We start from the raw sequence: 60,948 nt of genomic DNA on the forward strand, positions 1-60,948 counted from the left end.
TTTATAACATATCAAAATAACTGAAAAGAACAAAACTATAACAACTTAAACACACACAAAAATCGAAGATAGCGTAAAAAGATAATTGTATTAAAAGATGGAAAGTTTGTGTAAAGGTAAAAAGACAAAAAAAATTAGAAAAGGATGTCATATAACAAGTCTATGAAAAAGTAAATTAAACTCTCAAAGTCAAAGAACAAAAAAAAAGGATAATACAAATAGAAGAAAGGAAATAAAATGTAAAAAGGAAACATTATACAACCGACTTCAACTAATCCAATCCAGTGTTTTTAAAACCGGACCGGCTAGCAAACCAAAATTTTTTTTGGTCATGAGTCTTTGTGGTTCGACCGGGTCTGAACCGGGTTCGATCGGGTCTGAACCAGGTTCGATCGAGTTTACTTAGATTAAACTAAATTTAATTATATTTTATAAATAATATGCATATTCTTAAAAAAAAAGGTCATATCAAATAAAATGTTTAAATAGCCATAATGTGTAGAAAACTTAAAAATAGCAACTAAATTCTAAAATCAATATGAAAAGCGTATTTGAACTTTATTCGCAGATCTTATCACTCTAAATCTTCATTACCTTTAAAAAAAATTATATACACATTTGGTAAAAGTTAGATTTTGAAATACAAATTTCACAAACGTAAATGTTTCAATTATTTAAATTCTTCAAAACAAGTGATCATGAAATAAAATTTAAACAAAGTGAAAAGTAAACAAAAACAATATTTTGATGTGAATATTAAACTTTTTGAATCTTGTAATTTATGAATTGTAAAGACAGACAAAAAAAAGACGAGAGAAAATACTTTATTAATCTTTAATAAATCTTATTTTTATTTAAAAAGAAGAAAAAATAATTATTTCATTAACAAAATTTTGGCTTATATATGAACCGGGGTTTGTCCGGTTCATTGGGTCAGCCGGTTCCCGGGTTTTTTAACCTATAAATATTGTTTAACCCCACGAAGTTTTCTTAATCATAGAATTGTAGCTAAGATCACAATGAATCCTTCTAGCTTACCGTCCAAGTCAACCATTGGTGTAGAAAAAGCCATTAAGAACCAAAAGGACATAGCGCTGATCGTTTCGAAGCATCTCTTCTCTACCAAAGCCAAACACTCTAACTCCGTTTTCTCACCAGCGTTGATAAACTCCGCGCTCACTTTGGCGGCTTCTGGCCCCGACGGTTCTTCAGTCTCCAACGAGATCTTCTCCTTCCTGAGGTCTTCTTCAACCGACGAACTCAACGCCGTCTTCAGCAAGCTCGTTTCCGTTGTCTTCGCTGACCATAGCTCCCACGGTGGACCAAAGATCACGTCCGTCAACGGTGTCTGGATCGAGCAAACGCTGCCCATTGATTCATCGTTCAAGGATCTCTTTGAGAATGTCTTCAAAGCTGCTTTCGATCGCGTAGACTTCCTAACAAACGTAAGCTTTTTAATCCTAAGTTCTCTTTCTTGATTTAACTCTGTTTCTTGATTTAACTCTGTTTCTATGTTCTGTCTGACATAAAAATTTGATACAACAGGCCGAACAAGTTCGTATAGAGCTGATTAAATGGGCTGAAGATCATACCAATGGTCTCATCAAAGATCTTCTTCCTCCTGGATCCGTCTCGCGTCAAACCGGCTGCGTTTTTGGAAACGCACTGTTCTTCAAAGGAGCATGGGAAGTTCCATTCGACAAGTCTTACACAAAAGACACAGAGTTCCAACTTCTCAGTGGAACCTCAGTGTCCATGCCATTCAATGGCGTTGTATCATAAAGCATGTGTGGAGATTGATGAAGAAGGCGCCGAAGCTGCTGCTGCCACTTTTGTAGCCAGTTGTGGATGTGCGAGATATATGGAGCCTCCTAAGAGGATATATTTTGTGGCAGATCATCCATTTTTGTTCTTAATTAGGGAAGACAAAACTGGAACTGTTTTGTTTGTTGGTCAGATCTTTGATCCTTCCAAGAAATCTGCTTAGGCTTTCGCTTTAGTCAAGTTATGACCGGATAAGTTGAATTAGGTTTGAGCTTTATATTCAATCTTGATTTTATGAATCAATTGATTCATATTTATGTATTTGGTTATTCATAAAATTTTCATTAATCGCATGGTTTTATTTGGTTTTTATAAATTTTCATTTCTTTTGCTTTTTCTAAATTTTGATTAATCAATTGATTCATATTTATATATTTACTAGATGGCCGGCCCGCACCCTGTACGGGCATAAGAAAATTTAAAATATGGAATAAATATTATATAGTTTTTAAAAGTAACAGATTTTACAACATAGTACCACCGTCTTTGGGAGAATTCATCAGTCATGGAAAAAAGCTGGTAGTCAATATTTGAGATGGACGAGAGAGAACACAATAACGTCAGTATGAAGAGGCAGATATTGTGTGTATATATAATTGCAACGTCACAAAATATTTTGTGTGTTTAAGAAGATACTTTCATTAAAAAAAATGGAATAAATAGTGTATAGTTTTAGAAGTAACAGATTTTATATTATCATTAATTAGAATTGTATTGTATATGTGTCGTAATTCTGTATTTAGGTGAATAATATTATTTTTCCATAAATAATAAACAAACATTTATGTAGACATATTAAAAGAAAATATAAAAAAATCAAAATATTATCCATAAATAATATAAATTATGAAGTACATTTCTCGATAAAGAAAGCAAATTCAATTAGAAACGTGCAAAAAATTAAATAATTTTTGTAAGCAATTTGACGGGTTAACATTATTTGATAGATTTATAAATTTCTAAATTTTATTAAACATGAAATAATATTAAATTGACATACCGTCATCGGTCTCCTAACTCATCACAACCCATCTGGCAAATACAAAAAAATAAATAATTGTAACAGTTTATATATTTTAAAATTTGTATTTGAAAAAAAGTAGATTAAAATTACGTACCGTGACTACGGAATATTCTGAAAAATTTGTTTGTAGACAACATTCAATATTTTTGTCTTCGGCTTCCCTTCTTTACCAGTTATTAGGATTTTTAATCCAGATCTCAACTTAACTCTTGAAAGTGCAACTTTGTCTTGCATTTTGTAAGTATTTTATAAATTATTTTAAAATTATGATAAATTTATTCTTTAAACAACGATAAATAATTTAAAAATAATATTAAAACTTTTTTTTGGATTTTGTAATATTTAAAATAGTTATTATATAATTATATTCGAACACAATTCATCAAGTAGAAGATAAAACTATTATAATTATCTTATATAAAATTCCGTTCATTTTATTTTATAGGTTATAAATATTAAAAGTAATAAATAAAACATTATTAGTCTTTCAATAATTTCGAGAATAGTTTCCATAAATTGTTATTTGTAATATTCGTTAGATTATATGGCAAGTGATGTCAAACGTCAATAAGTTAAACAATTCTTCCATATTTGGAAAACATATATATATATATATATATATATATAGATATAGATATATATCTACTAATAATAACAATCACAATTAATTCCAAAGGTTGTGAATTGATAGGTTGTGTTTTAAAACATGTGACTCTAAAAAATATTAGATTTAAGGGTTGTGTCTTTTCATCATAAATTTATAAGTTATGTTTGTTCATTAAGATGTCTTTTGGTTAAAGGTTATGTTTGTTCATCAAGGTGTCTCTTTGTTAAAGGTTGTATCTTTTCATCATAAAAATGTATATTAATTGATTTTTTGTTAAAAAAATTATTTATTATCATTATAAAGGTGTTATTTTAAATAACTAATTAAAATATGAAAGTTATGATTATTCATATGAATTTTTATAAAAAGACATATTGTTATGAAAAGACATATTTTTTATATTATTTCCACAATCTATAAGAACTAATGCAATGTTTAAGATGAAAAGTTATATCCTTTCATATTTATTGGAATGTTTTCATTCTTTTTATTTAAATGTATTAGTTTTGAAAGTTGTATCTTTTCATAAGCGATAGATACAACTTATCATATTAAAAACTAAGAAACACAACTTTTCATATAAATTTTTAAGAGATTCTATTTTTATATAAATATTGTCACTATTTATATATATTTAAACGTTACAATCAGACGGTCATCATTGTCTGTTTTATAATCTAATGGCCCTAATTTTTTGCTTTAAATAACTTATTTCTTGTCGCAACTCTTCTATGTGAAGAGTTACCTTTTTAAAAACACATATCTTCTAACGTACCTTTTCACTATCTATATATTGAATTTTTTGCGCGCGGAATGTTTTTACAAAATCGTTTCATAAATTGAATAAAAAACAATTGATAAGATAAAACCCTAAACACACGAGAAATAAAAAGGGAGAATATTATACATGTTTTAATCTCTCCCTACCTCTATCTATTGTTTTTGCACTTTCTCTCTCTATGGCTTCTTTGTTCTATCACGTTTGCTCTTAAAGCGCCCATCTCTGTCCTACACAAACGCAAGTCAACCTCAAGGTTCGTAAATGTCTGTTTTTCTCATTCTACTTTCTCTGTCTTTGGTTTGGATCTTATTTGATTTAATGTCTTTGAAATTGATTGGGGACGAACTCTTTCTGTATCGAATTAGAACTTTTTCAATTTGATCTGTAAAACTCTGTGATTATGAGAACGAGCACGTCAATTAGAACTTTTTCAATTTGTCTGTAAAACATCAATAGTTTTTACTTTTCTTCCATCGAAGTCACATGTTTTAGAAGTTTATTTTGCTATAGAAGTTTTATATGTTTAGCTGTAAGTTTTTCCAACCATCGTTAACGTTTCATAATTTTTATACATGTCGAAGTTTGTATATATTAGCATTAAACTATCCGAACATTTTTAGGTTTACATGAAAGCGTTCAAAATAGGATAATAACTATAGCTATTGATGCCGCTAGAACATAAGAACAAATAAAATAAGATTGCAAGTCTCATTTAAAGTAGTAGAGTAACGCCAATCTGAGATTTGTCTCTTTTAATATGCAAGTCTCATTGTAAAAGAATTTGATCTTTGTCTTCTCTCATCCACGTCTCCATCGGATCCATTACGATTACGATGGTTTTTGATGGCACGGCTGTTTTCTCCTGTAGTGGTGTTTGGTGACGACAATGGTGGCTCCTCCTTAAATCGCATCCAAGCCGAGAGGCGATTAGAGGGAAGGAGAGAATGATGATGACAAGAGGATAACAATGGCAACTTGCGATCGATCATCATCGCAAAATATAAAAAAGACTTTGGAAGATAAGAGATTTCACAAATGAAAGGATTCATAAAACTTCCATAAAGTGAGATATATGAGATCTTTTACAAATGGAAAAACAAGAAAATACTTTAGAAGTAACGGATATATGAGATCTCTTACAAATGAAAATACAAAGAAAAACTTTAGAAGTAAAGAATTATTATTATAGACACGACTGGTTTCAAAGAAGTTCGTGGATTTGTTCTTGTTATAGGATCTCAAGTGTGAGATACAATATTAATCTATTGGTTCAGAGATCTACAATCGTTAATTTGAAATCTTTTGACTCTCAAATTACCTCGGGCCATGGGGTAACTCTGTGTTTGTGCCAATACATTATTTCATAGTGATTGCAGTGATGCATCAATCACTCTTATGATTCGGTCATTTTGTTAAGAATATATTAAAATATATCCAAAAATATATAATTAACATATCTTAAATTTGATGTATAATATAAAGATAAAGGTCACACGTTTGGTTAGGGGAAATAGGTGTTTCTAGATCGATAGAAAAAAAATTAATTGAAGCGATCACGTGGGACAATGAGTTTTTGTTTGACGGGAGGATAAGAGAAAGTAAGAAAGAAGACAACTTTATATTCGTATAAAACTATATGTTTTCAATAATATATCAAAATAACAACAAACAAAAAGAGTTTGAAAGTTTTACTCTGAAGAGAGATTTGATTGAAGTTTGAAGTATAATGAGTTTTTGTTTAATATACTAATTATTAAATATAAAACAATTGTAAATATTTATGTAAAAAAATAATAAGTAGACATGAGAAAAAAAAATGAAAAACACAATTTTTCATCTCAAAAACTTGGCAACCTAATTAATATTAAAAGTTGTGCCTTTTCATACAAAAAAAAAAACTGAAATAGTTTTTGTAAAGTTGTCAAATTATAAATTGATGTATTCATCTATAATTTATGTCTTTTCATTATAATGTAAAAAGTTACATGTTTTTATTCTTTTTATTTTTTAAAATGTATTATTTTTAAATGTTCTGTCTTTTCATAAAGCAATACATGCAATCTTTCATCTTAAAAATTAACAAATTCAACTTTTCATATAAAAAACTTAAGAGATTCAATTTTTATATTAATACACTCTTTTTAGATATAAAATAATTGTAAATATTTATGTAAATTAATAATAAATAGATATGAGAAAATAAAGGGGAAAATACAACTTTTAATATGAAAACTAATAAAGAAAATTTTCATGGACTTTTTTTAAAAGATTCTACTTTCATATATAAATTAAAAGATTCAAATTTTCATATTAATACACTGATTTTTAAATATAAAAATTGCAAATATTTATGACATAATAATGAACATATATGAGCAAAGTAAAAACAAAAAGACAGAAGTTTTCATCTCAATGCTAATAAATATAACTTTTCATATTAAAAACTTAAGAGATGAAAAATTTTCATATTAACACTGTTTACACAATTATAAATATTAATATGGTGTCATCAACAAAGATATATAAATTTGTTTTGATCTAAGAGGTATGAATGTGTAATAATCTAAAAGGTATAAACATGATGTGTTCTAAGAGGTAAGAGCATGTTATGATCGAAAGGGCGAATGTGTCATGACCGAAAATGTGCAATGGGTCCTGACCGAAAGGTTACGAACGGGTTGTGACCAAAAAGATACGAATGGATCATGACTAAAAAAGTATGAAAGTGTCATGAACGTAACCAAAATGGTGCAATAGGTTTGACCAAAAAGATGTAAATGGTCATAATGAATAGATATGAACAAAGTAAAAATGAATAATGGTACCATAAAAGTGGTAAACAAAAAATTCACCCAAGAAAAATGTGTGATTTACCAATAAAAATATGTAATATACAAGATCTGTTAAAGTTGTCATATAATCAATCATGTTTTGACTATTACATATTTTTACAAAGCTTCAAAAATCATGAATATAATATTTGTCACTATAAATTACCTTACTAAATTATTAAATGATTAAATTTAAATGTATTTCTTATTTTAATTAATTCAAAAATATTAAATATCATTTAAATTTTCATAAAACTTACCTAAATTAATAGAAGATTTATATTTTTGGTATTGACATATTTGTATTTTAGTTGTAATCTAAAACTATAAAATATAAGTTTTTTATATTATCTATAAATGAATATAAATACATATATTCTAAGCTTTGACATGATAAAAATAAAATCTTTGTATATAAAAATTAAAATTATAAAGTGATATGTATTCTTTTTTTAAATGAGCTCCCACGCGATATCGCGTGGGTTTCGTACCTAGTATATATATAACAATGACAAATTAAATAGTAGAGTATGTAAACACCTGTTTTCTACCAGCGTGAGTTAGAATACCGCCGTATTTAAGAATCATAAGGGCCTCTACAGGTCTTTATTCTTCGCCTTCACCATCCCACTTCAGCGGCTTCAGTTGAACCTTCATGTATATCCCTGAGAAATTTCCTCTATGTGTCATTCCAAAAGGTTCTCTGCTGTGAGAAAATGACCTCATGAATTAATAAAAAATGCATAACGGTAGCTTACTTATAAGATAGTATATTCAACAAAAAAAATGATATAAGATAGTATTACTAAATGATACTATGTAATACTTTCCCGGACAATATTCAACAAAGAGAGAGAAAGTACTAAAGAACCTCTTCAAGAACTGCTTTAACTTGGCGAAGCTTCTCAGCATGTTCAATCAATGTTTTCTGGATCACTATCACTCTCACGACCTGGTCTACATATAAAAAAAGGAAGACCATATTGTCGTTACCAGTATTCAACACATGGAAAAGATAGACCAGACATGCTTTTTGGAGACAAGACACAAAGAGTTGAGTTCAGGGTTCTAAAGATGAGGAGCTTTTGCCTCTAAACACATTTTTCTTAGAACACAAGCAGCATTGTCGTAGTACCTTAATAGTATGAGAGGAGAGATTTGTGAATAATACTTTAAAGAATAAAAAGAGAATGTTTGTATTTTAAGACCTTGGGTGTCTCCTATATATATACAGTCGATTTATTCTCATATTAATGATTTTAATATTTTGCACAATAAATAAAAAAATCGTTTAAAAAAAGATATTAAATGTGTATTGTCAAAAAATGATTTGCATATGATATGATTTTAACTTGCGCAAGTAATCCATATTAGAAAGGTAAGTTATTAAAAACAAACAACCTAATTAGAAACATTAAAATATTTTGTAAGGAATATAATAAATATGATATCAACATGCGCAAGTTTACCGTTTGAATAATAAGGAAAGTTTTTAATATTTGTCTTAATTCTAAATCATGCCCAAGGGTAAACTAAATCGATAAAATTTAATGATTTCAACTTGCGCAAGTAATTCATATTGTGAATAAGTGATTTGCATATTTAATGATTTCAACTTGCGCAAGTAATCTATATTAGAAAGGTAAGTTATTAAAAACAAATTTTGTCAATAAGTTATTTGCATATTTAATGATTTCAACTTGCGCAAGTAATCCATATTAGAAAGGTAAGTTATTAAAAACAAACAACCTAATTAGTAGGGGTGGACACTTTACCCGATATCCAAAGTGGCACCCGAACCCGATCCGAAAAACCCGAACTGAAATCCGAACCGAATTAGAAAAATACCCGAACGGGTATTGAATAAGGAGAGATTGGATACCCGAACCCGAACGGATAATACCCGAACCCGAATGGATATCCGAAGATAACCGAACATATGTATAATTAACCTTATATTTCTAGTTTACATCTCTCATTTTATATAAAATATTTATATTGATACTACACATACTTTAAGTTCATATGATATACATACAATTACGAAAAAAATGATTTGCTACTCACTTAAAATGCATGTCAAGTTTTTTATTTAAAAAATTAACAAAAAGTTACATCCAAAATTTAAAAAAAAATAACTAAATTAATGCCTTTTTAGTTTTAAAATGTTATATCCAAATCTATTAACTATTCAATCTATTAAAAATAAAAAATTAGTTAACTGAAAGTTATATTTTTAAATATAAGAAACTTGAGAAATGAAATTTTTTTTTTTTTTCAAAATCTAAATATCCGAACCAGATCCGAAATAACCGAATCCGAACTAAAAATACCCGAATCCGACCCGAAGTACAGAAATACCCGAACGGGTTCTACACTTCTATACCGAAATATCCGAAAATCCGAAATACCTGACCCGAACCCGAACGGGTACCCAAGGCTAAACTAAATCGATAATTATTATCCCCTAGCTATATATGGGCTTTAACAAAATCGACAATAGTTTTGGGCTTGTCTACATAAGCGATTGATTAAAATAAATGAAAAAGAAAAAGTAAAAAAAAACCAGCCAATAGAATTATAACGTTTTTCCTGAGAAGTTCCATATAAGTGCTACTTCAGCAGAAATCACTAAAGTGACTTCTCTTTTAATGTATAGGGGGATATTAAATATTGAATCAACCACCTAGTATCATTTACGGCAGCAGTGCTCTGTGTTCACCTCTGTTCTTGTCTTTAACACAGTGCAACATATTAGCCTTTCCGTAGAGAGTATCTTCCATTTAAATATTACACATTTGTTAAATTCGGTGTATTAATTAATACATGCCAGGAACAAAAATATGTCGCTGATACTTTTCAGCTTACTCCCATGAGTTAGCCGGTGGATAGTACTATCATCTTTATCTTTTTAGGTGCTCCCATTAAAAAATTCAATTGTGTGAATCTTTCTCGTGTCTGCGATCATAAGTTTCACTTACCAGTTACAATAAAAAAAGTTCTTTATTGCTTCTGTTTTTATAAAGAGTCGATTAAACGGTGGCTCTTAAGCTATATTATGTTAAGAGAATATAATACGAAAAACGTGGTTAAACGACAAAGTGGCTAATCACGTATGATTCTCATGCTGTTAAGAAGAATAGGCCAATTTTGTTTCTGACAGCGTCAATAGAAGTTCAAGCAAGCAATAAAATATTTCTACTTTTTATTGTAGACTTGTAGTTTGTTTATAACAAATTAACAAATAGACATATGAATGTGTTTGCTTTAGACTCAAGTCACTCGATAATCACCATGAATAAACAATACGCATGCAAGAAGGCAGGAACAATACACATATCAAAACCTGTTTGGATGTAATGTCCTATATATCGCAAAAAAAAAAGTGTATGCCTTTTGTTTTTTCAGCTTAGTAAATAACTTTTCACATATACTATGATTTCAATCGTAAAAAACGATCATTATAAATCGAGAACTGTATGTGTTTCTAAGTGAGTATGTGCCTATAACCCACATGAACATTGTGGGAACGTATCATTCAGTGTACAAAACTATAGTGTGTATAATGATATTCTGTTTATTTTCAAATATTACAAAAAAAATAGCACTATGTTCTTCTGCCATTATATATAGGGCGTATATGGAGATAAATAGTAAGTAGAATAGCGTTCATTATTATTTGTACAATTTTAAACATCAACATAAATAGTAAATAGAATAGCATTATATCTGAATGTGTTTTAAATCTCGGTGTACCAGTAAAATGAAAAGAAAATCATGTTTTAAGCCTGTTATAAATATGAGTCTAAATCATTGTAAAATTATTCATTTACATAATAATATATAAATCCTAAACAGATATTTGCCTCAATATGTTTTGCTTGCTTGGCTTTCTTCTAATTTGATTGGCGATTGTTAACAACAAGCTTCATATTTCATGTCAACAATCTTCCTTGCGTCTGCAATTACGGTCACAGCAAACAGATTACTTGAAACTTTGCAGTTCAAGGTATATATATATATATAGAACTCCTGTCTGGAATAAGTAGTGTAAAAGGTGACCCCTACCTAAGTGACATGCTAATTGAATATTTCCAAAATTAATCATATAGTTTGCCTACAAAATAATTGGTTATTAACGTATTAATCTAATAGTCCTGATGTTATAAAGAACTTTATCCTTCATGAAAATGACAGGAACCAGTACACATGGCTCATAAATATTTGCCATTTTCTGCGTCACGAGAAGCTTATGAAAGCAACAAAGATTTTACATTTTTACGGTCGAAGTTCCTTATAACATTAATTTTGCTGCTATAAATACCCATTTCAATGTGTTTGCTTTGGACTCAAGTCACACCAGAAATACCATGGGTAACAATAAGCCATTGTCATTCATCACTTTGTTCCTTCTCGTGTCAGCTGTTGCAGTATCGGCTGGAGATGAAGTGGAACCCGTCAAGGACACAAATGGAAACCCACTCAAGAGTCAAACCCAGTACTTCATCCAACCAGGTTCAGACAAGAAAGGAGGCGGTCTTGTCCCAGCAAGCACTGACTTAACTCACTTGTGTCCATTAGGTATTGTCCAAACACTCCTTCCATTTCAGCCAGGCCTTCCTGTAAATTTCTCCAATCCATCTTCCCAAAATGATGATGTATTGACAACAAATACCGATCTAATTATCGAATTCCAGTCTCCGATATGGCTCTGCCCTTCTTCAAAGATATGGAAAGTCGATACCTCCTCAAGTTCTGACAAGAACTATGTAACCACTGGTGGTAGCTCCAGCACGAGAGAGAGCTTTTTCAGGATTAAGAAATATGGAAACGACGAAAGCACTTACAAGCTAGTTCACTACGAGAGTGACTCGGTTATAAAAGGTATTGGTGCAACCACCGGTTTTTTCGGAGCACCCATTCTTGTTCTTAACGATGATAATGATGATAAGAATGTTTTTCCAGTTAAGTTCCGTGAGGTTGACACATCCACAGAGAATGTGTTTTCGAAGGGTCTTAGGATGTTCCCTACTTTCTAAGTTACCGAGATTTCAACGAGTGGTGTTTAATAAGTTGTATTATGAAAAATAATGGGTTGAAACAATACCTCTACACCATCTTTCGTTTGATTTAATAAGAAGTTAAATGTGTCTTTGCTTTTTGGTTCCAAAGGGTCTTTGTTCTTTATGAAACCAAACTCTTGTCAAATTTAAGCAAACCAGTACAACCAAAACTGCTCAGAACCTCTTCACAATTCACATTGTGGCTGAATTGGGCCCTTGCTTGCTCGATCATAAGCATTCTCTATGTGTCAATTTACTATTCGGCTTTAACAATGATAAACTTTTGGTTAGAACCTCTGAAAAATGAAGCAGTCTATGAAATCGCGTCTTCCTCTCCTTTCAGGTGCAGGAAGAATGCTTCCATCTCAAGCATGTTTTGAATATCATTGCACATTCACATTACTTGTTACACAATTCTAAAAGAATGATGATATTCGGTGTTAATAGCATTATTTATTTTTGAATACAATGAAGTTGGGGCCGAAACTCATATTCTCTCTATGCCCGAAACCTCAAAATTTATTATTAGTTTCGTCCCAGCGATCATTCGAATCAAAAACCTCTGGTGCAATAGTTAATGTCCTTTCTAGTTGAGATAACGACTCGCGGTGTTTTAGCATTACTTTTTACATTTAACTATGTTACTGCTTACTTTTTACATTTAACTATGTTACTGCTTACTGTGTGTTTGATGTGGGAGTTGTGTATTAATGGAATTAATGCCCTTATAACTCTTTTAACTTGGTTATCATTCAAATTTCAAAGCCTTTGTATATAATTATAGTATATCTTTTTCATATTTTTTAGTGAGATATGTATAATGCCCTTATGACTGTTTGCATAATCTATTTCAACAAAAAGAGCATACCAAACAGTCTAATCTTTGTATGTTATTACATCAAGTACTTTATGTAAGCTCAAGAATTATGAGCTTGTTTGGTTTGTGCCTAGACTGTGTTACACTTGGTGATGAGTGTGTAACATAGTGCGGTATGTTTGTTACGACGTGATGACGTGTCACAAACTGATGGAAGTAGAAGATATTGCTTTGGCGCGAAGCAAGGAAGATCTTCTGTTGGCGATATTTTAGGAAGTAGAATATTGCCTTTTCACGTGTATTTAACAAGTAAACCTAGAAGTGTTTTAGGTTACGCGTTAAGATAGAAAAAAGCTAGAACAAGAGGTGTGTTCTTGTCAGCTTCGGAAATCGAGTGAAGGGTATTCAGCTCGAGTTTCTGTGATTTAGAGATTAGAAATTGGTCCGTCGCTAGTCGTGTGTGACTGAGCATAAACCGGATTAAACAGATCTAGGAGGATTGTTTAAAAGATTTCTAATATACAAGAAAGTGTTCTTGAGAGATTTGTGTACGGTTCTAATTGTAGTGTCTCTGAACTTTCATTTGGTATCAGAGCGGGAAACCTCTGTGGTATCAAGTACTACTTACAGGTTGAGATCCTGCGGATTTCATGGACACCATGAAGGAACTCTTACACATTCATAAGCCTATCATGCTGGACAGTACCAACTTTGGTCACTGGAAAGTAAGGATGCAACACATCATCAGAGGGGTTGATGAAGATGCCTGGACATCTGTAGAAGATGGTTGGAGTGCTCCTACCGTTGTCCTGGAAGATAAGTCTGAAGGTCCAAAGCCTAAAGACCAGTGGACTGATGGTGAGAAGAAGGCGTCTAAATTCAACTCCAAAGCTCTAACTGTCATATTCTCATCAGTAGATGTTGAGCAGTTCAAGATCATACAAGGATGTGAATCTGCCAAGCAAGCGTGGGATACGCTCATAAATCACTTTGAAGGGAATACCAGTGTGAGAAGGACACGTCTTGATCATCTAGCCTCTAAGTTTGAAAACCTGAGAATGAGTGACGATGAGCCGATTGATGGATTCATATGCAAGATCAGTGAACTGGCAAGTGAAGCATCTGTCCTTGGGAAGAAGTATGAAGAAAAGGATCTGGTGAAGAAACTGCTAAGGTGCTTACCACCCCGGTTTGAAGCTTATAAAGCTGTACTTACACTGGCTGTAGACACAGATGAGATGAAGTTTGATCAACTCTCAGGCATCTTGAAAGTGCATGATCTTGAGAAAACCGACCGACAATCTACTAATCAGAAAAGCATTGCTTTCACAGCTGAGTCTAAGGATGATGGTCGAGTCACTAAGATTGAAGAAAACCTGAGTTTAATGGCATGAAACTTCAACAAGTTTGTCAAGCGTATGGAGAAAGGTGGTGGTAGATTCAATGGACGCTACCAAAAGGATGATCATGAAAGGAGTAGCTCTCAGCACTCCAAGCATGATTCTAGCAAGAACACAAAGAAGTGTCATGAGTGTGAAGGTTACGGGCACTTCAGGAGCGAGTGTCCCCTTGCTAAGAGAAAAGAGCAAAAATGTATTGAGTGTAAAGGAATTGGGCATACACGCAGTGAGTGTCCTAGCATCCTCAAGAAAGAGAAGTCGCTTGTGTGTTTCAGTGACACTGAATCTGAAAACGGGAGTGAAGAAGGTGAGCTGCACCTAAACTTCATGGCTCTAGTTGGTCGAGAAAGTGGAGAGGAAATTGATGCTGGCAGTGATGGGGATGATGATCTTGAACAAGATCTTGAAACTGAGTACAAGACTCTGTTTGACAAATTCTCTGATCTCAGTCATGAGAATCTCGAGCTTCTGAAGGAGAAAGCAATGACGAAAGCTCAGATCAACATACTGGAACTTGACCAGCCTACCACTAAGACAAAAACTTACTCGATGGACCAAGAGTCAGATCAAGAAGTTCTTGCACTAAGGAGAGCTATGACAGAACAGGAACGAGTTCGTAAGGAAGCTGAAACACACATACAAAGATTGAATAAACTCTTAGCCGCAGAGACTGACCGAAGCAGGCAACTTGAAAGTCAACTAACTGAAAATCACAAGAAGGTTCGCATGCTCTCATCTGGTACTGCAACTCTTGATCACATACTCACATTGGGACAGTGTCCAAGTCTCAACACCGGTTTGGGATATAAAGGTTCTACCTCAAAGGATACTGAAACGAAGTTTGTGAAGGAATCTCTTAATGAAGAAAAGAAACCTCAAGAGAAAGGAGTCCCTGTTGAAAGAAACAAGAATGTCCTTTCAAAACCAAGAAGACTCGGAAACGGATGTCATTTCTGTGGGAAACAAGGACACAACGCCAGATTCTGTTACTTTCGAAGGCATCAGTATGAGAGAGCATGGAGGCTAAATCTGTGCTTCACCGAACCAACTGCTTACGGTTGTGTATGGATAGCCAAACGTGATCTGTATCCAAACTTTAAAGAGAACAATCACTCCAAGATAAACACCAGTTCTGATAAGTCACACACTGAAGCAGAACATGATCTAGTTTGCAACCTGGTGCGAGTGCAAGTAGACACAGAGATCGTGAGTAATGTTGCTTATACCTCTGCTGAAGAAGTATCACAAACACAACTTCCATGGTATTTTGACAGTGGTTGCTCAAAGCATATGACTGGAAATGAAGACTACCTTGAGAAACTCGAACTCATCAGAGGTGGAAAAGTCACTTTTGGAGATGGTGGACAAGGTAAAATCCGTGCAATTGGAATAACCTCCATACCTGATGTGCCTAAACTCTCAAATGTTTACTTCGTTGAGGGCCTCAAGGCAAATCTGATCAGTGTGAGTCAACTTTGTGATGAGGGATTAGAGGTTATCTTCAACAGCAAGGAATGTCGTGCCGTTGACGCAAGAAACAATGTCGTGTTGAGAGGTATTCGTTCAGGAAACAACTGCTATCTTTGGAGACCTTCCAACGTGTGTTTTGCAGCTGCTGAATCCAAACTTGATCTCTGGCATAAGAAACTGGGTCACATGAACACAAATGGACTCTTCAGACTCGTAAATGCTGAAGTTGTAAGAGGTGTCCCTGATTTGGAGAAACAAACAGAGACAGTATGTGGAGCATGTTGTCAAGGGAAGCAAGTCAAGGTACAACACAAGCAAATTTCAGAGATCAGATCTACACGGATATTGGAACTCGTTCATATGGATCTCATGGGTCCTATAACTCCTGAAAGAATTGCTGGTAAGCGATATATTTTTGTATTGGTTGATGATTTTTCCAGGTATACATGGGTGGACTTCTTACGCAACAAGTCTGATGCCCTTGAGAGTTTCAGAATCCTTGCTCTTCAGCTCAAACAGGACAAAGGAGGAATCATTCAGATTAAGAGCGATCATGGCGGTGAGTTTCAGAATGAGCAGTTTGACAAGTTCTGTCACAGTCAAGGTATTCGTCATCAGTATGCCGCTCCAAGAACTCCTCAACAAAATGGAGTCGTGGAAAGAAAGAATAGGACATTGCAAGAAATGGCTAGAGCAATGCTGTGTGGAAACAGTGTTCCATCTGGATTCTGGGCGGAAGCAATCAACACTGCATGCTATGTGATAAATCGGGTCTATGTCAAGCCAAAGACCAAGACTACTCCCTATGAAATCCTCAAAGGCAAAACACCGAATCTGAGTCATATGCATGTGTTTGGATGCTTGTGCTACATTCTGAATGATAAAGAACATCTTGGAAACTTTGAAGCAAGAAGTGACGTAGGGATGTTTCTAGGATACTCAGTGAACAGTTCAGCCTACCGTGTGTTTAATCAGCGTACAAAGTTTGTAGGTGACAATGTTAACGTAGTCTTTGACGATAGCATTGGATTCTATGAGGCTCGTGTAACACAGACAATAGACGGTGTCACGCCAAGTTCTTCAAGACAAGCTGAAAACGAAGCTGAGAATGAAGTGAAAGAGGAGTCTGAAGGAGACGATGAACCTGAAATGACCAAGGTCGATCTTGATCAAGGAAAAGTACACAAAAACCACTCCTCTTCAGATGTGATTGGCGGACTGTTTGATGAAAGAGTTACAAGAAAGAAACAAATCGACTTCAAAGAGATGGTAAAGTTGGCATGTTTCGTGGTGAAGATGAATGAAGTGGAATGCTTTGTGTCGCTCATTGAGCCTAAGAACATTCAGGAGGCATTAGATGATGAATTTTGGACCGAATCGATGCACCTTGAGCTTGAACAGTTTGAACGACTTCAAGTGTGGGAACTGGTACCAAGACCAAAGAATGTAAACATTATTGGAACCAAGTGGATTCACAAGAACAAGACTGATGAGGAAGGAAATGTCATTCGAAACAAATCGCGATTAGTTGGCCAGGGATACTCTCAGATCGAAGGAGTAGACTTTGATGAAACCTTTGCTCCAGTTGCACGACTTGAATCAATACGACTACTGTTTGGAATGGCGTGCAATCTGAGAATCAAACTCTATCAGATGGATGTCAAGAGTGCTTTCCTAAACGGTGTATTACAAGAAGAAGTCTACGTAACACAACCAAAAGGGTTTGAGGATCCGCATTTTCCGGATCACGTCTACAGACTCAAGAAAGCCCTCTATGGGTTGAAACAAGCTCCACGAGCTTGGTATGACCGTCTGACGGAGTTCCTGGTACAAGCTGGTTTTCAAAGAGGTGGTGTGGACAAGACCCTGTTCATCGGAGAAAATGGAGATGACATGCTGATCATTCAAGTTTACGTGGATGATATCATTTTCGGAGGAACGTCTAAGCAAATGGTTGATGACTTCGTGAAGACTATGACAAAAGAATTTGAAATGAGTATGGTTGGAGAACTGAGCTATTTCCTTGGACTTCCGATCAAGCAACTAACCGATGGAATCACAGTGTCACAGAGTACCTATGCCAAAAATCTCATCAAGCGATTTGGAATGCAGACAAGTAAGATTGCAAAAACCCCTATGAGCACAACAACCAAACTTTCCAGAGATAGCGATGGGAAACCAGTTGATGAGAAACTCTACCGAGCCATGATTGGGAGTCTCCTTTACCTCACGGCAAGTCGTCCTGATTTATGCCTCAGTGTGGGGATTTGTGCTCGCTATCAAGCTAAACCAAAAGAATCTCACATGAATGCAGTAAAGCGTATTATCAAATACGTAAAAGGCACTCTTGACTTTTGTCTTCATTATACATTTGAGACTAATGTGAATCTTGCAGGTTTTTGTGATGCTGATTGGGCAGGTTGCTTAGATGACAGACACATCACATCAGGTGGTTGCTTTTTCTTGGGAAACAACATGGTCTCATGGCATAGCAAGAAACAAAACTGTGTTTCTCTATCCACAGCAGAAGCTGAATACATTGCACTAGGTAGCTGTTGCACTCAACTCATGTGGATGCGACAAATGCTTATTGACTACGGTATCATCTCTTCTCCCATGCTTATTCATTGTGATAACATGAGTGCTATCAATCTCTCTAAAAATCCAGTTCAGCATTCACGTACTAAACACGTGGATATAAGACATCACTTTGTGAGAGAGTTGGTGGAAATGAGGATTGTGATATTAGAGCATGTCCCAACAGAGAAACAACTTGCTGATCTCTTTACCAAACCACTGGATTACAACACCTTTCTGGGTCTTAGAAAGGCGTTGGGAATCATGGAACTCTGAGTAAGTCCTAAAAAAAGGGGGGAGAGTCACTGTAAGAATGCCGGACTCTATGCTTCGATGCTACCCCCTCACTAACACCTTGAGTCAACAAGTTCTACTGTGTAAGTTCTGTCACCTGACTCTTGTTATCTCGCTTTCCTGGTTCACTGGTGAAGGGCACTCATCTTGAACTGAGATGTTACCCCATTTCACGTTTGATGCATTGATCACTGCCCGGATTGAATGAGGAAACACATAAGAGGATGAGTGCTGTGTAAGTAAAGATAGTTAAAAAAAAAAAAAAAAAAAAAGGAGAATGTGTGTCACGCAAAAAGGGTCAAAGGTAAGACTCATGTGTAACTTTCTGAAAGAGGTATGTGACTCATAACAAAACAAAAGGAAAGGAAGGCCTGGAATGATAGATACTCGTTTTGGAGCAGGGTGTTATCCCACTTTGTCTCTGGTTTCGATCACTGTCTTGACTGGGCAGGTTTGGTACCAATTTCTTGGGATACATGTTTCGGAGCAGGGTGTTATCCCACTTTGTCTCTGGAGTTCATCTCTGTCCTAGAATTAGAGTTGTGTATTAACTGCCTGTTGATAAAACGAGAATGTCTGTGAGTTGGAGAGACAGACACACAAGAAGCCTAACGTGTGTTTCCAGACCATACAGCTAAGTGGGAAAACAGAGTTGGGTTGACTGAATGGACACAGCAGAATCTCGTTTGTGACAGCTACTCGGCTGAGAAATAGCTACAGACTTGGGTTGATTCATTGCTTTCAATAAAAACAATGCTTTGGTAGCTAGATGTGTGGCGAAAATCGTTTTTCAGTGACTATACCCCTGAGATGCAGGCATCATATCCATTGATGTATATCGGCCTGACAATTATCACAAATTCTCATGACTCCCGAACTCTCTTACGAATGTAAGTGAAGTCTATGCTCCTGGTTACATGCATGAGTTACACATAAGTTCTATTGCATCACACTCAGCGTATTAATTTTTTTTTTTGAGCTGAGATATTTGATTGGGGACTAATGTTTTAAATTGAGTGCAATTAGGTCATCGGTTGTGTCGGATCTTTTTTTAAAAAAAAAGGGGGATTCGCCATATCTCTCTCTCCAAAATCGAAACATGCAACCCACCCGAAGAAGCTATCGATTGTCTGAGAAAGAAACAGCTATTCCGGATCTCTCCTCTTCTGGTCCGTCTGGATCTTCCCGCAAACGTATCCGGAAACAATGCCGAAAGGTGACTCCGCCACCGTCTTCTCCGCCTGCTGCATATACATCTACCGACGACGAGGTTGAAGCTTTTCAACTCAAAGAGCCACGCTATCAAGCAAGCCGTGCGATCTTCCAAGCACGAAATCAAGAAAACCCCGAACTACTTCGTTCCCACATCACTCCGTTCTCGAGTCGTTTTGTCACCAGCAATTCAGTTGAGAGGTATGAAAAATTGGCTTCACGTGAGTTTGTGATTCAACAGAGGATCGATGTGACTGACGAGAACTTGCTCGATGTGAAACGGGTGGTAGTTAGGTCAGGGTTGATCTATACTCTGATTGATAGTGACTTGTTTCATCCAAATGTTGTGAAAGAGTTTATTGCCAATTTGGGTGCGGCTGAGAATAGAGGAGATGGTGTTGCTGTGTTTCTTCGTGGGTCCATGGTTGAATTCTCGCCTAGCTTGATTAATGCTATGTATTTGATCCCTGGCTTTGAAGAAGATCCTGACTACTTGGCAGTAGACATTGATCGAGTGTGCTCGTTCCTGACGGATAATCGTGTGCGACGTTCTGAAGCCATGAGCTCTAAGTATCTGACCCCGACGAATCAAGTCCTCTACAAGCTGGTGTGCTCAAATTGGATTCCCACCACCAACTACACGTCAATGAACCAGGAACGACTCAAGTTTCTCTACATGCTTCATCATCACAGGGGCTTTGACTTTGGTCAGATGGTCTATGATCAAATCATCAGCTTTGCAGCTAACATCAGCACTGACAGGTCTCGGAGAGTCATTTTCCCTACATTGATTCAGCAAGTGATTGACTATCAACGGACAGTGCTGTCATTTGAAGATGATGAAGAGTATACCGGGTATCCTAAGCTGGTGGTAAAAGACATCAAGGCAGGCAGAGGCCAAGGGGGTAACTCTAGTGCCGCTGATCTTCTGGCTGATATTGAGCGAACCATAGCTGATCTTAAAAGCATTCGGATTCGCTTGAGGAGTAAGGGAGTAGTACTTGTTGAAATTCTTAAATTTTCTGAGTCTCTAACCTTTTGTTTTTATCTTAATGTGCATCTACTCAGGGGGAGAATATCCACAGTATCCTCGTCGGACTCAACAGAATGAGCAGGAAGATGAAGTGGAACCGGACAGTGAAGAAAGTGAAAGTTTCTAATGAGTGAATCTGTTGTGTTTCATTATATGCACCATGTACTGAACCTTGATGTTGCACTTTGCATCGTACTCTTTTCCTTCTTTGCTTCTGTTTGTGTATGGATTTGAAAAACCTTAATTTCTTAAGGTTGTGGTATGATGTTAGACTAATCCTTATGGTTGATATGGAAAATAGTCGTGTGGTCTTGTGTGTTGAGCTTTGATTGCAACAGGTTGAGTAGATTGTCACATTCAGATAAAAAGGGGGAGAATGTAAGCTCAAGAATTATGAGCTTGTTTGGTTTGTGCCTAGACTGTGTTACACTTGGTGATGAGTGTGTAACATAGTGCGGTATATTTGTTACGACGTGATGACGTGTTACAAACTGATGGAAGTAGAAGATATTGCTTTGGCGCGAAGCAAGGAAGATCTTCTGTTGGCGATATTTTAGGAAGTAGAATATTGCCTTTTCACGTGTATTTAACAAGTAAACCTAGAAGTGTTTTAGGTTACGCGTTAAGATAGAAAAAAGCTAGAACAAGAGGTGTGTTCTTGTCAGCTTCGGAAATCGAGTGAAGGGTATTCAGCTCGAGTTTCTGTGATTTAGAGATTAGAAATTGGTCCGTCGCTAGTCGTGTGTGACTGAGCATAAACCGGATTAAACAGATCTAGGAGGATTGTTTAAAAGATTTCTAATATACAAGAAAGTGTTCTTGAGAGATTTGTGTACGGTTCTAATTGTAGTGTGTCTGAACTTTCACTTTATATAACTGCTCCTTGTTTATTTCCTACTCTTTCGTTTATAAGCATTTCGACCACACTTATAAAATATGAGCTTCTCCTTTGTCTTCAAAGTAAGACAAGAAGATCAAAAACTAGGTGTAATAGATTTTTGCATCTTTTCTTATATGGTTTCTCTGATGTTATCATTTCTTAAAACAAATGACTAACTTAGACACAATCATAGTGCATCATCATCATCTCTCTTTGACCTTTTCTTCTACTTCGTTTGCACTTTATCATATAAGCTTCTCCTCTGTATTCATTCTTCACTTCACGAATCATCTTCTTCACTCTAGTTTCCAATTTATCTGGTGTAGAATTATGTAAAGGATGAATTTCCTATATTCTTCTCTCGGTAAAGTTTAAGTTTTGAGTCATTGTAATTGCTGGAAAAATTGGTGACTTATGTAATCGTTTAATGCATCAGATGGACGGTCAGTAAATTTTAACATCGTGTGCATCATAATTCTGACCATAAGAGCATGTCAGAAACATAACCAATTGAGTCACATGTTGCTGTCGTTGGGCACCTTGTTCTCATGAGTTATCGGTGGTTTTGCACTTTATCATCTTCAGCTTTTAGCTAGGTTCCATGAGATTGTTGATTGTTCATTTATGTGAATTTATTTCTCGTGTTGCCAATTAAGAAAAAAAAACAAAAGACTTCATTGATATATATCGATCTTGCCACCGACACTTTAAAGCATTTTTTTGGCAAAGACACTTTAAAGCATTTCCTTTTTACAAAATGCACAATGTTTGCTTGAGACTCAAGTCACCACGAATAGCAATATACTACTCCGTGAGACAGAAATCTCATTCTCATTCATCTCTTTGTTCATTCACTCCCGACAGCGGCAAAAGTGGAATACGTCAAGGAGACAAGGTCACAAATGGAAATCCAATTCAGTCATCCAGAGACAGACTCAATAGTTCATTAAACCAGCTTTACACACAAAAAGAGGCGGTCTTGTCCCAGTAAGCATTGACTTAGCACATTCGCATGCATTAGGGTATCGTCCAAACACTCCTTCCATTTCGAGCGCTATGTAACCACTGGTGGTAGGCTGGTAGCTCTAAGCCTCTAACAGGAAAGATAGCTTTTTTAGGATTCAGAAATATGGAAACGAACAAAACAATAATAATAGGATAGGCATGTGTCATATATATTATTTTTAGGCATGTGTCATATATTTTAGCTTTTTTATTATCAAACAAAAAAAAACTTAAGTCAGTGATAAATTTGACTAGGGTTATTACAGTCGTAAAAGAATTATAACTACGGCAATTTTAGCTGACAAATGTTACTTTATAAAGAAACACTGAAGTAGGAAATATGTTTTCGATGAAAGAAAACATAAGCTATCATTTTTAATAGTTACATATATCTAAAAAATAAAATTATGGAAATAATTTTACAAATTACCATGTGAAAATCGTGCTGGGTTACCTTATTGATGCGGGATTATATACATAACAATAAGAAACTCATCTTTTTCTTGTATACAAGAAAGAATCCTCTAGCTTTTTCTTTTAAAAAAAAAATTAAAGAGCATACTGCAACGCACAGAGAGGATTTGAATCTGGATATGATTACGTAACATGGTGCTTACTAATAGAAAAAATACATTAATTAGCCTAGAGACAGATATCCAACTTTCATATGTATTAATATCCGTTTATTTATTTGATTTTACCTTATTTTGTTACAATAATTGGAAAAAAAAGAGCTATTGCAGTATTTTTCGACAGATTTTATTTAGGACGAAAAAAAACAAAGATTAGTAATGCGTCGAGGTTAAAGTTGCCTCCCCAATTTAAATCCCAAACAAAAGTTAAACCTAAAATCTCTTTAAAGCTTTGAGATAATTTACTATGATAGTTACCCAACACCTACACACAAAGAATCTGTTCTCCCTCAGTCACATCATTCTTTTCCCCATCTTTACTCCACAAAGCACCTGCATTTGTATATTATATGTTTCATTGATTCTTCATGAAGCTGTCTTTACCCTTACTTGCATCACAAGTAAAACTAAGAAACGAACATGACCCATCGCCGTCACGAACCACCAACTCTCGAATCACCTGCGTCGTGTCTTCGCTTTTCCCTCCATGCTCATACGAAAAACCGCCCTGAAGATTTTCATAACTGAACCGGTTTAGGTTTACGAGATTCTTAGGTTTAGTTTCGGTCGATCCTCCACATTGCCTAGGCTGTGTTTGGTAGAAGACTTTAGAGAGAACTGGTTCGCCGTCTTTCTCGTCCTCACTGTGGCCTAAGTGATACTGATGCATCACCCAGTTCGTCTTCTCGGGCTTCTTCTGGCGACCGTAGTTCGTGTAGAGCACTAGGATCTTCTTGAAACCAGCTTCTCCTGACTGAGACAAAACTGGTCGGGTCTTTCCCGTTTTGTGCCACCGTGTCTCGTGCCCTTCCTCGTCTGTGCTCACTTTTCTACGTTTTCGTGTTCCGGTCGTGTAAGCCTTTGACGGCCGGTGGAAGAAGTGTCGTACTTGCCCGTCTTTGCTTACTCCTACTTGGACAAGATTGACATAAGTTTAGCATATGTAAACCACTTTAATCATAGACAAAAAATGGAGACTGTGTTATATTTTGTCACCAATATATCACATTACGTTACTAGATTTGATCATTTGTTTTTGAGATAAATTAATAAGTAAAGCGCAACAAAACAACTATCATCAAATCTAAGAAAGATTACCGACTATCATCAAATCTAAGAAAGATTGCCGTTTTTTCTGACAAAATATCCCTGTTTCTACAATTTTATTTTCTACAAAATAAATTTTCTACAAAATAAAGCCCTAATACAAATGGGTAAACCCAAAAGAATTTTTTGTAAGCTTGAAAAATGAAAATGGCGAGAAAATTGCATTAATTTAATTTTCAACAAACATTATTCTTTCTTCCAACTATATATGTTATGTAATTTGATATATTACAAAGAGAGCGTTTTGTTTTATACCAGGAAGTTTCTCAGGATGCGTATAACAAATTCCATTCTCTCCTTCAAGTGTAGGTATAAACTCATCGATCAACGGATGAAGCTTCCGCTTATCGGATGAAACCTTCGCCTCCAAGTGCATAAGGATCTCTTTATCCGACGGGTCGAATTTGACTCCTGCCGGTAAACTTGGTAAATCTTTGATGCTGCCAACCTTAAATTTCATTTATTTACATTAATATGGGCGCCAAAATACAAAGTACAGGATATATGTATAATTTAATTGACTAGAGAGGTTTATAAGGTGAACCATTCATGGTTTATATATATAACCTGGTCGTCTTGTTGATGCATCTTATGTCCACAAGAAGAACAAGTCATAATGGGAGATTCAACGATAATCTTTGAATCTGGACGGCTCGTGACACATGATTGAGATTGATCTTTGAGTTGAATCGATGGATGATCAATATTGGATGCTCTTTCAAGATTGAGGTCATCTGAACCATCACACCAGCTCATCTTTTACTGATCCCTCTCTCTTTCTCTCTATAGAACAAACCCACCAAAATCTAAACCTAATTAAAATTAGTACTACTAAAAGATAGAGTCGAGAGAGGGAGGGAGAGAGACCAGCTAAAGATGAGGTGATATAGAAAGAGAGGCAAGTGATTGATAAGTTTTCTTCCAAAAACTTAATTGTATATATTAAACTAAGTTAATGGTTTTAAAATAATATTTTGAGAGGTTGCTTGAACGTCACGTCTATTAATGGTTTATGTTTATACGTTTGCAACAAAATTAAATGCAAATTTCTCAAAATTTGATTATGACTATTCTTGACCATTTTATTTCTAGTTTCCACAGTTGATTTGTCGTGTATTATATATTATTAGCCGGATTCGTGTTAAATAATTAAATGTGGCATCCAACTACAATTAGGAAGAAAACAATTGTGCACGAAAATATTATATTAAATCAGGATATGTAGTTTATATATATGCGAATAAAAGACAGAAAGTAATATCTTCACAGACAAGAAAGATAATGAGATGGAGTGTCGTTATTGAAACTTGTTTTCTTTTTCTAACTTTTAGTTTTTGCCAGTTTTAATAATTTTTGTAGTCAGAAGACAGAAAGGTATCACACCATAATATAATCTTTGATTAATCCTTTGACCATTAAAAGAAAACTAGATTTTGACCCGCACTTGGAAAGCGCGGGGTTGTTGGATTATATTATAATACAAAATTTTATTATATCGAAAAATATAATTTTTAACAGCTATATAATCTACAAATTAGTTTATTTGAGATTTTATATGTACACTTTTACGTAAGTTTCTTTTCGACATGAGAATTATATTCGGATCAAAAAAACAAACTAAACCGACCCAAAATTATAGGTTAGTTCAGGTCGAGAGAAGATAACCTATTGTGTTTTTTTTGACCCGCAGGTCTTTGTTTGAGTTCGGGTCCTACCCTAGACCCGATCATAAATATGTGTTTATTAGGTATATTTGGATATTTTGAATATATTTCCGGTATTATGGATATTGTTTTTAAGTTTTTGGTTTACGATTAGAGTTTTGATTTCAGGTAAATTTTTCAAATTAAAAAAGAAATTGGGTATTTTCCAGTTCATCGTGTTAGATTTTGAATAGGATTTTAAAATTTTAGGTATTTAAATTTTTTTGGTATTTGTTTGGAGTTTCAAATACTTTTCGTGTTTCGAATATTTTTCAGATTTTTTATATATTTCGAATTCTTTTAGGATCTTAAATACCCGAACAGATGTGGATCCATTACGTCCATATCAGGTCCAACAACTTTTTGATATAGATTTTTAACGTTATTGTACAAAAACATGGTTGATGAAATATTTTTCTGAGTAAAGGTATCATAAGAAATAATATTAAGATCTGTTTAAAATATTGTATGTTTAGAATGATTAATGTATTATCAAAAAAATAATAAATAGTTATACATAACTCCAACAACTTTTTTATATTAGATTTTTTAAAACTTTTTCTCTTTTAATCGTATTGATTCGTTTTAAGTGAAAAGTATATAAAAGTATAATATCTAAACAAATAATTTTCAAAATCTTGAATAATCAATACTGATATCGTGAAGTCGGGTTAGCTTTAATAGAACCAATGAATTTCTTTATTTTTGTGAAGGTAACATGAATATTCAGGAAAATCATTTTTAAATATGAAAATATTATCAAATTATAGACGGTTGAAAGTTTTGTATATGATATGAGATTTTAGTGGGAAAGTTTATATATGATATGATTACTTTATTATAAACGAAAGAGGAAGTTAGAATGTACACATATATGTCTTGTATATCTTGCTTTAAATCATATATTATATGATCAAAGTGATAATATAAAACATTAGTTTCAATGTTTTTACGATTAAAAATCAAAATGATAAATATAGTAATAGTAATGATTAGAATTTAGGAGTGAGATTTAAATAAATAAAAGAATTGACTAAATTATTGTTAGAGAAATATATGGTAATATTGTTAGTATAAATTTAAGGTAAGACCAAAAAATAATGAATTTAATGAAAGTGTCCAAACAACTTTTATAGATAGATATTTTTAGACTCCTTTCCTTTTAATAGTATTGATTCATTCAAGATTGCGCACTATGCAATGTCTAAACGTTAAGTTGCCCTTAGACGATCAATATTGTCACATGTGTATATATATATATGTAGAATTCATTTATATAACAACATAAAATTAAAAGAAAAATGTTGGATCATATTCCATAGTCCATATATAGTTTTACTTGTATATATATATACATGTTGGTCCTACTTGGTGTAGGTGTAGCAGAAATAAGACCCTAGCTTCACGCACAGAACAAACTTTCTTGTTTAGCAAGCAAACCACACCAAAAATTCTTATATTTAGCTCCTTGACAGCAGATACCTCACCAGAAGTTATAGATAAATTCATTATTGTTTATTGAGTCCCTAATAGTGAATTAATTCTTACTTCTGATAATATGTAAGAAGATCTAAATGTACATCTTTAGAATTGCCGTAATGAACCATCGATCAAAATGTTTTCTGTTTTTCTTTGGTAAAATTTTAAAATTTATATCTTTTTCAAAAAATGTACAATGTTGCAAGCGCAACTTATTATAGCGGATAAAGAAACCACGGAAAAACACGCAACTCAAGGAGACCTAGTACAAGAGAAATATAATTGCAGAAGAGAGCGAGAATGTTTTATGAAATCAATTATAAGTTATTTTTCAATTTTCACATGTTGACTAGTTCTATTCACCTATCACATGTTAGAGATAAATTATGGTTGACCGCTAATCCTTGTCGTTAAACTTTAAACTTTTATGGACAAAATACGTTGATATGAAAGTAAAAAAAAATATTTTCATGAGATATATGTCTATTTTCCCGAGTGAAAGTGTCATATACTTGGTCCGGATCTCTAATACTATATGATATACTAAAAATAAATCTTTGCTACTGTGAAGTTTAACAGTTGTAATTGTAATATTTGAGATTCAATCCAGGAGACAAGTTCACACTTTATTCTTATAAGTTTTATATCAAGTTAAGAACAATAATGAGTTTTGATTTCAATGAAGTAACTAGAGGTTAGCCTAGGGTAATTCATTGGGTGTTGATATTGACCAAACAATTATTCAAGTGCAATAAAAAACCATCTAGAACTCGAATCACTCCACTGGATCAGCCCACTGAGGTGGTGCTGCTCCCTTTGCGAATCGATCTTGTTGCCTAAGCTTTCGCTTGGAACAAGATACGATGGTAAGCCTTAGAGATCAAGTCCGATACCTTAACACCCTAATATCTACTTTCGCTGACTAGGGTTACTAAACTCATTCATACAATGTCAAGTCATCTCCTACACGGTTAGCGAGGTGATTAAACTTAAGTTCAAACATTAAGTGATCAGATTAATCCAAGCAATAAGAGCTATATAAATGAAGACACAAGGGAATCCCTTATCTATGTTTAGCTTGTTTAATCAACACCCTAATACCCTAGACGAGCTAGCCGACTACTCGATCATAATGCAAGAATTCAAAGACAACATTTCTAAATAATACTGTATACGATAAAATAAGAAACAAGGGTTCAGGATAGTCTTCTCTAGGCGAGAGATGAAGCCTTCTTCTGTACAAGTTGCAATCGCCAAATACAAGTCTCAGTCTCTTGCAAAACTAGTGTAAAAGGTAAAATAGTTAGGGCATTGTTTTTATATGAAGGCGTCGATAATATCCAAGGAGGAATAGGGTAGCTAGGGCAAACTCCCGAAATAACCTTGGAGGTTTCCTTATCTGTCGAGAACAGTCTCTCAGCTGTTCTGCTGTGAGAACAATCTTCGGGCTGCTCCGACTGGCTGTTCCGCGTGAAACGCTCCAGAATGGCATCTTTCTTTATGCATCTTCTCTTTCATTCTTCTGTCTACTCCGTACCTGAAGTAATCACAAAAGGACTAGACAAATTCGATAGAAGACTGAAAAACCTCAAGAAACACATATACTATGATGTTGAAAACACCATATATCACTATACATGATTCATGTGTCATGTACGCCTGTACGGGGTGGAAAAAAATCAAACCGAACCAAACCAGATCGACCCAGCTAAACTCAAATCGACCCAAACATAACCAAAATATATGTCTACACCATTTTGTTAAAAATTGTACAATTCAAATGGTTCGGTTTGATTCGGTGTTAAACCAAAGTTTTTTTGAATTAGATTACTTGAATATACTAATAAAATTAAGATTTAAGATATTTAACCATTAAAATTTAAACAATTAAACATAATTTTTTTTCAAACTGAATAGAAGAAACAACTAAAAATAAAATAAAAGAATATAAATATGAATTTCATACATTAGCATAAAAATGGCAAAAAATACCTATGATATTTACATTAGGTTGGAAGATAATAATATTAAATTATTAAATTGCATCTCTTATATTTTCTTGTGATGTTTGACTTCATGTTTAAAATTTAGAAAATAATGATTTAGTGTTAAATGATGATTTTTATGTTTTTATAAATAATATTTTGTAACTGAACTAACACAAAACTAAGAAATTAATTTGATCGAACTGAAACATACAAAACCAAACTAAACCGACCAAACTGAACACAAACTAAACCGAAACAAAACTAAATCAAACTGAACACAAACCAAACTAATTTCAATTGATTTTTATTAACGTTTTCTTAGATTCAAATAAACCGAACCAAACCAAAACCCGAATTTAAACTGAAATGTTCACCCTTAGTTTGATGGATTCTCAAGCCAAAATATTTCGTATAATCACTCACCCTCTAATATTGCCATGTTATATACCATCAGTACCGGTCCAGAGAAAAATTTATAGTTGTGTGCCTATAAATAAAAATAAAACACACAAAACTAATTATTACTACATCGAAAAATATTATATTTAACCAACTACACTACTGAGCTTTTATGCAAATCATAGCCAGAAAATTAGATATTTTGTATTGGGCCAGAAGCACATGTTTCTACCGCCCATGACTACGGACTGGTACTGTATACCATGCCACCATGGCACATAAAATGGTTTAGGGGAAGTGACTTCTGATTCAGCTACTAAATCCTCCCACCACTCAACTTTTAACCAATCTTGAGTCCGACGGTGAGACTAAATTGCCAATTTACATGGTTAGAACATAGAACAAACGTTTGTCTTAGGAATATAAAGATTACAGTATAATTAAGAGATGTATATGTAAGAAAGATAGTAAATATCTGGCTTCATCATGTTTCCAAAGAGATACCCAAAATTCAGCTAAAGCAATATACCATTCCCTTATTGTTAGAATGGGCAGTCTTTGACAAGTTATAGTAGTTGATGTGAAGATTTGTGAAAATGTAGAAAATAACCATGTGGGTCCGATAAGCCCATTCAAAAGCCGAATGGCCCAATGTGTTAGTGTGTACCGTCTGCCTGTGGGTCATCATTCTCAATTACTCGTTTGTCCAACTCTCAAGGTGTGAGTGTGTACCGTATGCATGTGGGTCATCATACTCAATTACTCATATGTCTGTGATCATTTCGCAATCCTACCTTATCTTTTGCACTCTGGTCCCTACTATGCTTTCCATTTTTTAAAAGAATGTTTCTTATAAATTATTTAAAATCTCCACAAACTATATGCTTTTCTCTTACTTGACAACCATTTAGCAAATACAATACCAAAATTATTAGAATGAGAGAAGTTGCCTAGCTTTGCTATAATAAGTTGCAACGTATATTAAAAATAAAAATTTCACAAAGATAAAATGGAAGCGTGATATTTGTTGTAGAAAAAAACAAAATATGTGGAATATGTATTGGACTTGATCATCCAACATGTTGATAAATAACAAAAAGAAAATGAAAACAAAAATGAGAAATGATTTAGAAAAGGAAGTGAGTGAAAGAGACAGAGAGACAAGGCAAAGATGAAGGCGAGGTGTCAATGTCCCTTATTGAATGATACTCTCTACCAATGAAGGCTTCAGTGCCTATTAGTCCCACTTCTAATTTCCTCACCCAACAACAGCTAATCTTTAGATTCTTTACTTAACTATTTATGTAATCTTAAATTACATTTGTGTAGGTAAATTCTCCACTTAGATAAAGCACATGTAATGGTAAGATGTCAATGTTCTTGTTTTATTTTGTACTCGACATAGAAATTATCTAATCATCATTAAGATTTAAGAGTATCATTGCAGTTAGGAAGTTAAACGTTCCCTAACGACCTTCTTTGATTTAGATGACTTAACTACTTCTTACGAGTAGGAAGTAAATTACATTTGTGTAGGTAAATTCTCCACTTAGATAAAGCACATGTAATGGTAAGATGTCACTGTTCTTGTTTTGTTTTGTAATCGACAATATAAGTTATATTTTAACACAAAAGTCATCATTAAGAGTATATTCATTGCAGTTAGGAAGTTAAACGTTCCGCCTAAACACCTTCTTTTGATTTAGATGACTTAACTACTTTTTAAGAGTCTAAACTCGATATTGTATATAGAAATACATACTTGTGGAAGATATAGTATTCGCACTTAAATACTCCAATATCAATATTGTTTTATGGTCAAAGGGTTTGCTACGATTTATAGTAACTTTTGAAGAAAGAGATTAGTAAACACTACGTTGTTTGTATTTATATATTATGTAGTTTATGTGTTTTTGTATCTTAAGTATTTAATAATTGATTAGATACGGAAAAACCAACCAGACGGACTTAAACAAGTATCCCAATAAGAGAGCTTTTCGCTGGAACTTTGATGTTCTTAGTCATCTCATAAGCCAAATCTTGTTACCTCTGATGCCTATGTACGTAAAGTAAGAAAGGAAATATAAATAACAGAACCTGAAATTTGAAAAAGTTGGAGAATTTAAGAGCCATGTGACTCTACAGTCACATACTGTCAACACACACGAGCCTCCAATAGTTCACTAAAAATGAGAGAGCCCACGCTTTAAAGATGGATACATCAGACATGTTCCTTCAATAACCTAGAATCTGTTTAGCCAGATATGGAAACTATTTTAAATGCATGTTAACACCAGAAGCTGGCATTTTAATTTGCATTTATGCAATGAAAAACGAAACTCTTACAAACCAGAGTTACTACTAATAGCTTTACACTGGAAGCTGAAACACCAATTCCTGATTTAGGAACATTTTATATAGATATATATGATAAAACTTAACATTCACTGATACCCTCTTTTAAACCAAAACCCTTGCAAAAAAAAAAATGGGAGGAGAATCTTGATTAAGCGCCCTCATTCACAGCTTCAAGCAACCAAAAATTGAGAGCTTTTGGGGCAATAATAAAGTAGACTTGTTGTGACTCAAGCTATACTTCCCTGGTCTGAGGCTTCTTCATTGTAGTAAGGTGTTAACTTTCCATCCTTAGTCTTGTTATGGCTCTCGTCGTCTCCACCGCCGATTTCTTGCAACATCTTGACCACACGTCTCATTGAGGGTCGGTTTATGGGCAAGGGACTCGTGCAGAGAAGCCCAATGTTGAGGATTTTGCTTATCTCTTCTTTGAAACAAGAGTCAAGCTTCGGGTCTATCACATGCTCTACGCCTTTCTGGTCCAACGTCGAGCAGACCCACTTCACCAAATCTTTTTCTCCTAATTCCGGAGCAACCGGGCGTTTCCTAGTCACTATTTCAAGTATGACTACCCCGAAACTGTAGATATCACTCTTCTCGTTCACACGGAGCGTGTATGCGTATTCTGCAAATAGTTTGAAACAAACAAGAATTAAAATCTTACAAATCCATTAATAAACAAGTGTGAACGTTGTGGAGCCAATGATTAAGACATGTCTCAATGGACAGTGAATGCACATTTAAGTCTCTCAACTACTATACCTTAAATGTAGTTCGTGTGAATGTACATGCAACATGTACTAATTAACCAACCACATTAAAGTTAGTCTAACCTGGTGCAATATAACCGCATGAGCCAGCGATCCCTGACATGGACTTAGGAGCTTTTCCGGTCAGGTCCACCACTTTAGCCACTCCAAAATCAGCAACTCTTGCACCATAGTCTCCATCGATCAAAATGTTGTTGGACTTAACATCTCTATGCACAATCGGAGGCACACAATCATGGTGAAGATAGGAAAGCCCCTCGGCCGCATCTAAGATGATCTTAAACCTAGTTTGCCATCCCAACGTTCCTCCTTTGCTGCTATGAATCAAATCTCCCAAGCTACCATTAGGCATGTACTCATAAACCAATAGCTTGCAATCTCTCGTGGTGCAGCAACACCATAGCTTCACAATGTTCTTATGCCTAATCTTACCCAACGTCTCAACTTCAGCCTCAAAGGCCTCGTCTTTGACTCCACGTCTCTCGCCTTTCTCTGGATCAGTGTCTCCTGCTTCTTTAACTGATCCTCCTGTCCATAAACGTTTAACCGCCACGGTTTCTCCGTTGGTGAGTACAACCTTGTAGACCTTACCCGAAGCTCCGGCTCCAATCACATTGTCTTCATCCAAGCTTTCGAGAATCTCGTGCTCACTGAACCCGAGTTTGTGGAATGACATAAGCGTCCACTTTGATCTCTCCACAGCTCTTTCTTTCTTGAAAGTCTTGTACTTGAAGTAGAACCAAGCAAGTCCCGCGACAAACACCATTACCGCAAGTACGAATATCGATCTGAGAACCCATACATAGCCCTTGTTCTTAGCTTCATCCCCAGAGCCACACAGACCCTTTATGTCCCCGCACAGTCCCGGGTTCCCGAGGAAGCTGTTCTTGTACATCTCCTTAGCTAAAGAAGGCGGTAGCTCACCGGTTAACCGGTTATACGACAGGTTCAGCTGGTTTAGCTTCAAACTCTGTAACGAAACAGGGATGTTGCCGGAGAAAAGGTTTCCCGAAAGATCAAGATAGTTCAAGACCGACAAATTTCCGATTTCGACCGGGATTTGACCGGAGAACCGGTTACCGGCTAAATTCAACTGGTTTAGCTTCTTCCACGATTTGATTTTAGGAGACAACTCCCCCGTAAACCGGTTACCGTGAAGATCAAGAGTACCTAACTCATCGAGATTCATCAAGCTATCAGGCAAAGAGCCACTGAACTTGTTTCCACCCGCCGACAACTGATTAAGGTTGTCCAAAGACCCAATCTCCTCCGGCAAAGACCCGGTGAACTCATTGTTGGTAAGTATCAACTGCGAGAGATTCGACGCGCCTCCGATGGTCTTCGAAACTTCACCGGAGAAGGAGTTGTTGACGAGCTCAAGCAAGTAAACATGAGGCAACCCCCAGAAACCGGCGGGAACTTGACCGGAAAACCGGTTATACGCTAACCGGACACGCGTCAAGCTACGACAATCTCCAAGGCTCTCCGGTAAAGGGCCTGAGAACGAGTTGTGGATAATCAGAAGCTCCTCCAGCTCCCCTTTCCCGCAGAGCTCCGGCGGCAACTCGCCGGAGAATTCGTTTTGGGAAACGTCTAGCCACTTCAACGGCGAGTTGCGGCCGAGGTCACGAGGCAACTCGCCGGTGAAGCGGTTTCCGAAGAGCCTGAGCTCGTACAAGTTGGGAGACGAAGCTAAACTCTCCGGAACCTCGCCTTCGAGATTGTTCTCGTAAAGATTCAAACTCTCCAGCGCCACGCGGCAGAGCTCCTCCGGTATAGACCCGGTCAACTGATTCATCGACGCGTCGAAAAGTCTCAGCGACTTCAGCTCCCCGAGCTCCGGCGGGATCGCTCCGGTCAAGGAGTTGTTGTAGAGCTCAATCTGCACGACGCTCTTCAACCCGCGTAGCGAGCGAGGGATGGGACCCACCAGGTCGTTGAGCGCGAGGTCTAAGTCAACGAGTTCGGTGAGTCGGCCCAGCGAGTCGGGTATCTCCCCGAGTAAACGACATTCCGTGAGCCACAAGACCTCGAGGCTCGTCAGGTTCCCGAGCTCCGGCGGGATCCGACCCGGAGTAAACGGGTTGTACGACAGGTTGAGCATCTTGAGCGAGGTGATGTTCCCGAGGAACGGAGGGATGGTCCCGTCGAGGAGATTGTAGACGAGAGAGAGAACCTCGAGGTTTTCGAACCGGCCGAAACTCGCCGGAATGTCGCCGGAGAAGTTGTTTCCGGTCAAGTCGAGGGACGTCAAGAAGGGGAGATCCGCGAGGGTGTGGGGAAGCTCGCCGGTGAGGAGATTCTGGGAAAGGTCTAGAGTCTGGAGACTCTTGCAAGCTCCGATGTCGAGGGGGAGCGTGGAGTTGATGTCGTTGTCGTACAAGGAGAGGTCCGACAGTCTGGAGAGGTGGCAGATGACGGAGGGGAAAGGGCCGGAGAGTTTGGCGCCGGAGAGGTCGATGGAAGTGACGGAAGTGAAGTCTCCGCCGCAGTAGACGCCGGACCACCGACAAGGCGAGTCGTCTTGAGGGTTCCAGGAGGCGAGAGAGGAGAGTGGGTCGTCGAGAGAGTGTTTGACTTGTTGAAGGATGAAGCCTTCTTGGTTTAGGGAGTAAACTGTCGGAAGAATCAGGAGGAGAAAGAGTAGATGCATGTTTCTTGTTCTGTCTAAACGGCGATAAGAGATAGAGTGAGAGAGTGTTGAAGGAAGTGAGATGATAATAAGAAGTCTGGAAAGCTTTGACCGCTGACATGCTTATTGTTTCTACTATCATTGAGTTTATATACAAATATTTTTAATTCGGTTGCAATTATTATTAACTATTTTCTGTTTTAAGATTTATTACAGATCATAAAAGAGAATGTTGTAAATAATGATATCTACTAGTCAGTCTTATGGGAACATTTATCATTTATTATTTCCCAAATTCTTCTCTCATTTTTATTAGTTCAAAAACCTTTATAAATCAATATTCAATAAGAATAACTAATTATATATTTCTTTTAATTTAAGAATAATTAATTTTAGTTAAAACAACTGTGGAATGTTGGAGAATAAGGTTGGCTGATGGTTAGTGGTGTTGTTAGCTCTCTTTGAGAGAAAAAAAAAAACAAGAGTCAATCTCAGATGAGAAAGTTTTGATGAATCAGTAGTGCTTGTTTTTTCAAAACATAAAAAAATAAATCAGTAGCGCTTGTTTTAAAGACTGTGGAGAGTGCTGGGATCGAACTAAGAGGGTTAGTTTCTATAGTCGTGTAATAGATTTTGCACTAATTGTACTTCTATACAAAAAAATGTTTTCAGTAAAGTCTGAAACCATAGACATGTTGATTAACCTCGTTAGAGAGCAAATTGTGTTTGCACTTTGGTTCTTGCTTTTATACTAGTTTCTGTTCTGCCAACGAGTTTAGTTATACAAGGGTTGATGTAAGTTACTGCAATAAGACATGTTTTTTTCTAAACAATTAATAAGACATGATTTTGTGTGGAAAAGAAAGATATAGACATACCAGATGAAGTTTAGTAATTTTAAGCATGTATCTTACTTATATAGATCATATATAGATGTACATGCTAAGAGCATCTCCAACTTCACTTCATTTTTTACTTTTTGTTTCATTTTGAATTAAGTTTTGCTCCAACCCTACTTTATTTTTTACTTCAAAATGAAGCAACGAACAGTGTTGCTTCAAATTTGAAGATCTAATGTATATATCTTCATTTTTTTTTAAGATAAACTTTTTCATTGTAAATTGGTCTTTAATTTTTATTTATTCTTATCTTTTGCTAAAATAAACTATATGCTTTAATATAATCCAATTAATTTCAAAATTTCGACTATTATTTTTATCTAATCAGATGTTTATATCAAAAAATATATGAATATTTATTTTTAAGAACTTTTTAACTCCATTTAAAAAAATCAAAGATAAATAAACTCATTTTTTACTCTAAACACTTTTGTCAATTAATCGTAGAAAAAAATTATATATATGGTGTTTTTTATACAAATTATGATGTTTTGCGTTTGTTTATTCATGTTATGTAATAAATTCATTATATGAGAATGTTAAATTTATATGAAATAATAATTATGTTGGGTTATTGTTAAAACAAAATAGTTAGTCAAAATAAGTAAATATAAAAAAGTATAAAGTGTATATTAATAATTAATGATAAAGTGGAGATGGAATATATTTGGAATATTCCTTTTACAAGAAAGAAATGAATCAAACCATTGGAGTGAATGTTGCTTCATTTTTTGCTTCATTTTGAAGAAAGTGAATTTTTAAAAATAAAAATGAAGCCACCCATTGGAGATGCTCTAATAGGCGAGAACATATCGATGAGTCTAGGTAGCAGCTATTTAGATTGGTTTTAGATATTTCCGTCTGTCGTTCAAAAAAAAAGAAGATATTTCTGTCTAAACATAACTAGTATAATGTGTTTATAATTAATGTAAGGGAAATTAGGCTAGATAGCTAAGAAATAAAACATATTTAAGAATCTAACTAAAAAAAAGAGTCACCATTATTATTATATTATGTACTATATTGCCCTTAGTATCCGATCACTAAAATCTCAAACACGCTCTTCTTTAATTACCAATCGCCACCACCGTCATTTCTTTCTTAATCACCATTGTATCTTTATTGTTGCCATTTTCACTACAATCACCACAAATCTGTAATCTTTGTTCAGTATTTTATATTTTTAGGCCACAATCCTATCAACCATCATCTCTTCCTTCGTAATAACTACCGCCTCTATCAATTCTGTTATTCTCGTATGTACTGTAAATTTCAAGTTAATATATACTATTCTATTTTCTTGTTACTATTCTATTTTAATAATGCTTTATATTATGTACAATGTGAGTGTTTTGATATTTGAATTAGCGTTTATATTTCTTTTTAGGGTTTAGTGATTAGCGTTTTGACTTTTGAGTTTAGTTTATGGAAAGTTTGGGTTAACATTGGAGTAAACATTACCTTCTTTTCTTTAATCATAGACATTTCAAAATTTGAACAATATGTACTACGCTATTTCATTTGTTACTATTCTATTTTGATTATGCTTCATGCATATTTTGATATTTGGATTATAGTTTATATTTTCTTTTAGGATTTAGTGATTAGTGTTTGGGTTTGGACGTAGAAATCATCCATAGATGTAGAGGAGGAAACACAATTCATTTTCGAATATACCATTCTATTTAATAATTTTACTAATACTTGCCATACCACCAGTTTGCTCTATACTATTTCTAATCTATGTTATAAAAAATCATTGGTTCCTATATATCTACATCCACCACTTTCTTTGTAACCACCACCACCACCATTGTCATTACCATCACGATCACCACCTATCTCATTGTCTCTTTTATATACTTCAAATTATCACAATTTTACCATACCACCGTACTCACATCCATTGCTATGATACTATGATAATCATCACCATCAGAATCCATATCTGCCCCTACCGTAATCATCACCACTGCCGATACAATAATCACCATCGTCGCGATAACTGTCACAATTGTAACATCAAAACTATTATCATCACCGGTTGTTTCATAACTGTTACTGTTTTTTTATCTCTATCATCAACCATGCCTCGTAATTTCCTTTCATTTTCTTCTTTTCAGTTTTAACATAATCAATAATTTTCTTTATCGTATATTTGCAAGACAAAAGGTTAAAATCGGATTTTCTTCTTTTCAGTTTTAATGTCATCAGTTATTTTCTTTACCGTATACTTATAAGACAAAAGGTTAAAACTAGAAAGAAAAGGAAAGAAAGTGTTATCCATTTAATTATTTCAAATAGGCCTGGGCAAAAGGCCCGAACCCGATTACCCGAACCGAACCCGGTCCGTTTAAGGTGGTATGGGTCGGGACCGGATCTGTCAAAAAAACCGAATGGGCCTGATGTCTTGCTACTGTCGGGTGTCGGGTCGGATCGGTTAAAACCCGAGAGCCCGAATGGTTACACCCGAAACCCGCCTCTCATTAACCCTAATCCCCTTTTTCCCCAAATCGTATCGCGATTTTATTTTTTCTTTATCTTCAAGGAGAGAATCCATGAAACCTTTCCTAAATCTCGATCTCCCAAGATATCCTCACCGAAATGATTTCCTAAGTCCGATTATCGGATATCTCCAACTGTTTTTGCACCTCCTATCCGATTCTCTTCCTCGATTTGAACCCGATACCCTAAGTCTAAGATCCTATAAATACTTCTGCTATCATCATCGTCTCCTCCATCACATATCTCAAGTAATCAAGCAAAGGTACACCTCCTTTTACAGAGTACTCGATGCTTGTTTAAATTTTTTTTTCTTGCTTTCGGGTTTTTGGGGTTTGGTTCAATTTTTAAGATTGAAAAACTTATGTTTTGTTTCGTATTAAGCAAGCATCACGATTCACGAGTGATCATAGGTTCTTTTACATGAACTTGCTGACATGTGAAATGAAAACATATCGTGCATTTTGATGTTTGTTGTAAGGAAGTCTTATGTTTTGGGTTTGTTGTACGAGTAATAATAGGTTCTTTTTCATGAACTTACGGTTTTGTTTCGTATTAATCAAGGTTGATGTTTGTTCTTCGGCTATGAGCTGAGTTTACGGTTTTTCATGAACTTACGGTTTTTATGAACTTACGGATATATATGTTTTCCAAACTAATTTTGTACATGTTGATGTTTCTTCTTCGGCTATGAGCTGAGTTTTTGGATAGAAACTAATAACTGAATTGTTTCTTTTGATGTCACTGATGGTAATTTTTATTCTCATTATCTTGCAGATGGTTTCCTCATCCTCCAAAATCCCACACACCGTTGAAGAGACCATGGACGTTGACGTTCAAGTTGAAGGAGAAGAGTGCCAACGAACTCAAAACCGTGGGAAGGCCATTGCTGTTGATGCAACGTCTGGTGTCTCTTCTCAGTCAAAGAAGGTGATGAAAATCGTTGTGCCAAGGTCTGGTGTCTGGAAGCATTTCACCCGAACCAAAGAAAGTCGAGACAGATGCATCTGCCACTATTGCCAGAAGATCTTCTCATGCGCTACCAAATCAGGAACATCAAACCTCCAGAAGCATCTGTCCATCTGCAAAGAGTACCAAGCTTGGTTAACCAGCCAAGGTATGAATAAGATGGAGATCAACACTGATGGCAACCTGAAGTCATCAAAAGTTGCAGAGGCTGTTTTCAGAGAGGCATCAAATGAGTTGATCGTGCTAGGAGAACTGCCTCTTTCATTTATTGAAAGCAGTGCTTGGAAACACTTCTGCAGAAAGGTAATTCATTAATATACCATTACCTATTTTTTTATCTTCCTTTTAACATGAAAAATTACTAATACTTTTGTTATTTACGCTTGCAAGGTAAACCTCTACAAGCCACACTCGAGAAGGACTGCCACCAGAGACATCGTTGAGATGTATGTGAGGAAGAAAGCAGCTTTGAAAAATATGCTTCGCACAACCAAACAAAGAGTGTCACTTACAACTGACATTTGGGTTTCACAGGTTACAGGTATTTTCTTTACAGCTTTTTTTTTTTGTTTTATAACTTTTATTTATGCTATACTTTTTGCTAGCATAGAATGTCACTTTTCAAAATTTCTAAATTCATTTTTTCAAAAAAAAAATTAACAAAGACTGTCACGTAAAACTTCTATGCATATGATATATTTATAAAGTTTTTTATTTTTTTCTGAACTCTGACTTTGTTTGTTTAATTTGTCACAGGTGCAAGTTATATGGTGATAACTGCCCACTTTGTGGACGCAACATGGCAGCTGAAGAAGCTTATCATAGGCTTCAAGTACGTGATGGACCACAAGGGGCAGACCATCGCAACTGTGCTCTTGGAGTGTCTAGCTGAATGGGGCATTGAGAAGGTATTTTGCATTACAGTAGACAATGCGACTGCTAATACTTCTGCCATTAGGAGATTCCATAGGGATTTTAGTGATGTATCCCCTGAGTCTTTAGTTCTAGACGGGAGTTTCTTGCACATGAGGTGCTGTGCTCACATCATCAATTTAATTGCTAAGGAGGGTTTGACCGAGGTAGGAGAAAATGTGTTAGCCATTAGGAACGCTATTCAGTATGTTCGCTCTTCAACACCTAGGCTTAATGCATTTGATCTTAGAGTCACTACTGGGAGAATGAGTCGAGGTAGCTTACCTATGGATATTAAGACTAGATGGAATTCAACCTTCCTTATGCTGTCTAGGGCTCTTCAGTTTAGAACTGCATTTGATAGGATGGAGGCAGAAGATAGGTTGTATAATGATTATTTTTTAGAGATGGAAAATGGGGTTAAGAGGTGTGGACCACCTTCTTTGAGAGACTGGAGTGCTGTTGAGAAGCTCAAGAGGTTTCTCATAATCTTTTACAACAGCACTCTGGTTGTTTCTGCCTCTACGACGGTTAATTCTTACAAGTGCTACGGTGAGATAGTGACCATAGAAAGAAACCTCACTGCACTAGCCAACAGCTTCGATCCTGAGTTGAAGGTGAAAGCGTCGGAGATGTTGCAGAAGTTTCTCAAGTACTGGGATGGTATCAAGAGTGTCAACAGGATGCTGATCTTAGCCACTGTTTTCGATCCAAGGAAGAAGATGCAATTTGCCAAGCTCTGCTTTGAGAAGCTCTATGAGAAGGAGAGCTTAGAGTCTAATGCAATGCTGGAATCTGTTGGTGATCTTCTCAGGTATTTGTTTTATAATCATGAATTTAATCTCCGAGACCTCAATAACAATGCCTCCAAAACTTGTATAAATATTTTATTTATGTTTTTGGATCTCAGGTCTATGTTCAAAGAGTACAACACAAGACTCAGAGGGTCTACTGGAGAAGCCTCTCAGTCAAATCACGCATCATCATCTCAGCCTCCTCCAGAGTCGACAGATCAAGGCCCGGATAGAATGGAGCTGGTGGTTGAAGATTTCGGTTATGAGCGGATGGATTGTGTTTACAAGGAGATGGTTGCTGAAAAGGGAGAGGATTCAAGGGACGAACTTGAAGTGTACTTGAAGGAGGCAGTTGAAACTCCTAAGCTCTTGCTTGGTGTGGAGTTTGACATTCTCGCGTGGTGGAAGGTCCACAAGATGAAGTATCCTGTGCTTGCTGAAATGGCAAGAGATCTACTCGCCATGCAAGTATCTTCAGTGGCATCTGAAAGTGCTTTTAGCACCAGTGGGAGGATCTTGGAGCCATATCGGAGTTGCTTAACTCATTACATGATAGAAGTTCTCATGTGTACTGAGCAATGGATGCATGCTGACATCAAGGTGAGTGAACAAGTCACTACAAATGAGCAAATACTTGCTGATGTGGAGTTGCTTGATCGACTTCAGAAAGGTATGTCTATCTTTTCACTTAGTTTCTTTATACTGTCTTATGTGTAGTATTTGTTTATGCAATGAGCTCCTTTCTTATGCCTTGTTTTTATGTTGTAGAGTTTCAAGCACAGATGCTTGATGATTGAAGCTTCAAGGTCGAAGCATGAAGTGGAAGAAGGCGGGTGAAGGTGAAGCGGGTGAAGGTTGAAGCATGGAGCTTCAAGTTTTCTGCATTTGGTTTTTATTTCTTTGAAATTTCAAGTTTGAATAATGTTTCTTATTTTGGTTTTAAGCATTTCATTATTGCTTTGTTTGCATTCTCTGAGTTGTTAAGTTTTTGACTCTTCTATCAATAATAAAAGTGTTTTGGTTTTATATCAGTGTTGCCTTAGGGGTTATGAGAATTTTCAATGCTTTATTTCTCTGTGTTTTTTACTTACTTGCAGCACAAGTTACGAAATTCTTTTGTACGGTAATGGTTACTTTCACTACAATTAGTACTTTTAAGAACCGAAATACTAACCACACCCCGAACCGGAAAGTATTCCGGGTTATACCGGTTCCACGCCTGTCTACCAACCCCGACCCGAACCATATAGCCCCCGAACCGATACCGAACCGATCTTCAGTTTTATCCGAATGGGGCTTGTTTTTGTTAACCAAGAAAACCCGAACCCGATTAGGATGGATCCGAAACCCGAATGGTACACCGGTTGCCCAGCCCTAATTTCAAATCAATAGCTATATTCTTAATATTGATCTCAAAATTGGTTAGTTGGCAAATTAACCCTTAATGTAGTCTAAGTATTTTATTTTAATTTTAATTTAAATATGAATAATATTTTAAATAAATAAATAAATAAATATATATATATATATATATATTCTAAAAAAAATTTGGATAATTGATCGATATCCATTCATCTTCTTTTTTTTTACTTTTACTCTTTAGATATCAATACTATTAAAAGGGAAGGATTTTGAAAAAATCTACCTATGAAAATTGTTTGGACCTATTATTTTTAAATTTTTTTGGACTTACCATGTATATTATAACAATAATTGACAATATTTTTTACCCTATAGACTCCCGATTATTACTCTAACCATGCGAACTGTATACATTATTATTTATACATAACCACTAAAACCGATTGCTAAACACTCTACCCAAACAAAATACATTACATGAACCAAAACCAGAGCACAACCTATTATAACTGTTACGTTAACGAAATATTCATTTTTCTCACATATTACCATCGACTACAAAACACGTTACATGTAAGACACTACACTACATAGAAGCTTTATACAAGATTTGGGTGTAACATTATATGATTCAAACATTAAATTTCATTAGTAAAATAATCTTCAAGATTATATGATTCAAACACTAAATTTCATAATTATGAAAAGCAAAACAAAATCAAACTCGCGCTTTCAAGCGCGGGTCAAAATCTAGTATAAATTAAAATCCATTTAAATATTTATGTTTTTCTATTTTGATCTGGTGTCTTTTAGTTTAATTCTTTTCAGTTTGGATTAATTCTTTGGTTTTGAAATTAGCCTTTTATTGTAGTTCAGTTTTGTTATACGCGACCACGTAAATGTTCATTTCATTTTGTATCAAATTTAAGATTAACTATCTGATATAAATGTTTTTACATGGTGTTGGTTACTCATGTATATTATTACTGTTGGACATTTAGGCAATTAGAATAATATCATATGTGGCTCATTTGATAATTTAATATTGTGTCGGCGAATATTTATTTTAATATATGTGATAGTATATTAAATAAATTATTTCTATTTTGATGTTATAATATAAATAAATTCATTCAAACTCTATGACAATTTTGTTCATATATCTTGTAGTGGAATGAGTGGAATGAATTTCTCTATTAATAAGATAGATATTAGATCCAGTTGTTAGGGACACCATGTGTTTTTTACAAACAAAATTTCAAAACTATAATTTGAAAAACAACACTACAGAAATTTCACCCAAGACATGTTTTAATTTGTAGGGTTTCCTCAATTCAAAAAAAAAAAAAGCAAATCATTGCTAAGTAATTAATACACCTACTATTTTAGATCTTGCGGTAAAATTTGTGATAGATACAATTTCCCCAACAACGAGATCCACAAATAATAAATGTGGTGTGTAAGATTTGCCATTTGTATGTACCTAGATAGTAATTAATGAATACGATTCATTATTTCTTGTTTTGTGAACAAGCAAAAATGAAATAAGCGCATCCATGTTAAGATATAGTAGTATAAAGAAAATATGAGATCAAATTGTTGATAAGCCAACCGTTAATGATACGTGGAGTAGTATTTTGGTTGTGTAATTATTAGATAATGCATGCCAATCTCACTCAATACACACTCCAAGTTGTCTTTTCTTTTGTCGCATTTTTCATTTTTGTTTTGTCATATTAGTAACTCAAAATGTTATGTTGCCCCTACATAAGATAACATATCATTTTATGATCCCACGTCGAAAGATATCTGTGCAGTTGAACCTCCACCTCACATAACACCGGCACACTTATAAGTATTTCTCTTTAATCTTTCTCGCACATTTCGGTATTTTTCTGTATCTTATCTATTAAAATAGAAGTCATGATTTTTTTTCATGCGTGACATTTTTAATTAAACCATTATTTAAAAAATTATCAAATGTATTTCTTTAATGCGAATAATATTTAATATTTTAACTACTTTAATAATAATATCTTTTAATTTAAAATGTCAAAAAATCTGTTGAAAATAAAAGATTATAACAAGATTTTAAATGTCAAAAACTGTATATATATATCTTCACTAATTTTGTAATTAGTAATAAAATGTAATTATATATATATATATATTCAGTTATCTTTTAAAATAAAAAATTATATCATATTTTATCTATTTTATAATAATATCTATCATTTTAAAATAAAACCTTTATATTTAAGTAAATATGATAAAATTATTTTAAATTGATAAGTTAATATATTTTATTTTCATAAATATAAAACATCTATGCTAAAAAATATAATATGTTGGTAGAATGGGTTAACATTAGTTAGCTATATAATACATTTATAAAAATTAGCCTATCTTAAACTCTTATATATACAATAATTTATTATCTTAAATGAGTAAACATAAGAAAATTGCTAAAGGAAATATATCGCTCTGAATTACAGGGTATGATCATAATAAATTAAATACAAAATAATTTTTAAATATGTTATTTCATGAATAAACAATTGGTTTGATAATCAAACATAAATTCAATACAGCAAATATATAATAAGAAGCAACATACATATATATATATATATATATGTGTGATGATTTGAAATAATTAATTAATTTATATCATGAAAACTATAAAATTATTATATTTGAAATAATTATATAAACATTTAAATATATGAATAACATTAAAAATATATACTAATTATATAAAACAAATATCTATATATATAAATGTAAAAATAAATAGTGCGGATCAAAATCTAGTGTTGATTTAAAATCTAACAACCTAATTATGTACGTGTGTGGTGTGTCCATTAACGTAAACTAGCTCCAAAAATAACATACTTACCGGACGTAACTATGTTTTAATTAGTCAGCACATTGTTGTTCTACATTGCAAATATTGATTCATTTTAAGATTAGTGTTTTGAATGATGTGTTAGTAGTAGATTAACAGCAACAGCAGCAAATTAAAACAACAACAAATTACTAAAATGGTCTGAAATGTTATTTTTTGTAAGTAACAATTTATATAAAAAGTTAATTAAAATCTTTATTAATTTTACAGGAAACAGTAACCAAACATTGTGAGTGTGGTACTTTTAACGTGCGAGTGAAGTTACAGACAAGTAAGAGCAGCATCATTATCATAGAATCGCACTTTAATAGCATTTACTTTCTTTAAATTATTTTTACTATATAACTTTGTATGTTAGTTTGGAACATTTCGAACTCGTTCCTATTTTTGTCTCGATATAGAGGAAAAATTAACAATTTTTATTTTTTATTCTATATCTAGAGTAATGATATTACAGAAAAATATATTAGATCAAACTTCATCTCTATGATGAAATATTTTATTTTAGAGGATAAATATCAATATACATTAGAGATGGTATCTTTTGCTATCACATTCATTTTAGTATCTTTTTTTTTGGTTTCTAGAGTTTTTCTACATAACCGATAAGGCCATAACAATGTTTATACTCATTTTTGTCAGCTTAGCAATTAACGTACGTAAGTAAACCATATCATGACTATACATTTGAGCCTAACAATATACTTGAAGACTTGAACGAAAAGTTTTCAGATTTTTGAACAATAACAAACAAAATATCAACGTTTTCTACAAAATTGATCATTACTTTAGAAACCAAATAATTTCACTTCCATCACGTTTTTTTTTGGGGGGAGGGGGGTTTGCCCAAAAAAGAGAGATGAAAGGAAATCGAGAAAAGTAGAAAAGAGAGTATTCCCGAGACAAAACCAAAGTTGGAAACATCGCACCGGTGTCTTATCATTCATAGGGACTGCTGCATGCAATCTCGATGTCTGTTTATACCAATGCAAAAACAAGATTCAACTTAAACAGCTGCTCTACTTTTGTGTGTGTGTTTTTTGCTTCCTCAATTCATCCAAGGAAGGAACATATGAGTCATAATGAATTGTTTCATCGTTTGTTCTAAAATACGGCTTGTGTATTTTTTTTTTATCAAAGCAGTTTGTATATATATTATTATTATATCTTTATATGTAAGAAGTTATAATTTTCTTAGTCACACCAATTCATTGTTCTATTATCTACTGTATATTTAAAGTAGATACAACCAATAAACTTTTTTTACAAAAGAATCTACGGTATAGTTTCCATATACACAACTAGATTTACTGCGCTATCTCTAATTCTCTATACACGCTATATATGTTGTCCAACCACTAATTGTGTAACTAGAAGCAGTAGCGTTGGTGACAACTCAATAACTTTATATTCTATTTCGTATTTTATCAAAAAAAAAGCTGGAAAGGAAAGAATGTTAATATCATGTGGATGTGGGCGCAAGATTTGTGTGAGGTAACTTAGCATTGTATCGTGTGTATGGATCAGTCGATCACATGGCAAAGCACTATACATTTGTAACCGTTAGGGTAACGGTTATTTGGAGTAGTTGGACACCCTTCATTGTATGGACTCATTCTTCAAACTATATGTTATGACTTAAGAAACAATGAAGTTGCCAACAGTCTAAAATATAGAACTAAGGTGAGAAATGTATGCGAACAAATATATTTTACGTTGTTATCTTAAGTAATTTAGAAAAGATACATGCTCATTTACAACTAAATCTTTTGAATTTAAAATCTCTGAATGATATTATAATGTTTTTGTTTCAAAATTAAAATTTTATTTTTAACAGTGTACTGGTTCTAATTTTGATTGGTTATCTGTGGTTAACCACAGTTAAATTTTCATTAGTGGCTTAATCTATTTTTCACGGATAACGTGAATAGCATAGACCTGTCTTTCATCTGTCCCAAGTCAACGACTTGTGATTCAGTGTTTAATTTAGCATTAGAATATACTACAACTTAAGAATAACAAGGGAGTTGCAGCAAGTCGCATTATCTAGGAAAACATTATGTAAAATATATTATGACATATATAAAAAAAAATGGCGCAATTTTCCTTCTGGCTTTTTTTTTAAGTATGTACTTGAATTGAGGCATATTAATAATACATGGGCTATCTTTTCTTTTCACATCAAATATTAATACTCCAAACGAAAACTTTCCTCTACTATTTTTAATTCTCAAATGTGTTTCTTTTTCACTACTTTTTCTTCTTTTTCTTTTGTGAAATCTTCAAATAAGCTTTTGTGGTTGTACCCAAACTTTTTCGAAATATCCCACTTGCAATAAGATCTGCGGGACCTGATATATTGTATAGTGGCACTTTTGCAAACTTTGATGGAATATAAATTGTACACCATCTTATCAAATAGTATATTTTGAAGACTTACACCTGCTCCTGTATCACCTCATCGATCCATATTCAAATTGTATGTTGGTAAAAATCCCAAGTGCACCCAATATCCAGGGCCAATATCATAAGAGATCTTGAAAACTCTACATTTTTCTGTTAGCATGTTCTATAGAATTTATTTTAGCCAAGATCAATTCAAGCCCGTATGTAAAAAACCTCCTCATATTGGTAGAGTTCCCGTAAGATATTGAGATATAGAGTTGATGGAACCTCTTATGATTTCTCGTGATCTATATAAGTGTTTTATCTGGACCGATGGGTCCAATAATTAATTTATATATAAACAACTGTAGTTGTGGGTTCGACGTGGTTAAAATATGAAAATAGAAGAGCCAAAAGAAACAAGAAAAGCGTCTAGAAGCAGGGAGAAGTTCAATTTATTCAGACCCAAGTTTTGGTGATCTTCCTACCTTGCAATCATAATTATTCCCTAAAGTTTTTTTCTTGCCTTTTTGTAACGATAATGATTCCCTTAAGCTTAATCATTCACTTTAATTAATCTTTAAGAATATACTATTGAGTTTATTTCACGTTCCACCTTCATCTTCCTGCTTTTGGTTGGTGGGGGTAAAAATAAGAAAGAAAGAAACCCTCTTAACAACTATTATCTATAATGTTCAATTTCCATTTGAAGTTCTATAGTAGTTGTTATTGTCTCCAATCTAAAGTTCGACATTTTCTGTTCTTTTGAGTCATGCATATTATCACCGCATGTGTCGTGTACAAAAAAGCAAGTTTAGCTTATATACGATTTGGAATCGTTTCAAACAGATGTTCCGCCTGACAAAGATAATGTTCCATCTTTCAAAGATATATATTTTGTACATGTAGATATGGACAAAATATAACAGTTGATTGGTGATGGAAGTGTACGGTAAAGAATTTTTGGCTTGTGACGTTAATTAGGAGAACAAGCATAACCATAAGAGACTAGAACATATTGTGGTTCAATAGTGATTGCACTTCTGATATTTTGAATAGTATATAGGATAAAAATAAAATTATATTTTAGATATCTTAAAATGCTCAAATGTAAAATTCTTGTTTTGTATCGCAGATTCAAGAGAACTGAAATGTGTTTCTTTTCAATTTATTGAAACAGTAAAAAAAAAAGCACGAGCTGATTAACTACGTTACTTAGACCATCTCCAATGTATTTTGCTATTTTCACCTCTAAAATAGGGGAACTCTATAATAGAGGTGAGATATGCTCCAATGTATTCCCCTAAAATAGCAATCTCTAAAATATAGAGTAAAAAATAGAGGAATGCTATTTCTTCCTCTATAAATAGAGAAAAAAATAAAAATCTCTATTATAGAGGAAGAAATAGAGGTGGGTTGGAGCAATTTCACCTCTAAATGCTATTATAGAGGTGAAAATAGCAATGGGTTGGAGATGCTCTTAGAGTGGTCTAACTTGGAGGCTTGGACCATCCACGAAAGTGGTAAGATTTACTATAGAATAACAAATAGTATAATATTGTAATTTTATTTAAAAGAATTTCAAAGAGAAAGGGGGTCACTAAGACAACGAAGCAGAAGATATACATGCGCTTGCGAAAAATTATGACAATGATTTGAGAAAAACACGCAAACTCTTTTCCAAGTCCTCTCTTCAAACATGTCTCTTTGTCTTGGGCATGTAACCATTTAATGGTAAGATAATAATTTCCACCTGAATCGTGATTCTCATCCGAAAGAAAAAGAGAGATGAAACTACAGGAACACTCTAACGGAGCATAAATGTTTGACACAAAAGGAGAGATGCTATGCTTAACCTTATAGATTAACACAAGAATCATTTGACTTACACTACTACTACTCAACAAAACAATGAAGTTATTATTATTGTTATGATAACAAATGCATTTGCTAATATATGCTTAGGCTTGGCTTGACTTTAACCAAACCAAATCATAAATGTTCTCTTCTAATGCTTCTCTTAGGTTTTCTCACCTATTCTGATACACTATCACTTTCTTTTCTCCCTATATATTATAAAATATGTCTTCTTCCTTGTCCACATGCTCATGAATCGCTGCTGCTGTAATCTTCTGATTCTCTGTCGTAATTGTTGGCTGCTGCATTATTATTAGCAGCAGGTACATCATCATCTTCAGAGCTCTCACTCATTTCTGCGACATATTCTCTTTGTACTTGCTCAACTCCGGCAACTTCTTCTTCTACATCCTCCATAGCCTCATTTGGGTTACTATTCCAATCAAACCCCCACTTGTTTCTCTGACTATAACTCACAAACTGACCCTCATCATCATCATCATCCTCTGATTGAACTCCAACACTGTTGTCGTCACTTTCACCATCCACTTGCATCGGCGTCATCACTCTGTTAGGTGTTTCACTAGCCCATTCCTCGTCCATCTCTCTAGGGGTTTCACCTGCCCAATCTTCATCAATGCCTCTGAATGTTTGCTCTTCTTCCTCTTCCTCATCTTCTTCGCTTGTAGGCTTAACAATGTCAGCCATTCTGCTGACTAAGCGGTAATTGTCCTCATCGTTCCTCTCTGGTCTTTTTCTAACCGTTCTCTTTCCTCTTCCAGGGACTTGATGGTTCAACTCCACGCTCATTATGTTCCTGCTGGCTGCGACATTGCTCCTACCAGCGACAAATCTGCCATTACCCCCTTGCACTTTCTTCTTCTTCGCCTTCTTGTTTGATCCAGATCCAAAGATTACTCGTCGTTTATTACTTTTTTTACCCGAGTTTGGAACAACCTCGTCTTGGTCTTCTTGCTCTTTGGGTCCTTTACCTTTCAGTAGAGAGTTTCCAGGGAAAAGGCTCTGCATATACCACAAAAATTGAGTTAACAGAGAAACAAGTTTCACAATTATTAACAGAATCCAAACGGTCTAAAGGACTTACAATCTGCTCGTTCTCATCTTCCGGGACTGGCTCAGGTTTCTCTGGCTTCACATAAACAATGGATGCATCAAGGTCTGAAAGTCTCAAAGCAACCGCTGATACTGTCTTTGGTATCCATGGAAACACGTCCATTGATTCCTGATCATCAGCACCAGCAGCTCCCAAGAGCTCCTTTGCCGATAAAAAATTGGATGACAAAGATTCTTTCTTGATTGCACTCTCTAAATAAGTCAAGACCTGTCCAAAAAAGAAAGAAAGATAACGAGTTTTTAAAACAAAAATGTAATTTTATATTTGCATTTTAGGGAAAGAAAAACAAGATGTTAGTACCTGTGAAAGCTCTTCAGGTGATGATGAAGCATTCAACTTAAGCCCCCAATTTTTTCTTTTCTCCTCTGTCCAAAATGATTCAAAAGCTTCATCCGGAACAGATGCCTGTAGTCAATAAAGTTGTCAAAATTTGGTATCAAAGAGCTGACTGTAGATTAAAAAATTGACAAGAGTTCAATGATGCTTTACCTCAAGAAAAACAAGTAGTGCTTTGAGTAACCTGACTCCAAAAGGAAGAGGAGATGCAGTCAAACCTGAATCTACTATCTTTCTCTCTGAACCATCAGCCATGTCTAATCTCTGGTGGCAAGAAATGCAGTGCGTATACTCAGATAAATAAGAAGCAATACAAACTTCACATGTTGCTAGTAGTTCACATCTCTTCTTCCCGTCTTTCCTAGCACAAGAAGGCACTGAGCTGTACGTCTCGGTCCACATCCATCTCTGGAAAGCATGGAACCGTTTTAAGAAATTCTCCTTCTCCTTGTCATCTCTCCCTAGCTCAACTCTAATAGAAGTTGAGGCTCCCATTGAATCAGAACTTAACCCCAATATAGCACTAGATGGGCTTACAGAATCTTCCTTCAAAGAGGGGTTTCTAGCTAGGTTTATATTCTTAGAAGCATTCTCTTTGAATGCTCCCTCAATCTTCTGCAGCATTATGCGTAAATGGGACTCTCTGACCCCACGCATATCCAGTGATGCAACCAGAGTGTCAAAAGCCTACACAGAACAAAATTCACACACGTAATGGTTAAAAAATCTCTATCAATAAGCAACCAAAAACCTTATAGCTACAAACTGTTTAAAGTTGTTGTTACCTCTGCTGAATCAATGAGGCGCCACTTGCTATCATGGAGCTCAACAAATATAAGCCCCGAGCAAGGATCACTTTTAGATGCTGATGCAGCAAAGTGCCAGTAACGATTGTGGCGTCTATCTTGTCCAAGTGGCAAGGATCGGTATGGATACACCTCTTCTGCTTTGTGGCTTATGTATGATTTCAATTGTGAGCGTGACCTCTTTGAAGAGAAGTTTTCTTGACTTATATTGCCCTCTTGGTTAACAGAACCTCTCTCAGTAGATAACTTATGAACATCGTTTGAAACAACTTCCAGGGGCGGCTTCGTTTCATCTACAAGTTGAGAAGGGTCTCTGTTGAAACTATTAATCTCACGGGTAGAGTTTTGAATATCAAACTTAAGTACATCTCTCATGCAGCTGTTATCTAACTGTGCTTCTGCCCACATTTGCTTTTTAAGAGAATTTGCTGCTTCCAGACGATCCTGCAAAAGAAATTTCAGTCAGATCACAAATTACAGACTCAAAAGTTGATAAAATGAAAACCAGACTTTACCTCGAGACTAGCTCTGATGGAATTTCCTTCATTGGCAATGCCGACTAAAGCAACAAGGGCCTCAAGGCGCTCTTCGACACTTAGATGACAGTATTCTCCTTCTGTAAGACCTAGAACCCATGATTTACCCTGCTTGCTATCTTCAACCACAGCATTATCTTTACGCTGCTCACTATGGCATTGTGGTACAATGCTCTTCATACTGCTTGTAGGTGGAGAAGAAACTCCCTTCTCAACCTCACTCTTTACATCAGCTTTAACATCAGAGAACATAATCTCACCTCCCTTTTCAGACAAACCATTAGCATCACCAAGATCAGCACTTTTTGAGGCACTTGGTAGAGTGGCTAAATCATCAACCTCGGGATCCTCATCAATATCACATTCAAAGTCTTCATCCTTTTCAAGATCATTCACATCTTCTGGACCTGCTAAGCCATTTTCAAACGCCTTTATTTTCTTCCTAGCTTCCGCGAGTATTGCCTCTCCATCCGCAGGATCCTTCACGTATGGAGCTCGTACACAATATGTTGAAGGGGCTATTCTTTCGAAGAGCTTCACATCTCTTGTCAATGCAACAGAGATGGAAGCCTCTGGCGTCTTGCTTGTTCTCAGGTCCCTAAGTCCAGATTTCTGGAAATGGAAATCATAAAAACTAAATAAATAAAACATTTATATTTTTCAATAAAATTAACAGAGCATAATATAGATTATAAATATACCTGAATCTTGTCGGCAAGCTCTATTACTGTCAGTCCCTTGCTTCCCTCAAGAGAGAGAACATGAAAGGCAGCAAACTTGACAGTTCCAGGTGTCAACCGATGCCTCGACTTGCGCGGAGCCAGCAACCCTTTCTCCAGCATTGATGCAAAAGCACTTTCAGCTGCTGAACCACTGCGAAGAGTAGAAATGATATCTTCACAGCCTTTAGCCTGCAAAACACAATCAAACTATTACGAAAAAAATCAAAATCACCAGATGCTGAACCACTGCGAATAAGTACCTCATCCTTTTCACCAGTATGGGTCACACGGGAATTACTTTTCTTGAGCCTAGGCCCAAATCCACTTGAGAGTCCCAACTGGCGGAGTATTTCAGGCCATGTTAGTGGGTTCAAATGCTTTTTCCAACTACGAATGTCAAAGCCCCATGCATAAGCCTGAAGAAGAAAAAGGAAGCATTAGGAAAGAGGAAGAGTAATATGTATTATACATACAGAGAAAGAGAAAGTTACCCCTTCAACTATCTGCGGATGACCACCCTCAGGATTGGCTGTAGTATATTGGTTATTTCCAATGCCACTATAAGGTGTTCTAGCAACATCTTCAATATCTCGTATTATTGATCTCAGAAGAGTAATATGTATCTCCCCCAGCAACCTTGAGTCCTACAATAGGATATACATATATGTATCATATACAGAGCAAGAACAATGGAACGAAGGAAACAACAGTAGAACACGAGAAAATAAGGGAATCTCAGAATGAGTTGTAAAGAAAGACTTACATATTCATGCAAAGCCTGAATAAACTCATCCAGGGTAAAAGGCCATAGGTCGAGAACATCGGAAAATGATATTAGGAATCTCCAAACCTAAAAAGCAACCACAATGTTAGAAGGTTGACATGCGAAATGGTCACAAAACGTGACAAACATTTCAACTGGTTCCAAATTTGTCTCATTGTTCTGATCCAAAATTATTCTGATGGTACTAATTTCAGGTAAGAGACAGTATAGGGCAGAAAGAAAAGATCAATAGAGCATACCATTAAAAGGTTTCCAACATTTTCCTTGGAATCCTTCCATGGAGAAATGGTAAACGGCATTTTCAATTGCAAAGCTTTTGGTGGAAATGTGCTCAGAGAATCTGAAAAAGTAGAATAGCTACGATGAATTGCAAGATCCAGAAAGAATACTTAGCTAATTGAGTAAGATATAAGCAAATTACTTTGACCATCTTGATTTCGATAAGTATATGGAGAAAGATCGAATGGTATGAGACATCAAATCATTAAGCTACTACCCAATCTAGAGGGCAATGTTTTTATAGCAAAATAATCAACTCAATATTTCTTGGCAATGTTCTAAGATGCTACAACCAATATGGTATATCTGGGACAATATAATTCAGAAGCTATACATTGTTCATATTTTGTAAAGCCTACAGCCTAAGTACACCATCAGGGTTGTGATTACCAAATCCAGTACTTGGCTAAATCAATATCATAGTTTGGCAGAGAGAGCATACCTCTATACAGGTCAAGGTTTTGTAATGTGTCATGATCAAGCTGTATAACCGAGGACAATCCTTTGCTACTAGCCGCCAAATCCATCAGCTCTAGCTGCTCATCTTCAATTAGATCCATAGCCTCTTTTGCAATTCTACGTGCAGTTGCTTTCTCAACTGCAATCTTGCGTCTTATAGCCTCTTTCTCTCGGCGAATCTCCTCTTTTTGCTTATTTTTCTCCGCCTTTAACATTCGGACAGAGAGATAAGTCTAGTTTTCTCAATCTCAGCATACTTAAAAAGTTTATAATTTGCAGAACTTACCCGTTCATTTTCTCTCTGTAGAAACTTTTCTCTTCTTTCCATTTCACGTCGCTGTTCACGCTGTAACCTCTCCTCTTCTTTAATTCTTTCACGCATCAACCTCTCTTCTTCTTTACGCCTCTCACGCTCATACCTTTCCATCTCTTTTCTCATCCGTTCTTCATTCTGAGGACACAAGCTTCAGCTCATCAATATGGCTTACAAGGGATACCAATAAAAAGACAATAAGACCATTCTATAACTGAAGTGAAATAAATACCCTTTTCCTCTGAAGTTCTAGTTTCTCAAGATCCTTTTGTCCACTCCCTCTTCCGAGTCTACCATCGTTAATCTGCGAGAGTAACCAAAGAACAACATTACGACAAGAACACATCTTGTACGCAAAACGGGGATGAAATGGAAGTTGGCACAGGAAGCTACCTTTCCCTTCCTATGCACATCATTACTCATACGCACCCCGTCAGACAACAAATAAGGATCTTCAGCTCGGAGGCCTGAGGAGTCTCTCTCCAGCAAGAAGCTATCACCACGAGCTGATGGGAGAATGGGGCTAGGCATGTCTTGCTGAGATGTAGAACAGTTACGAGATGAGTTTCCATAGGACTTTGGTAAAGGCCCATTCCCCTGCATAAACGATGAACTCCTAGGCCGTGATATTTCGTAGTCCACACCACGCGAATGACTTTCAGAGTACCGCCCGTACATATCAGGTGTAAAGGAAGACGGATCGTTCAGAGATTGTTGCTCATGGAAAGCACTGGTGGCAGCTTGAGACTATAATAATCAACAAAAGCAAATAAGTTCAACAAAGTAGTTATAAAAAAGAATATAAAATGGCTTCAATGTAATCAACAAAGCGAATATCATCTTTCTAACATTTGATCAGAGAATAATAGCCGCCAAAAGATTAATCGGTCAGCTTATATGCACTGAGAACTCTTAGAATTAGTCCTACCATTACATCAGTTTAACAACCTCTTTAATTTATCATGTAAAATATTTCAAGCTAGGCATGAAGGTAATAGCTAGGTTGTATATAGTTTTGTTGTATTATATAACTCAAAAAAACAAAGGAATTATTAGATAGTAAGGAAACTAACTCTTCGAGGACGGACATCAAGTGGCTCATACATTTTGCTCTCATATGGATGACCTTGGTGCGTCTGCATTGCTACAATAGTTTGTCCACCACCACAAAAAGAGAGAGAAAGTTAAGAGTAGGAACCATCAAAGCAACAAGAGACCAATGATATCGCAATAGCTTCATACCTATAGGTGTCCCAAAAGCACCGGGAGGCAAAGGATCAAACTCCATTCCAAGAGTAGGTCCATCATCTCTCAAAGGCTCCCCTAACTGAGCTTCAATGCAGGCAACAGCTCTACGAACCATCACAGACGACCGTGGCGGCGGCTGTTCGTACCCTGCGCTCCCCATTGTCTCGTACTCAGCACGAGAGTTACTACTACCACTCGCAAACTCCCTCCTGGGCTCCGAGTAAGGGCTGCAGCCAGAGCCAGAGCCAGAGCCAGAACCGGAATCAGATCCGGAGTCCAGTTCAGCAGCAGGTAAGGACAAAGCAGGAACAGCAGAAGCCGGTTGAACCGGGGCCGGTTTGGGAGTTTTCTTGACCTGACCATCCTTCTTGTCCTTTAACCTCCTGTGACAAAACCACATCTGTAACTGCCGATCTGACAAATCAAGCTTCTCAGACAGCTCAGCCCTCGTCGCCTCCGAGGGATACGTTTCCTCTGCTCTCAAACAAAACAATTCAGATGGAATCAAAATTACAAATTAGATTTGGATGAGGAGAGGAACCTGAATAGACTTGCTCGAGGGTTTGGAGCTGAAAGGGAGTCTTCATCTGACGCTTAGGCTTGGAGGAGGGAGAGTCCTTTGAATTGGAAGCATCAACGACCTTCTTCATCTTCTTATTCTTATGGTTCGAATCAGCTACGCTCCTCATCTGATTCTCTTCTCCATCGGACTCCATGAGAAAGAGAGAGAGACGGCCGCGCAAGGAACAAATCACCCAAAAGAGAAGAACAACGAACAATAACAAAAAGCTAAGCTAGGGCTTTCTTACAAAACAAATAACCCTGATCCCCTTTCGATTGAGATTACTAACTAGTAACCCCAAAACAAAAACAAAAACATTATTGTTGTAAAAAAAATAAATAAATAAAAAGGTGGATGGAAGGAAGGAAGGAATATATAAGAATGAACAATAATAAAATCCGCAAGGGAAAAACAACAACAGGGCTCCTACTCGTACCACTCATCTTTAATTTCAACCTCCCTCTCTTATATTTCTTTTCTTTTTTTCACTCTCTCTCAATTTTAATCTTTTGTTTCTTATAAGAAAAATTGTTTTTTTTTTATAAATTAAAAGAAGGAAAAAAAAAAGGAGAGTAGAGTAGTAGAGAGAGTCGAGGGATGATATATGCTACAGCGAATCGCGTGTGTTTCTTCTGCCGTTGATTGTGTTTATGAAGCTCCTTCATGATGCAATCTTCATCACTCTTTCGACTTTTTCCTTGTTTATTCCTTTTTCTATTTTTATTTTAATTTAATATAATTTATATTCTTCAAAGGCTTTTACGGGCCTGGTGGTCTTGTCTTTCAGATCCGCTCTCGCAGGTTGCAAGAGCTTTTCTTCTCCAGTTTCTTTGTCGCCCACTTGCGTTGAACATAAACATCATGCCGTTCGTCGTTTCGGAGATTACACTCCCTGCCGTCTTTAAACCACTATAAAAGCGGTTCAGTCACACTTTCCCAAACCCGGTTCAGTCACGTCCCTTTATAGATTTTTAAGTCAATTCAAAGAGAAATCGAAAGATCCTTTGGAGTCGCAGTGAAGTTGCCGACACCGGGAAAATCGCCGGTGTACCTGAAACAGTCGGAACGCCGGAGAACCGGTGACAGAGAATGAATATGCATTTGGCTGCTCTGTTTCTCGCCATCATCGTTTCGCCACTCTTCGTTTTCTCATCTCAAATCGAGCAGATCGTGTCTAACCAGAATGATCCAGACGCAGCCAAGCTCAGAATCTCACAACTAGGCACACAAACAACATATTCTCTCTTTTAATATTTCGTTTTTTTTTTGTTTTTTTGATAATTGTATTAAATTGCTTGATGGCTCTGATCATGTAGAAGCTGTTCTTGAGGAGACTACCCAGAAGGTGAAAGAGCGTGAGAAGTTGATTCAAGATGCTGAAACTCAGATCCTTGATTTGCACTCTGCTTCTTATAGTTTCGAGGTTGGATTTGGTTATAATTTAGCTGAAATGCATTAGAAAATGAAAAGGATATATCTATGACTATGAGTTTATAAACCCTTTGAAACATATGTACGGGTTTTAATTATGTTTCCTTGTCATGATATAAGGTCTTTGTCTCTGTTTGGAATCAGTTTCTTAGTTGAGATTTAATACTTTGAAATCAGTTTAATTGCTAACACTTGCTACTTGATCACAGAGCGGTTTACCTTTGGTCCAGGAGAGGATAAGCGAGTTGGAAGAAGAGGTCTGTTCAGCTACTCTCTTTTTTTTAGATCAGCAACTTCAACTCCACTTATATAAAGATTAATTAACAGGGTTGGCATTGCTAGGTTAAGCTCCTATGGGCTGCCTTGAGAACAGCCAACTTTGACCTTCACGTTTTAGAGGATAAGGCAAGAGATGCTGAGCGTCAAGTTAAGGCCACAGCTTTCGAAGTTAAACAGGTGGTTTATTCCCTTGTGTTTGACTTTTTACCCATTCCTTTTATACTTTAGGGGTGAGTCTTTTTGGTGCTGTGGTAGCAAATGGAATCTGATTGATTCTAATATGGTTAATTGTATCTCAATGATTTGTCATGTTGTTACTGTGACAAATTGCTTCATTCTTTTTTTAATCATATATAGATGACCGAAGTTGTTACGGAGCAGTGGATTCAAGTTCAGCATCTTGAGCAGGTCTTTTAAGTTACTGCTTTTAAGTTTTTCGTTTATTGCAGGTGAAAATATATTAGTGGTGAGCAAAGTAGTGTATCGATTCACATCGCTGATGTTACTTCTTTTTATTTGTTTTTGTTGCGTCTTGAAGATGAAAGAATTCAATAACCGAAGGAATCACGTTCCTAGCAGATGCACTCTCTTGAAGGTAAAATCTTGAATACAGTTCTCGGACTTGCATGAAATTTTGAAGAACAGAAGCTTATACCTTTGTTTAGTCATCTGATTTATCCTTTGTGTATCTGTATTTTTAGCTCATGAGTGACATCCGCTGGGAGGTAAAGAATGCCCTGTCTCAGTTAAGAAGCCTCTGGGCAGCTGTTACCAAATACCACCACCAGGTTTTGTTTTTAAAAATCTTCGTCCTATCCATAATTTAGATGGAACGATTATGCTTAACCACGCTTTGCTTTGATTCTTTGTAGTTGCAAGGCTTCATCAAGCATGAGATGGAAAGAAACCAGATCACATCAGCTCTTGCAAACAGTGAAGTTGTGTTTTTTATGGTATGTGGGCTGTTCTTTTCATATCTAGTAAATGTGTTAAGTCCATGTCTTATTCGTCTGATCCTTACACTAATTAGTAAAACGAAATCTCCAGGCGTCTGCATTGATTACCTTCCCGGTGTTTGGAGCATGGCTCTTATTCTCTGCCTAGTTTTGTTCCTAGAAGACATGATCAACTCAAGCGTCAGCCATTTTAACATTGGTTTTACTTCTGTTTGTAGCTACAAATATTGTCTAGTCATTGAGATCCCTATAGTCGGGTGAATCTCTGGTTTGAACCAGTTAATTTTAGGAATGTTGCACAATTTTGTCAAAGTTCAGTTTTTGGAGTAAGAATATTTTTAATCCAAAAAGAGACAACCAAAGAGATGCAGACAAAATCATTCCTCGCTCGTTGTTAGCTAGCTGTAAATTGTAAATAAGAAGCGTAAGGCTTTTCAGGGTTCAACGTGAAATGATTTCAACTACGTAGCGGTATTATCTGTGAGGATTAGTCCAGGACCGGCCAAAAGATATAGAGGCTATAAATATTGTAAGAGGAATCTTAATTAGACAATCTACAATTTAGGGATCATATGACATATGTATAGTAACGCTTTAAACCTTGGGGGCTAAAACACTGTTCTTGCAGAAT

General features: G+C 35.4%; 7 protein-coding genes across 8 annotated transcripts; 4 read left to right on the forward strand and 3 right to left on the reverse strand.

The window, feature by feature from the left end:
- The first annotated feature begins 840 nt into the window (after positions 1–840).
- Positions 841–2,085, forward strand: LOC106422048 (serpin-Z1-like). Its single transcript, XM_013862871.3, has 2 exons — positions 841–1,445; positions 1,546–2,085. Exons 1-2 carry the CDS (start codon positions 1,020–1,022, stop codon positions 1,780–1,782), a joined length of 663 nt encoding a protein of 220 aa, XP_013718325.1. The 5' UTR covers positions 841–1,019; the 3' UTR covers positions 1,783–2,085.
- Positions 2,086–11,392: 9,307 nt separating this feature from the next.
- Positions 11,393–12,226, forward strand: LOC106422020 (kunitz trypsin inhibitor 2-like). The gene has a single exon (XM_013862844.3). It carries the CDS (start codon positions 11,438–11,440, stop codon positions 12,104–12,106), a length of 669 nt encoding a protein of 222 aa, XP_013718298.1. The 5' UTR covers positions 11,393–11,437; the 3' UTR covers positions 12,107–12,226.
- A 7,561-nt stretch (positions 12,227–19,787) lies between these two features.
- LOC106422010 lies at positions 19,788–21,067 on the forward strand. The gene is made up of 2 exons (XM_013862837.2): positions 19,788–20,897; positions 20,969–21,067. Exons 1-2 carry the CDS (start codon positions 19,788–19,790, stop codon positions 21,065–21,067), a joined length of 1,209 nt encoding a protein of 402 aa, XP_013718291.2.
- A 2,488-nt stretch (positions 21,068–23,555) lies between these two features.
- On the reverse strand, positions 23,556–25,483 carry LOC106422021 (NAC domain-containing protein 10). The gene is made up of 3 exons (XM_013862845.3): positions 25,125–25,483; positions 24,813–25,005; positions 23,556–24,359 (listed from the first exon to the last, which is right to left on the reverse strand). The coding sequence occupies exons 1-3, from the start codon at positions 25,311–25,313 to the stop codon at positions 23,806–23,808; spliced, it is 936 nt and encodes a 311-aa protein (XP_013718299.1). The 5' UTR covers positions 25,314–25,483; the 3' UTR covers positions 23,556–23,805.
- Positions 25,484–32,407: 6,924 nt separating this feature from the next.
- Positions 32,408–36,008, reverse strand: LOC106422070 (receptor-like protein kinase HSL1). Its single transcript, XM_048740112.1, has 2 exons — positions 33,315–36,008; positions 32,408–33,106 (listed from the first exon to the last, which is right to left on the reverse strand). Exons 1-2 carry the CDS (start codon positions 35,902–35,904, stop codon positions 32,712–32,714), a joined length of 2,985 nt encoding a protein of 994 aa, XP_048596069.1. The 5' UTR covers positions 35,905–36,008; the 3' UTR covers positions 32,408–32,711.
- A 14,470-nt stretch (positions 36,009–50,478) lies between these two features.
- On the reverse strand, positions 50,479–57,916 carry LOC106422060 (homeobox-DDT domain protein RLT1). Of its 2 annotated transcripts, none has more exons than XM_022692673.2 (18): positions 57,631–57,916; positions 57,084–57,563; positions 56,915–56,985; positions 56,271–56,588; positions 56,074–56,145; positions 55,815–55,979; positions 55,512–55,734; positions 55,030–55,130; positions 54,770–54,856; positions 54,498–54,650; positions 54,267–54,422; positions 53,986–54,195; positions 53,264–53,896; positions 52,728–53,192; positions 52,096–52,629; positions 51,907–52,011; positions 51,577–51,813; positions 50,479–51,494 (listed from the first exon to the last, which is right to left on the reverse strand). In XM_022692673.2, exons 1-18 carry the CDS (start codon positions 57,803–57,805, stop codon positions 50,721–50,723), a joined length of 4,959 nt encoding a protein of 1,652 aa, XP_022548394.2. In that variant the 5' UTR covers positions 57,806–57,916; the 3' UTR covers positions 50,479–50,720. The 2 variants fall into 2 exon arrangements, with proteins under 2 accessions (XP_022548394.2, XP_013718334.2); XM_013862880.3 differs by having other exon boundaries at positions 56,235–56,588.
- Positions 57,917–58,534: 618 nt separating this feature from the next.
- Positions 58,535–60,667, forward strand: LOC106422008. Its single transcript, XM_048740113.1, has 9 exons — positions 58,535–58,873; positions 58,968–59,074; positions 59,292–59,339; positions 59,425–59,538; positions 59,719–59,769; positions 59,900–59,956; positions 60,063–60,149; positions 60,234–60,314; positions 60,409–60,667. The coding sequence occupies exons 1-9, from the start codon at positions 58,741–58,743 to the stop codon at positions 60,463–60,465; spliced, it is 735 nt and encodes a 244-aa protein (XP_048596070.1). The 5' UTR covers positions 58,535–58,740; the 3' UTR covers positions 60,466–60,667.
- Positions 60,668–60,948: the final 281 nt, after the last annotated feature.

This window comes from Brassica napus, chromosome A9, assembly GCF_020379485.1.
Source record: "Brassica napus cultivar Da-Ae chromosome A9, Da-Ae, whole genome shotgun sequence".
Taxonomy (NCBI): domain Eukaryota; kingdom Viridiplantae; phylum Streptophyta; class Magnoliopsida; order Brassicales; family Brassicaceae; genus Brassica; species Brassica napus.

Excerpts from the sequence above, each read along its gene's own strand:
- LOC106422020 (XM_013862844.3), top strand. The coding sequence starts at position 11,438 with ATGGGTAACAATAAGCCATTGTCATTCATCACTTTGTTCCTTCTCGTG.
- LOC106422010 (XM_013862837.2), top strand. The coding sequence starts at position 19,788 with ATGCAACCCACCCGAAGAAGCTATCGATTGTCTGAGAAAGAAACAGCT. Across the intron at positions 20,898-20,968 it reads GCTTGAGGAGTAAGGGAGTA|GGGGAGAATATCCACAGTAT; the intron begins GTACTTGTTGAA and ends GCATCTACTCAG.
- LOC106422021 (XM_013862845.3), bottom strand. The coding sequence starts at position 25,313 with ATGAGCTGGTGTGATGGTTCAGATGACCTCAATCTTGAAAGAGCATCC. Across the intron at positions 25,006-25,124 it reads TGCATCAACAAGACGACCAG|GTTGGCAGCATCAAAGATTT; the intron begins GTTATATATATA and ends ATGAAATTTAAG. Across the intron at positions 24,360-24,812 it reads GCATCCTGAGAAACTTCCTG|GAGTAAGCAAAGACGGGCAA; the intron begins GTATAAAACAAA and ends TTGTCCAAGTAG.
- LOC106422070 (XM_048740112.1), bottom strand. The coding sequence starts at position 35,904 with ATGCATCTACTCTTTCTCCTCCTGATTCTTCCGACAGTTTACTCCCTA. Across the intron at positions 33,107-33,314 it reads ATGCGGTTATATTGCACCAG|AATACGCATACACGCTCCGT; the intron begins GTTAGACTAACT and ends AACTATTTGCAG.
- LOC106422008 (XM_048740113.1), top strand. The coding sequence starts at position 58,741 with ATGAATATGCATTTGGCTGCTCTGTTTCTCGCCATCATCGTTTCGCCA. Across the intron at positions 59,539-59,718 it reads CAGCTTTCGAAGTTAAACAG|ATGACCGAAGTTGTTACGGA; the intron begins GTGGTTTATTCC and ends AATCATATATAG. Across the intron at positions 59,770-59,899 it reads AAGTTCAGCATCTTGAGCAG|ATGAAAGAATTCAATAACCG; the intron begins GTCTTTTAAGTT and ends TGCGTCTTGAAG.
- LOC106422048 (XM_013862871.3), top strand. The coding sequence starts at position 1,020 with ATGAATCCTTCTAGCTTACCGTCCAAGTCAACCATTGGTGTAGAAAAA. Across the intron at positions 1,446-1,545 it reads GCGTAGACTTCCTAACAAAC|GCCGAACAAGTTCGTATAGA; the intron begins GTAAGCTTTTTA and ends TTGATACAACAG.
- LOC106422060 (XM_013862880.3), bottom strand. The coding sequence starts at position 57,805 with ATGGAGTCCGATGGAGAAGAGAATCAGATGAGGAGCGTAGCTGATTCG. Across the intron at positions 54,423-54,497 it reads ATCCGCAGATAGTTGAAGGG|GCTTATGCATGGGGCTTTGA; the intron begins GTAACTTTCTCT and ends TTTCTTCTTCAG. Across the intron at positions 54,196-54,266 it reads ATACTGGTGAAAAGGATGAG|GCTAAAGGCTGTGAAGATAT; the intron begins GTACTTATTCGC and ends TGTGTTTTGCAG.